Raw genomic sequence first — 72,089 nt, 5'->3', positions numbered from 1 at the left:
CACTTTTTGGCTTTGGCACGTCTTCATAGATCACTTCCTTTGATTGAGTCATTTTTCTTTCCTTTCAATGAATTTATTGTCACTCAATAAAAATAATAAGTCGAGTGTTTTTCTTGCGTGTGGGTGATATTAAGCGATGATAAAAACTGATTACAAAATCTTCAATTACTTCCAATTATAAATACGTGTTATGCCTTAAATGAGCACTTTAGATCGATAATAATCAGCTATTAAAAGTAGTAATCTGAAAAGATAATGGAAAAAGATTGTTGCAATATTTGTTGCTAAATAATAAAGTCAATAAGTGATTATTGGAAAGAAATAGAGACAACATTGAAGACACCAGCAGTTCTTATACACACACACATTCATACAATTTCAAGATCAAAGATTATCATGCCTTCCAAGATTTTTTTTATTACGATGGTCAGTTTTATCGCACATTCTTGACTACAGACGCTTGTCTATTGAGTTTTATAATCAGTTATTGTGAGCTATATCTTTGGTATTTTAATGCTCACGTCATTTTTGGAGTCGTTTATCAAATATGTTTATTATTGAATATCTAGAATGGATGAGAATTTGAATTTAAATGGCTGTTTATGGAACAAATATTGTCAATGACATTTGGAAGCCCGAGTAGCACATGATGTTTGCTAGATTCAGGGGTGGAGTCGTAAGCATTGAAGGGTGATGGGGGGTTAGAACTTTTAGATTTTTACCCGCAAAAATGGGGGTTTTTGGATTTTTCCAAAAAGGAGAGTAAGGAGGTCTGATCCCGAAACAACAACCCACCCCACCTTGAATACCCTTTTGGCTAGAGCCTCGGTGCATGGTCGTATTTACGGTAAGACACGAAACTGCTCGAATACCACCGTAAGGGCTGATTTCGGTCCATTTGTGAGCCAAAAAATGAGTATTACCACATTGTGTACTTTGAGAACAGAAAGCTTATCCCGAGCAATACAACGTGTTTGCTAGGGAACCATAACATTGCCTTATTGACGATAAAACGTGATGTTACCCTAATCTCATCGTGATGGCTTATTTGGACCCAGTAATTTGGTACCCTACGATTCACAGTGGATCAACAGGAACCAATCATCATTATTGCTGTGAAAACACCATTTTGGACTGTGCCGCTCGGGATAAATTGTATTTTTGACATATCATAATAAATGAGCAAATCCTCCATATGTACAATATTTTAATAATCAGTAAATACTGCTTAATTCTGCAATAATCCATGATTGAAAAAGCGTCACGATCAAAATTTTTGCAAATTAGACTCGGCAAAATGCGGAAATATTTGTGCTGATTTTTATATTTTTTTTAATTTTGTCAAGCATAACTGAAATTGTAGCACATGATAGAAAATTTATAGACATTTTTGTTTACCAGCTCATTTAGATGTGCCACATGATAGAAAATGTGACTTTTCTTAATGAAATTTATAATTTTCTCACGGAATGTAACAGTACTAAATATCTAAAGAACCAAAAACAAGCAACAAATCAACAAAAATGTTTTGAACAGTTGTCATGAATTTTATTTATTTATCAATTTTAAATCTCAAAGCTAGCACGTAATTGAGAATGGCTTGAATGGAAGTATTCAAATATTTGAATTCTTATTAGTTTTTGCCCGAGTGACACAAATGGAGAAGGGTCCGTTATGGAACTTTAAAGGCTTCTGACGACCCTGGTTCGATTCTAGGGCAAGTCTAATCGGATTCTGGTGCTTTGTACTATTTATAGTCAAAATAACTCGGTTTGTGTATTCGCGACAAACACATTGTAGCTAGATACATTGCATTGGTATACCCCAGGCCATGCAACTGTGCGAAGCAGCGCTGCAAAATAACAAATGATGAAATCTTAATGAGGTCTTAATGATAAAATGGAGCCTTCTTCATTTGTGCCGCTCGGGTGTATTAAGCATGTTCAAATATATTGACTGAGTATGTTCTTGAGCACGTTCATTGAGCTGAGTATGCTCATTGTCTATTAAACTTTACTATCAACAGATGGGAGCCGCTTAAATTTGGCAACTAAATGGACGTGATTATAAAAGAGGTTTATCGGAGTCTTAAAGGCAGTGGTGGGCAATATTTTATTGTTTGGGGCGCATCTTAGCACTAAGTCAAAGCTGCCAATATCAATCTACCAAAATGACATGACCTAAGGTTCATGGCAGAGCTCCTTGACGGACACTCCTTCATCTATGTCGCTCGGAATTCCAAATATCAAGTTATGATTCTACAAGCTCGAGCGACACAAATGAAGAAGGTTCCGCCACAGAGCTTTTAAGCCGGTACCTTTTTTATTAACATCAAATGGAAGCCAGCCACACCTTATTGCTGCCAAATGGACGTATGTGCTACTCGGAATTTGAAATATTAAGCTATGATTCTACAAGATACCTATCGCACTTTGTTTAGTTTCGTTTATAAATATTTGCAAAAATAATATTCAATTGGCTATGAAATGAATCATGAATATGAGCTCATTTGAATATTTGAATAGATGAATTTGGCATGAAAGAAGATGAAAAAGTGACGAATCAGCTCCAACTTCGAGGCGTGTCCAGAATTTTGTTTTGCCAAATCAGAAAAAATAGAACAAATTAGATATAATCTCAATCAGTTTTGATGTTTTGATCAATGACCTTTGTGATGACTTTGTTTTGGATGTCATTAATCAAGTATTCTAAAACTCGTTTAGTTTTAAGTCGACAGGTATCTTGGAAGTAGTCAAATTTTGAGTCTTAAAGGCGTCAGATCATGTCACGTTGAAAGGGACGTATCTAGAAATTTTGGCGAGGTAGAGGGGGTATTTAGGAGGCTTGGGACTCGTTCTCGGATCATGGTGACAGGAACGTATGCATAAATGTGTAGGCGGACATTTAAGTCTCGAAAATCCGTAGCAAAATGAGGAATTTTGACCTAATGTGGGGTTAGGAGCGGGTTTGTTCAATATACAGCCACTCATACCTAAAGAATAGCCCTTACTCGACCTTAGTGCCAGTAACTCTACTAGCTATATAGACAGTTGTCCACTCAGTAGCGATTATGCCATTATCAAGCTTAAAAAGCCAATTCACCCATCCATAAAGTAATCATCATCAAATTATTGAATTTCACACTTTCATAATCTGCTTACTCTAGCTCTTTGTATGCATTAACACTTTACTATTGACAAAAGGAGCCCGCAAATTAGCAAAAATTTATTTTCCACAACATATTGTTGATAATTAAGACCACGTTTCTTTTTAACTCTTTCGCAATACTTAACAGCAGATACACAAAAAAAAACTTGTTTTGATTCTGACTCAAACCTGTCCATGAATGTGACTCAATAGATATTTTGATCAAAAAAAGAAAACAAATCTGATTGAGAATGTGTCAGTTTATTTTGGGCATAGATAGATGTGAAGATTAATGTTATTATTGAGTTTCGAACTGTGGACTTTAAGACGGATATTGGTTGCTATTGAGTTTCGAACCATGGACATTGAGACGGATATTGGTCAATATTGAGTTTCGAACCGTGGACTTTAAGACGAATTTGTATCACAATTGGGTTTCGAACCGTGGACTTTAAGACTTTTATTGAGTATCGAACCATGGACTATGGACTATTGAATTTCGAACCATGGAAATTAAGACTGATTTGTATTACTTTTGAGTATCGAACTATGGACTTTAGACCGAGACATCCAAAATTTATTAAAGAAACAAAAGCGATTGATTGCTTATTTAGCAAGTTGCGGATCACGTGAGTTGATGATGAATTTGAATTCCCGGGTTCAAATCTCACCATGGAAGTTTATATACTTCGGCTTCTTATGAGTGACTGTTTAATGACGAAAACCGGCAATTAATCAAGGTGACCATAACAAGCAAAGAGACCGATTTTAGGTAGCGTAGTGGTCTTTCTGTACCATGACAGCATGCTCTTTGTCTGTTAGAGAGAGATGTAAGAACAGAAGTCATGAGTGATATAGTAATAATGAGAGAGAACCAGAAGCTTTAAATTCTCCGTGGAGGGCTTTAACTGGAATAAACCAGAATGTCGTGTAAACCTCCTTAATAATTGGAGCAAAATCTAACATGAACACAGATTCTATGATCTAAAAACCGCTTTTAATTGACTGCTACACGAACAACTGCTTTGAAATATTATGCGCCGTATACCTGAGCTTATATCCCACATATGATACAGATTAAAGATTAGTTGATCCACTTGCAGATGGCAATCTTGAAAAAAAAAGTATTTTTGACCGAAAATCTCAAAACAACTTCACCAACATTAATTAATCCAAGCAATAAACAGGTTTAAGTATGAAATTATTTGATAACCAAGACTACTCCAATTAATCGGATTGAAAGCTCTGACGTGCCTCAATTTAAAAAATATTCGGCATAACATCTATTTGGATTCATTGAACTTTTAATCACCATTTGAATCTTGATTTTTCACACACAAAAACTTCTTATTCAGCCACTTGACTCTTTATAACTGATGACAATCACTTAACATGTTAAACTAAACTAATGCATAATGAATATGAGGAAATGGTGAAATTAAACGTGACAAAAACTCAATAAGCACCTCCGACCGTGAATGCATGTTGAATAAATTATTATTAGCAACTTCTCATATGAGACACTGAACTCATCATGGCAATAATATTCATAGCGTTCTTTGGTATTTCCAAAACTTTATTTAAATTTAACAAATATTGACTTGCTTTAAGAATTTTGCTAGTTGACTTCTTTGTTCTGCAACGTTTGAAGGATTGGGAAGGTATTGAGGGGGGAGGGGGGGGGAGCCCTAACTTCTCATCATTTGTCTCCTTTTTGGTGGACCTACTTCATGCTACATGGAGAATTTTATGGATATTTTGCTCCGGAGGGAGAGGAGGCCCCCCGGGGGTCAAGAAGAACGGTCCCTATAGATTTCGTACGAAAAAATCCTAACACCCCTTTCTCGTCTTCTATCCATCAACCATACCCCAAAAACAAACAACAAACAATGCCTGCATACTCCCCTGTTGTTGACCAAGCATCGATTCTCAAGAATTTTTGAAGATTCATTTTATAATCAATTCAGTTTGCGCTCTTATTCTTCTCCTCTCCAGATCTTTTGCTGACGTTCTTTAAACTCAAATGTTTATTTATATGTCAGTGAATAAGAAAAAGTTTGACACTATTGACATTAGCCAATCTGTTGGACGTTGTGTGTTTGTTTCTTTGATTTTTTTTTTTGGTGGAGACAACAGACACAGAAACTTTTACAAAAACTGTTAATTAGGTCAAAACATGAAATGGTTTTTTTTTTGGCTTTCGCTATTATTTTTTTGTAGAGCAGCACGTGGATAGAGAGAGATTTCTAATGATATGGTAGATGCTTTGGTGATTTTAGTTGTTGAAGGTCATTTGGTTGAGATTGTTTAACTGTTAAGTGTCTTGTCGGTCAGGTATGGCGCTTGGGTCTCATTTGATATGGTAAATTGAAGTTCGTCGGTTCGAATCCCAGTAATTTCCTAATTTGTTCTTTTTCGGAAGTTAAGATACTTCGATTGTTTAATGCAGTGATGGGAAACCTGCCGAAGTGGCATGAATGAAGCGTTCGGTTACGGCCGACGCTCATGACGTACAAAATTAAAAGGTTGCCCATCACTGGTTTAATGTAAGAGATTAAACTTTAATGGGAGCTCTAAACTAAGAGAGGCGATGGATCACAAATGATCTGTATGACCAGGTAAGTAAGCAAGGAAGTAAGCCTTAATGGGAGAGCTTTAGGTAACGTTTTATTAAGGAACGGATCAGAAACTTGAAGTGCAACGAAGAGTCTAAGATACAAGATCTACTAGATTACATACTTATTGGAATATTGATAGAAGCATTTCAAGTCACGCTTAATGAAGATTAAAACGTGATTCAGTCTTTAAAAATCATTGTGTATCAACTACTACGTCTAGTCTTTTGCGATTAAATACTCAGTTACAACACCAAATTGTAGTAATTAATTTGAAATAGTTCTATTTTCTCCCCCATAATACGCCATGTGCGCACTATACATAGAAAACATTGTTCTATTAACAAAATAATTCGAATTACTTCCTCCCAAGACAAATCTCAATGATAAGCAATTATGCATGAGAATCAGACTAGGATGAAGGATCCGTAATGTATTCAAATGCAAATTTTAAATGTTGAAATAAAATAAAAAAAAAATTATTTTCCTTCCGACTCAAAGAATCACAAATGTTTGTTCCTTCTTCGCATTTAATGTAAATTAAATTTGTTTGTTTTTTACATTTAGCATTTTAAAGCACAAACACAGCATGTAATAGATTTTTCAAGAATGAAAAAAAAAATTTTCAGTTTTACTTCCGATAAACATCACATACGTTTTGTAAATACTACGCGGTGTTGCGAACGGTATGCAAATTTCAATGAGTCTTCCCCTTCCCCTCCCCCCTGCCTACCCATACGTTGTGTATGTAAAGCATGCATGCGGTAGAATAAAAATATTTTTTTTTATTATGGAAAATCATTGAGTGATTTATACATACATTAGTAAATAAAGTCATTCGATGACTTTACGGCAGTCTGAATCTCAAGGGTGGCAGAACTCAACTTATTTTGAATTTTTTTTTTTTATAAACATGAATAACAACAAGGTACAGTCAATTAAAATCAAATTTGTCATTAAATAAATCAAGTATGATTGAATAATTGGAGGAAATTTGCTGTAATTCAATTGATTCCTTTTTTGTCAACATGAAGCACAGCACAGCATGAATGAAATTTTTGAGATGATTGAAGAATTTCACTTCACACTGTGGAATGCGATTTGATGATGAATAGCTGAGCTTTATAAGGAATATAATTTTTACAATTGATTGAAACCTGTCTACAGATGACAATGCTGTTTTTTTATGAGATTCTTAGAAAGTTGGATTCATAATGAATTAAGCAGTCATTTCATAAATTATTTGTTAAAGTTCGTGCAGAATAATTTAGAGTTTTAGTTGGAATATGTAGTGGGAAATTCAAATAAAGTTGCACGATTTTGTTCATATGACGTTTATCAGAATAATAGATGTACACAAGTGCATACCCCGACGCTGGCGTGACTCTATCGCATGGTTTGCAGGATTTTAAACACTATTTTTTTATGAGATTCTTAGAAAATTAGTTCTAATAGAACCAACAGATTAATCATGCTCATCTTAAATATACTAGATAAACATAATCGCAAGCGTCATTGTGCTCTTGAGAGCATGCTCTTTGCCTGCTAGGAAAGGATTTAAAATTGTTTATAAGAAACATTTTAAGTATAGACAAAGATATAGCCAATAGACAAGATATATTGCCAGATTCACCTACATAAAGGTCATGTCTACGATAGACCGATCATGTATACGATAAACAGATCGAAGATACAGCTAGAAGATCGTTAAGCTCTAGGTTTCCCTACTAATAGTCATTGCTTGTATCAGACAATTGTGTTTGATAGGAAATTGATAGGTGACAACCCCGTTAATGATGATATGCATTAGGCATATAAAAATAATCTGAATTTTTTACTAATTTTCTTTTTTGTTACATTCCGCTCTATCAACTTAATCTCTAAATGGATATATAAATTAGATAAATTCCACTTGACTTGATTAGTCAAATGCGAGGTCGTAAGAAGAGCTTTTTAGATTCTAAAACTTCTCACGCAATAAAAACTTCAATTTGCTAGGAACAATAATCTCTGCTAGGGATCTCTTGAAACTCCGAAAATTCGATACTAGATCACTCCCGACAATGTGTCTAGTTTGAGTCTGATTCAATAAATCTATTCTGGGTCCAGAGTCACAAACCTGCGAGCCCACATTTTCGAACATTTCTATACCGTGCGCTTCTAAAGATACGTCCCGTAGTTATGTAGATGAAGTTTAATCGACTTTAGAATAGTCAAACTTCAACTTAATTCAATTTTTTTGGTTCTAGACGTTTCTAAATCTAATTTAATTCACAGGATACTAACCAAAATTTCACAAAAATTATTTTGAACATGCTTAACAAAAATTAAGATCAATCACAATTTCAGCCAAAATAATTATTTTAAATTATTCAATTGAATTTTAGGACTCAAAAATTCTAAGCACAAATAGCAAATTTAATAAAAATTTATCTTCTATCACTCAACTGTACTGACTACACTCGTCAAGATTAAACTGCAAACTAGATAATTTGATCATATCATGGAGTAAATGTTTAGAGATTAATGCTCAAAAAAGTTTAATCATTCACAATATTATGTTAATGTATTTTTTTTTCAGGTAGCCAATTTCACCATAATTCTCATGAATTTAATACTTTAAATGACTATAACAGACTATAATTCTGAATTATAAAAAAAATTTAAAATTGACTAAATTAGAAAATTAACAAAAAAATTAGAAATTTAACAAAAAAGAAGAAAGTTAGTCTAAAAAAGCTTTAAAATTTAACTAAAAAAAATTATACAGCAAATGCAATTTCAAAAATTTCATAAATTTTTTTATCATTTAAAAAAATTCTCAACTTTTAACTAGCCAAATAACACGAGTCAGTCTAAACAGATAGCTTTATAATTGCACTAATTACTCCATTATACAGCAGCAATCATTCATTTATGTCTATTTTATTTCATTCTGAGAATATAAAAGCATACATAATTTTATGCTTAATGTTTGATTTTTTTTCTGAGGTCGAAAAATGAGATTTTTTTCAGGGAATTCCTGTGAATTTTTTTCTTCTAAGGTTTTGTGAATTATAACATTTAATAACCTGCTAACTCTTGTGAAGTGTAAAAATTTTGTCTACTAATACTTGTGAAGCATAACAATATTTTCTGCTAACACTTGTGAAGTATAACAATTTTTCTGCTAATACTTGTGAAGTATAATAATTTTTTCGGTGAATGCTTATGAATTATAGAATTTCTTCTTGTTGAACTATAGCAAATTTTTCTTCTAATTCTTGTGAAGTATAACTTTTTTCAGCCATTCTTTTAAAGTTCAACAATTTTCTGCTCATACTTGTGAAGTATAAGATTTTTTTATGCTAATTCTTGTAAAGTATTAAGTTTTTTCTGCTAACACTTGTGAAGTATAACAATTTTTCTGAAAAATTTTACAAAAACTACAAAAATTTTTTTTTTCTTGCGAAGTATAGAATTTTTTCTTCTAATTCTTGTGAAGCATAAAATTTCATACAAATTTCAATCGGTTTTTAGAAAATTTAATTTAACTTAAATTTCTGGATTATTCTAGTCTATTTCAGACCATTTCATTTCCAACCCATAACGAGCTAAGCACCAAATTAAAGAGTTAAGTATCACAATCATCACATTTCACACTTAGTTATTTGCATTAAAAATTTACTCACTTTTTATGTACAAAACAAAAAACAAAAAAAAAAAATTCTCAATGATTTTTTAATTAAACAACAAAATAAAAAAAAGGCACGAAAAATTCGCACGAACTTTTTTGTTCAGTTAATCAGCTTTTTTTACAGAGTTTGCTTAATTTTTTATTCACTTCATGTATTTTGCATCCCATGATTCTCTCTTTTTTTTATTTGAATGAAAACTGAATTTTTTACACACAAAAAAAAAAAAAAGTTTTACTTCCGAAATTCAAAATTGAATGCTAATTGATTAATTGAAGTTTAAATACTGGAGCAATTGAGCAAAAACGTTTAAAAAATAATTTTTTTCGCGAGTAACTTCTTCGTCCAACCTGTTGCATGTACGATACAAAACTAGTTGCTATACACATGGAAAGGTGAACTTAAATACATTTTTTTTTTTATTTTTCTGTCTTCACATTGTATTGTGTATCATCTGTTCGGCGCTTCTGTGTACATATAATTATTGTATTCTCGTGCATGTATTGGTCATTTTGATGATAATCGTTTCATGTGTATGAGCATGAATTGAGTGATCAGCTGGTGAACAAGATGAAAATATGAAAAACTAAAATCTATGTTTTATGGCCAGTGGTGGGCAACCTGTGTGGTGCGGCACACCGGTTTTCAGTCATTTGTTTGAAAATGTCATGAACCGTATGCCGTGTGCGGTTTTGGGATTAATTTATCACTGAGGTGTTTTAAGAGCAGTAGTGGGCAATCTGTGTGCCTCGATGAGCTAATCCAGTGTTGAGCAACCTGTGTGCTGCAACAAACTAATGCAGAGGTGGACCACCTGTGTGCTGCAACAAACTAAAGCAGAGGTGGACCACCTGTGTGCTGCAACAAACTAAAGCAGAGGTGAGTAACCTGTGTGCCGCAATAAGCTAATCCAGTAATAGGCAACCTGTGTGCTGCAACAAACTGGTGCAGTGGTGGTCAACCTTTATCGCGACACACCTTGGTAGTAAGCCTTGACTAAAACCGCACACATTATATAGTTCATGGGATTACACAGGTTGCCCACCACTGTACGTCAATTCTTCTAGAAATGCCATGAACCGTATGCGGTGTTCGGTTTTGGTCGAGACTTACCACCAATGTGTGCCTTAAAATTGAAAAGGTTGCCCACCTCTGATTTAAGGGCATGTGAGGAAGTTTGTAAATATTCTGAGAACTTGTTATCACTTTTTTTTGATCCCTTTGACATTCCTTCTGTGAACTATTAAATATTCAGAGAAATTACGTGACGCGTGTAAGTCACAAAAATAAACAAAATTAAATTTTTCTTTCCCTATTCTGGGTTGTAAATGAAATCATGCTGTAAGTTGCTATTTTTTTCTTGCCCGAGTAGGATATGTATGATTTTGAGAGAGTTGCAGAGTTCATTTTGGGGTATTGAACTAATATAGTAGATGAATCTGCCAGTGTGGCCTCTGTGGTCAAGTGGTTAGACATGAGACCAGATATCTTTTTCATTGTTTTGTGGGTTCGATTCTCACTAAAATCACCGAAACCAATCTCTTGATCATTTTATAGAATGTTGTCGATATTACAAGGATTCACGGAATTCTCAATAGCACAAGTCGACTTATCGATTCGAATTTCGTCATCTGACTGTCGTGACTTTGGCATGATGTCAGCTTCAAATCGAATATGGCATCAAGTCAGTGTCACGCCGGCCTGAAAACAGATTTTGGCATGAAGTGGATTAATAAGGAAATTTGGAATTATTTGTCAGATTAAGGAACTGCGGGCATTAATTAGATGACTATGAGAAGCTAATTAGTTTTCCTTGTGGCTGTTTAAAGTCAAAACGATAAGATTATTGAGGTTAGACCAAGGGTGTAGCCAAGAAGAGTGAAAATTCTGGAGTTTAGGTCAAAATTACTAGTTTTATTTGGGGACATAGTCAGAACGTTGTTTAATTCCCTCAAAGCCATTGGATGTCTCCTGCTCTACTTGATGACAAATGAATTCAATTTCTTGATGTTTTTGAGACAAAAATCCAAAATCTCCTCTAAAATCTTGTCTCGCCCATACTACTAATAGCAATTTCAAGAAATGGATCTAAAAATTTTAATTTTAGTTCTACCTGGATTCCAAATAGTCACTCAAAATCGAACAACCAGAAAAATCCCCAAAATGAACAAGAACATTCTAAAATGTCCTAGACAATTCTTTATGCTTCTCGGGTTGAACATGTATGTACACGATCACATTTCAACACTCTTCGCCTTTCTTTCCTATCTAGTTTTTCGTTATTTTGTTTTGCTATTTATTTCTTATTTTTTCTAGACAAACAAATCATATTTGTATGCATTATTATGTTATTTTCGAGATGTTCGAAAAACATGTCAACATATAAGTAAGTATACATGCTTCATCATTTGTATATATTTAATTTTCACAAACGGAGAGTATCTTTTAATGAGTCAACATTGACGCTTTTTTTTGTTCATTAATTGATGTGATATTGCAAGCTGAAAATATGAAGCTGAAATTGTTGCACGAGTTGGAATCACGTTTCACGTGGGTAATTACTGATAAGAGAATGTAAAAAGTGTTTTATTGCAAATAATATAATGTCATTCTACATTTTAGCGGTTTTAAATTGTGAAGAATGTTTTGTAATTTGTCTGGTGTGACTGAGTGTGTGTCTGAGAATGTTTGTGGTTACACTAATGTTGAGTTGTTTTGGTGAAAATTGAAAGGAATTTTGTTTGTTAAATTTTGTTGGAATGATGAAACTATTATGAAATTTAAGGCAATGTGAGAATATTTCAGAACAGCACAATGTGTTTGCTAGAGCACCGATACGTCGCCGAATTAACGGAATGACGTGACGTACACTCGTCTTGGAGACACTGTGAAGTTTGTTTTTCAACCATTTTTATGGCAAAAAATGCGATACGCCGCATTGTGTCGTTCTCAGGTTCAGAACTTGATCAGAACAATAGTTATTTTAAAAGCTTACAGGCATACATTTCCTGCATTTTAGATGTATATGTTTGCAGTTTTAGGCTGTATCTTATGGATCGTCGATTGTTGCAGGTCTGTATTTTTAATCTCCAAACCTGCAATTTTTGAAGAATCTTGATCAGATCAGCTCTTGGGGGAGAACGTAACGCTCTTGGCAGAGGACATAAGGTTCTTAGGGAAAAGGAACTATTGCCTCACATTTTACTGATTGTATGTTGAAAGCTAGTTTAAATTTCAATTTGTAGAAATTTTTTCACAATTTTCAGGATGGAATCCACAAAGGAAAAGTCGTCCTGGAGTTCCAAAAGCAACATAGCGTAGGACGGTTTTAAAATAATGTCAGTTAGATGCAAAGACGGAAAATTTGTACAAACTTTGTGATAAGGCCAGCAATAGATTCAGATGGAAGGCCTTTTGTAGAAATTTAGGCTCCACATCGGAGCATGGTTCCAGTAAATACGTTAGATCGAGTAATCGATCTGAAAACCGGCATGACTCTAGTATTAGAGTCATATTTAAAATGGTTAGCTAAAGTTTTGGTCGATTAACAGATTGGTATGCAATTAAGTTCAGATTAAGTTCAATTCGGATTTCATACAGAATCTAGCTGAGTTTTCCATTCAGGATCCGAGTCGACATCATTCTCAGCGAATTAAGACTAGGGTTTTCAATCCGTGGGATTCAATACATTTAAATCCCTATTTTTGATTGAAAATCTATTTAAGACTCCATCACAACATAATATGCGCCTTAATCCATCACTCCCAACGAGCCCTTAGTTCTAATCAACCAAACTTACTTTCATACGAGACGATAACGAGCATGATGATTATTTGCTTAAATAAAGATTCACTCGTAGAATCATTCATTTCTTTTGTCGTGTGACAAAGCTGTTTATCTCACGTCTTTCCTTTATGAAAAGTACTTTATAAGTGAAGAATAAATAAAATATATTCTATAATGTAGCTAATTCATTTCAATGTATACATAATACTTACTGATCAAGATGTGATAAAACCCCATTATGCTTACATTATGATAAATTTGATTCATAAAGAAGTAAATATTTGAACTCATTTCATACTTACTTACCCGTGAATTGCGAAAGAAGTAAAAAATAATTTTTTGTAAAATTTATAAAGAAAATTATTTTATTTAATTTAATTTTATCATCTTTTACTTCATTTCATGGTCAATATTAAGCAATTGATGGGAGCTTTTGTTGTTATTTTGACCCAGATCATCCGTCGTCAAGGGCATTGAATTATGTTGTTACATGTTGTTACATGTGAATATTTGAATAAGATTATGTGATCTGCATGTTAATATTTATATTAATCCTGCGTAACTAGCACAAGTCGGATTTTTGCGGATTTGGTTTGAATCGGTTTATCAGAGGCATGTCGACCTGCCGCGGGATTTAGATTTGAATATACGACTCGTACTAAGTATTCGGGCCGGATTTGGTTTGAAACAGCTACTTGGAATCAGCTACTTAGAATCAGCTCGTAATTCCTGACTTTTTTCATAACCCCGCTGTTGACCTGGACACCAGAGTCACTTACGAGGTCATCATCTTATTACGATTTATCACTTATTCCACGATGGCGAGGGGTTGGTTGAGTCTCGAGCTATGAGTACCCCACCTCAAAATGGGGTTCAAAAGGACGATTCTTTGCGTTCCATAATAATCGAATAGGTTCTTTATATGGGTTTGGATCTTAAAATTGTAGTGATAAAGAATTCGATCTAAGTAGAACCTTATTCCACTATAAATCATTTTTCCGACCGTGACATAGAAAAGTATGTACAATGCAAATGTAAATTTGGGTTGTTGTACTTTTGACTTTTGTTGCAACATGATTGTAGTTCATGATAAGTTAACGTAGGATTTCCATTATGATTTATAAATCTCAATATCTAATGCATAATACCAAAGCGGCACAATGCAGCAAATTGCAATTTTCGTCTTAAAATTTGTCGAAATCAGTTGTCATGTTGCCATCAAGACAACGTCGTGTCTTACCGTTAACATAGCGATGAAGGGATGACCTAGCATACACGTTGTACTGTTTGGGACATTATCGATCTAAAAATTTGGCCCCAGTCCAACGTGACTTTGACTAGGTTTCGGATTCGGTTTAATTCCGACCAGAATTCACCACGGTCTGGGACCGGTTTCAATACCTACTCGAGAAATACTTTACTTTTCTTAAAATAAGTACTACCTTATTCTGGGTAGGTACGGATTCTTAGGATAGCTCAATTGCGCCAGGCCTTCGAATAAACTATCAGGTCTAGGATAAACCCTTTACTCCCAACTCCCGAATGTAACCGAGTAGGTTAAGAAATCGACCTCTGATGCCGAATTTAGGATAAATTAAAAGACTTGTGGTATTCACGTAACTTTAAAAGACTTTAACAAATCCACACAAAAAAGCTCAGAAGTGCGTACCTAACAACCCACTTTTCATTAACTCTTTGCCCTTCAAAAGAAAATTTTTTCTTCTATGTTTAATTTAAAGGAAATGAAGATCCAAATTAATTTTTGTAAAATATGCCAAAAAAAGTTGATGCTTACTAAATAAGAAATGTTCTGCTGTATATTTTCACACACTCTTTTCTAAGCTCTTCTTTTTATTGCATTAAATAAATTATTTTATATTCGTACATTTAAAGAAGTCATGGAGCCATAAATCATAATTTAACATCACAGCTCATACTTTCTTTATAGCCTTTATAGCCCAAAATTTATTATTATAAGTGAATTTAATTGTGAATGTCCTGTGTGGAGAATTTTTTTTATATATTTTATTAATTTGCTTTGCCTTTATGCATATTTTTTCTATTGTACTATTTTTAGATGTGTACAATGGAATTCCACATAGACTGCTAAGTTATGTGACCTTGAACATGAAAGTCGAGAGAAAAATGTGAATTATCATGTCGTTGACGTTAAATTAATTGAAATGAGAAGTAAGATTGAATTTTTGAATGAAATTTAAGGCTAAAATTGGAATTCATTAATCAGGGGTGGACAACCTGTGGGCTGCGGCACTCTAGGGCTTATGAGACACTAGTGCGACACAAAAAATGCTTTTAAATGCCATGAATTGTATGTCAAGTTCAGTTCATTAATTTGTGGTGGGCAACCTGTTCGCCGCGGCACACCACATGACACTATTGCGACACCATCGTGTGCCAAATATGTCTGAAAATGTCATGAACCGTATGCCGTATGCAGTTCATTAATCAGTGATGGACAATCACACAAATAACGCCACACTAGTGTGTCTGTAACACCAGTGCGAACTAGTGTGACCAAAAATGTTTGAAAATGCCTTAAAATGTCTGCGATGTGCAGTTTCGATCAAGACTTACAACCAAGGTGTGCCCCGAAAAATCAAAGGTTGCCCACCACTGCCTCATTCAGTTAAACATACTAAATCCCTTAAAATCATCAAAGAAGTCCAAAATTCCCTCCTAATTTAGAATTCTCCCTAAATGTTCCCAAAATAATCAACAAAAATTTTCATTAATCGACACAGAAAATATGTCGAGACCACCCACATTGCCGGTTCCATTGAACCTTTTGAACTTTCCTTCTTGTTTTCTCATTTACAGTAATTAATTTTCAAAGTAATTCCTTAATGTAAACATTTTCTTGGTGCGAACTGTGAAAAAAGGGGGGGTCATAAATCATAATTATCATTCTGACTCGATCTCTGTATCGTTTGGTATGAAAATTATGTAATGTGAAATAAAAATAGGAAAAACTTTCATTTTCATAACGAAAAGTCATCTGATGTGGCGAATTAGTTAATGAGTGGATTAGAGTAGATCACTGGCTTAATAAAGCGCAGTTTTTAATGTTTGGTACTGGATTTATGGACTATGATGTAGTTTGGAAGCAACTGTTTACGCAAAAGAACTTGCATAATGCGTAAGGCGGCCATCTGCTGTATTTTTGCCGGGACGCTGCTGTACTTTTCTACCTAGCTGGTGTGTCCCGACAAAGCCTCAAAATGTCCCAATTTTTCTCAAAAGTGTCCCGATATTTTGCAAAAATCCTCTGGCCACCCTAATAATGCGTGACATAAATAAAGAAGGTTCCAACAAGGATCCTTCAAGTCTTTGCCATAGATTCTTCAAAGCTCTGTCATGGACCTTTGAAAACTCTACCTACTAGGCTGATCCTTCTAGACTCTGTCATAGACCATTCATGGGTACGCTATGGATCCTTTAAGGATCCAATAGAGTGCTTTCTCAGCAGCGAAGCCTTCTTCATTTGTGTTGCTCGGGCTTTATTATCCTAAAGTAGACTTTGATTCAGTATGGCAACCGTGAGGTAGATATTGACCTTTAAGGGTTTTTGTATGGTAATTGAGCTGTTGCTTAGGACAGTATTGTCTAAACTGAGTGACGCGGCACAATTGGAATTTTTGGATACGCCATGAACCACAGACCGAGTGCTTTTACGGTTCTGACTTACCATGAAGGTGTCACCAAGGTTTGGACAACACTGGCTCAGGGTCTCTACTCTTTTGAGCTACAATAACTAACCAGCTAGCACCTAAACCGTCTGATACTTGCACATTCATTGCAAAATTCAAGCATGACCCCAACTTATACATTAAATTCCGATAAAATCATAAATTTTTATTCAATTGTATAAAATTACAATAAAACACGTGTCAAGCTCTAACTATAGCAATTAGACAAACAGAAGTCTAAAATTAAACGCAAATTATTTCCTCAATGACACACTTCACATTCAATGTCGTTAGTTTCTTTACCTTTTAGTTCTCTCTTTCCCATTTCTTCTATATCCACTTCTTCCACTTCTTCCAATATCATAATTCAATCGATTTAAAAAAAAAATTATAAATGTAAGCCTCGTAAAATAAACGATACGATTGTGTGTAAATATTGAATAGATGCAACAAGTTATTATCATTTCTCGATTAAAAAATATTTATTGATTATTGAGTTTAAAATTGTTGGTGATTCAGTTGGATGAGATTATAGACGCATTTGGGGTGCTTTTAATTTATTAATACCCTAACAGACAATGAGCAAACTCACCTAAATGATGCTCATTAGGTGCTTCAATCAATATAACTAAGCATGCTCAATTTTTTCAGCATACTCATGAGCAAGGCCTTTGTCTGTCTGGATAAGAACGATTTGAAGAGGCCTATTGATTCAGTTTAATGAATCTAATGCAGTGGTGGGCAACCTTTTTTGTGCCATGGCACACCTCAGCTCTAGAAAAATTTTCGCGACACATTTCTTAGGTTCGAACACAGATGTTACTGGCACTGTACCAATCAAGTGTGTTCCAGGCCAAAGCTTAGATGGCGTCAAATGAAGCTTGCTCTTTCGCTGACCAACACTTGCCAATTTTAATATCATGCTGTCTCTTTCAACAGCTTTATTCTTCAGTTCTTTGGCTGTTCTCGTGGTCTTTTGCAATCTTCAAATTCAGATCAATTAACATTATAAAGCGAACCTTTTGACTTGTTATTAAACTTAATCCCGATTGACACAAATGAAGAATGGTTCGCTACGGTCACATGGCATCCATTTGAATTTCACATGGGGAATAATGTTTGAAGGGTCCAGCCTTGTGAGCTGGAGGCTCTGCGATTTTAAATCTTTTGTACAACAACCTTTAGACCTACAGTTTATAGTGGGATCCATGGGGGATGCTTGCGTTTGACTTTGGCGGAGCCTTAAAAGCTCCATTGCAAAGCCTTCTTCATTTATGTCGCGTACGGAAAGATATAAACCCGATAATGTTGTCCAAATGGATTCCAAACGGAATTCAGACTCCGGTTTGGCTTCCAAATGAATGCTTAATGAAGCTTAATGTCGTATATGGCACAGAACTTGCGGAAACAATCATTACTTACAATCAGTGTTGAGTAATAAATCATAAGCTAATTAGAATTATTTACTTTTGCTAAAATACCAGATCGAAAGTTTACTTAATAAAGTCAATACTAACATCATCATGATTAATTTCCAAGAAATCTTAATAAACTGTTTGTAAGCAATTAAATCTAAAGCATAAGCACTAACTAGACATACAAACAGATATGAGTGTTTTGTCAATTAAGCGATTGATTCATAAAAATTAAATATTTAATGGATTTTTTTTTGTCGAGTCAGACACTTGTAAAGTTTTATTGACATATTATCAGGCATAATGATAATCATAGCTGACATTACGATTGTAACTGCATGTTTCACTACTGTATGCCGGTAACTAACGTGACTTTTTTTACATTTCTATTGAATTAAGATTTTCTAGTGTTTGCAGTCATAGCTGGAAAGTTTCTGCTACATTTCATCCTCACGCGATCATCACATGGATATACTCGACACTCAGCAGATATTAACGAGCTGAAAAGCCTCTCGAGTAAGCAACAGAGACAGTTAAATTATTTACAAATAAAGCTATACGTCAGCAAAAATTATTTGTGGGCTGGAACGTAAACTGATAACTGCATTAGTAGTTTGTAAATATTTAACAATTATTAGATGTGTATATAAATGGTTTGTGTAGTGCAATGATAATGATATTCATGTATAAAAAATTGTGAATATATTGTTGCATGAAGTATCATAAAAGTCATAGAACTAAATCGTTTCAGGTTACATGCGGATATGAGGAATAAATGTTACTAAAGAGCTAGAACGCTAGAGCGCATTTTATGTTATTTGGCAGAGTTGGCAGGACTACGAAAGTCCGGAATCCAAAAAAAAGTAGAGTCCGAACTCCACAAAGTCCGGACTTTTCAGACTTTCGGAGTCCGGACTCAGTCATGCTTACTCTAATTTTAGGTAGATTTCTACAAAGTAGAACAGACTCTGATTAGACGATTGTTGTATGGAGCTGTTAAGTGCCTTGCTGGTCAAATAGGCAAATTTGGTATGGTAACTCGAAAGTCGTCGGTTCGAATCTCCAGGCATTTCCAAATTTGTTCTTCTTCAGAAGTTTAGATACTTCGACTGCTTAATGTACGAGATCAAGCTTAACTTGAAATTCTGGGCAACGTTGGATTAAGGAACGGGTCATAAACTTGAAGTGTAGCGAGAGACAGAGGGGCGAGAGCTACTGACTTTTCCATTTAAAATCCGACTTCTAGCTATTATTTCAAGTATATACATATATCGGTAAAGATCGATGCATATAGTGACAACAGGGAATATTACGAGTAGTTATGGACTGAACATTAAGCCAGCTTCTAAATCAGACCTCAGCTTACTAATAAACCTTAATAATTCGATACATTGTCGTTTAAGTGCATACATTTCCACTCGGGTCTGTTAAGAACTTGAGAAATTGAAGTCATTGATATGGCAATTGATAATAGTCAGTCATAAGTGTGTTTGCTAGCTATTCTAGTAAGATTCGGTTATTTCTCAAAGTATTGGTCATGCGATTAGGTTTAGATGAAGCTTAAGCAGACAAATTGTAGCTAGGTACATTGCTTAGACTTACTCTGGGTCATGCATGTTTGATTCGTACTCGTGAACAGCACAATGAAATCCAAGGTCACCAGACCATCACCGTATTAACGGCAATATCTAAAATTTGCTCTGATGTGGCCGTGACAGCTGATTTTGATCCATTATTACTCCAAAAAATGCAGTTTGCCGCATTTTGCTGCTCGCTAATAGAATCAGTTAGTTACTAAGCAGACAAAACGTCATCACTTGCCTGATTTATAAGCTCATATTTAACTTTCTAATAAACCTGTAAAGTAATAAAACCTTTTGACCACAGATAAAGCTTCATAATAAATTTTTATGGCTTATCATGCATGGTTATGGTTATGTCTGATTTTCATGTTGAAATTTATAGCTGTAAACTGGATCAGTGGTAGCTTATCATGTGATTGATTACAAAAAGCATCATCCACGCTTCTGTTTGTTCCGGTCGCATTTCAGTTCCGATATTTTCGTGTCAATTTTTTTTTTATGATTTTTTGTTGTTTGTCGTTTCGATTGATTTCATGTTTGGTATCGTTCGATGACCTTATGAATGAGAAGCATATGGAAATTTCAAGCACTACTTGTTTACGTCTGGTGCTTTTAGAATTTTTTAGGGAAATTTTTTCAATCTTATGTCTTTGTTCTTTTCTTTTCAATTTTTGAAATTCGTGGAAAATTTATGTTTGAACCTTAAAAGGTTTCAGACGGGTTGAGAGCATGAAATGAGGATGAAAGGATTGTTGGAATTCTTCATTTTGTCTTTTTAGATGTAAAACATTGGGAAACTTTTCAAGATCACTTTTGACGAGACTGTGACGAGACTGTGACGAGACTGTGACGAGACTGTGACGTGACTGTGACGTGACTGTGACGTGACTGTGACGTGACTGTGACGAGACTGTGACGAGACTGTGACGAGACTGTGACGAGACTGTGACGAGACTGAGACGAGACTGAGACGAGACTGAGACGAGACTGGGACGAGACTGGGATGAGACTGGGACGAGACTGGGACGAGACTGGGACGAGACTGGGACGAGACTGGGACGAGACTGGGGCGAGACTGGGAAGAGACTGGGACGAGACTGAGACGAGACTGGGACGAGACTGGGACGAGACTGTGACGAGACTGTGACGAGACTGTGACGAGACTGTGACGAGACTGTGACGAGACTGTGACGTGACTGGGATGAGGCTGTGACAAGACTGTGACAAGACTGGGATGAGACTGGGACGAGACTGGATCGAGACTGGAATGAGACTGGGATGAGACTGAGACGAGACTGGGACGAGACTGGAATGAGACTGTGACGAGACTGTGACGAGACTGTGACGAGACTGTGACGAGACTGGGCAAACTGGGACGAGATTGAGAGACTGAGAGACCGGGATTCTTAATTTTCTTAGTCTCAGCCTCGAAAATCCTTACTTGCTACCCACAACTTTTCAAAAAATCCTACAATTCATTTCAATCCGACCAAGCAATTTTGAAACTCACAAATTATTCCAACTCGTTCAATTCTATTTACAAACATTCCAGTTCTCATGATGCTTACGAAGCAAACATTTCACAAAATTTTCAAAGAGTATTAAGTCATTCATTGGCAAATAAGTCCATTAGAAGTTCATTAGAATTTATACTACAAATAGAAAAAGTTGAAAATAGATTATAGAGTCTCTTTTGTGAATTGAGTGTGTAAATTTTGGGGATATATGTTCAAGGTTATGTTATGTTTACTAGATTTTAATGGATTTTCATGCATCGAGTATACTAGGAATCAATATACTCAAATTCGAAGAAGACATAAAGATTATTTGATGATTTTTGAGGAGTTGATCACAAGTGACGTTAGTTTGTGGACATGCCGTTGTCTTGTTACGTATGGCAGTTACCTAGTTAAATTGAGTTCATCCCAATTGTCCCCTAAATACATAATAAGTGAATAACCTCAAAATAGTATAATTCAGCTTCCATTCATAAACTGACTACTGAATAGCACAAATGACTGATTCTTATGAAAGCACATCTTACGTAATGAATGTAAAACTCGGGCCATTCATGTGCCAATAATGCCATTTATTTGCTAACATAATATTGAAATAAATAAAAGTAAATATAATGATAAATGGGTTTTATGTATGAGTTATTAATCAGGATTAAACGTATATCAGAATATATTGAATGAGTTAGAATGGTTTTAAATCATTATAAGGATCAAAATAGCAAATATTAAGTGATAAATGTCTTTAAGTAAGTTTATATATGTGTCATATAGATTTTTATAGTATTTTAGTTTCATGTTCTTTATATGTTATTTGCAGGGTTTATGACAGGTAATACATGCAATAATTCATTAAGAGATCACTTAACAAGGTGTACTTACTTACTTTCTTAGCTGGGGCATACGAGAACCCATTACCGCGCTTAGGGAATATCCAATAACAGCTTTAACTTCGAATCCAGGAATTCCTTAAATTCAATCCAGGAGCTTAACAAGGTATCGGTCATGAAAATTAACATTGAATTTGAACTCATGGGTTCGAATCTCCACGACTAGTTTAGAATATTTGGAATTTTTGTCTTGAAACTCCTCAAAAATTGCAGAATTCTGTCTAAAAAACCGATTAGCTATGTAAAACATTAAGATCGAGAGCTGCGCTATGGCATCTCCCGACTTGTATTACGAGCAAGGATCCGCATCAGACCTCGGCACTCAGTAGACCGAGGAAAATTTAAAGTGAAATCAGAACCTATTCGTAGATGACATTGCTGTCTGTGATAAACCAATAAAGGCTGTTTGTCGCGTTTTTAGTACATATGATTCGACCAATACAAAATTTCACCGACCAAATCTCGTTCCTATGATTATTGGGTCGATATTGCAATAATTAGGTTCCGAAGTACTTAACCATCTAATCACCGATCCACTTCAAGTTACCAAAGAATTTTATCCAAAGAAAGAGCTAAAAACCCTCCTGGATATGCCCCTGGAGAAGTGCATACAGAGACAGGAGAATGAATTCCTCTTATGTGAAATAAATTCTTCAATTTTAAACCCTCAGCTCATTGAAAAAATCCAAAAATTCCCAAAAAAGTTTACGATTCATATAAAAAATGCAGCTCTTCTTAAAATTCTGGCACAGGTACGTGTACACCCCTGACACCCAAAAGTCATTGAAACCAATCATTATATCAATTTTGTGACATGACATCTGACGTGTTTTTCTGTGTTTTAATTTTTAATTATTAAATACTATTTTAATTAATTTAAAAAAATAAAACTCTTGAAATAAAGAACATCAGCTCTTGTTCATCACGCATGAACTATTCTTGTTCTACTATTATGTAATTAAACAACAGATGCTTTTGGTATTTGCTGGTGTTAAATGTTAATGTATTTAAATATTATTATAGCATTCAACTACATAACAAAGAATCTAGGCTTTAATTTATTTACACAATTTTGTGCCCGAGCAGCACAATGCGGAAATCCATGTTTTTGGTTAAAAAATGGATTATAAATCAGCCATCATGGTGTCGTCAAGGGAACTTCGTATCATAGCGTCTATAGGGCGATGTAGTGATGTCCTAGAGACGTTGTGGGCATCGAACGAAACCGTATATGGCATACAATACATCAGGCTGCCCACAACTGCCCTAAAGAGACAATCAGTGTTCCTCGGGTCGATATGCTTTTAAACACAGAATTTATAATCAATTAGAAGAATTATTAAAACTTTTTCTGACTGAATTATGCTTCGTTTAATTACTTTTAATCTCTACTTTGACACCAAACTTAACAAAAAAGTCACTAAACGTTCAACATACCTCTTAATTCCTAAAATTAAATGAATTTTCTCATTTCATTTACTTCAAAATACTTTGTGAAGCAGCTCAAAGTCAATGTCTTAATCTTCATTGTTTTCTTATTACTTGAATGAGACTCAACGTGTGAAAATTATACCAAGAAAATGTCTAAAGCTTCACAAGAGCTTTACAACTAAAATCGAGAAATTTCATCTTTTTTTTTTCTTCATCTCACTAAAATTAATCCTTACATGGCATGTGAAATAATAGATTTTTTTTGAGAACTGTTCAGTTTAAAGCAAGGCAAACAAAAAATGTGAAGTGCAGAATATTGAGACCATTGACTTGCCATTGACGTCTATAGAATTTCTGGAATCAAAATATGTTTTTAAATATTTATTTACATACTTTGCAGGTTATACATATCAATTGCAATCAATGACCTCCAGTAGATGTTGCCTAAAATTAGCTCTATCGCTGACCAATTCCGGATTCGGAGTGAAATAACCTAACAGGCAAAGAGCATGCATTTCATGGAGCACAAAGATCTCTATGGTACATAAATGCGGTCTCTCTGCCTGTTAGTGATACTGTCCCTATCGGCAGCTCTTCAATAAGTTCTTTTAATTCAATCATAGTATAAAGACATTGAAATTGGGTCTACATGGATCGAGTTTGAATTTATAGACTTTTCCATAATCTCTACTATTTTTTAATCGAAGGGAGTCGGACTTTCATAATTCATGGTCATCATCATCATCATCATCATCATCATTCAAAGTAATCAAACAATAATTTCATTTATTTTTGAGGGATCAAGTATGTTCATTTGGAAATAACTAATTTCAATGTTCTGAGGATTGACTGTGTGTACATTTTGTCATATCGACAACACTAGGACAAAAATACGTTATGATTAGTTGACGGCAGTCAATCATGTCCAGTTGATGACTAGTCCTAAAGTAATTTGGTCCACTCGGGCACTACTGTAATAATTGACAGATCGATCTTTGATAGGAATCAAACTAACGCACTCATAAAAGAATGATGGAGCTATCTCAACTGTTGCCTGGTCACTCGGCCATGGAGGCCTTACCATAGCATCATTCATCTATATATGGCTCGATACCTCAAATTATACTCTGCTCAAACGTCACACATATGTGTGCTACGTACGTTTTCAGGAATCATAAGAACTAACTACTTCTTTACGCATCTTCAACAATTCATAAACATTCAAGTTAGAATCTCCATACGAGAATGATGTTAACGTTAAATTCTATGTAGTCTGTTGTCTTTGCCATATGATTCCCAGAACAGCTACTCAACTAGGTGCGTCAAACTTTTATTGTGAATGTCCTCAGTTCCATGCGACTTGACATAACGATGATTCTGTAAAAGCAGCCATCATGACGTCGTGGTGATGATCACTTAAACGATGTTCGATTCTTAAACTACATCAGAATTGGCTCTAAAACTTCCATTACAATTTGATAGTCAATATAATCATTATTTCACACATATCAACCGTCATTCTCAAATAAATGCGTATCAATCACTCAAAATCAGAGATGATTTTTCAATTTACCTCATCCATACCGCCAACATCAGATTATACATACGCTCGATGCAATGAAAAGCCATCAATCATGCCTTAATCGATAAAAACTTTTTTTTTTTTCACCATTATAACCTTTTACTGAGCATATGCTGTCGGCACCAAATTAATATTATTTTTTTTATGTATCATTATAAAATTGTATCGGGTATAAATAAAATATTTACATTTCAATTAAGTATATTCATTATGCATATATAGAACTGGGAATATAAATATGAGGAATAAAAAATATTAATGACATTAATTTAAAGTGTCATTTAATTTAAACAAGAAATTATTACTGTATACAAAAGATATATTTCCATGTAATTGTTGACATTTGTAATGCACATGCAAACACAGACGGAGGTGTGAATGCAGAAGAAGTAAAGGTGATTTTGGTCATTTTCTTTTGATGTTTTTGTGAAGATTTGAAAATTGGAAAAGTCGGCTTCTTGATTTTAGATTGAAAATAGTTAAAGATATGGAAGCATCCGGACCTACGTTCAACTTATGCTTTCTTGATGTCCAATACGGGACTGGGAAGTTCTGGGAAAGTCTCGTTTAGGTCACGAAAATCTTCCGGGACTGGGATTTTGGGAAAACAAAGTCCAACTTCATCATGACCCCAATTAATTAAGTCCCAAGACTTATTAGATATTGCGGTTATGCTTTCTCGAAATCCCAGTCCCGATAGTTTTTCGGGATCGAAATCGGGATTGAAATTTTCTGGATTTTTAGGGAAAATTTTAATTTTCAATCTCGATCCCGACGTTTGAAATTTTCGGGATCCCGGAATATTCCGGAAAATCCCGATCCCGATAGTGAGAAAGCATAATTGTGGGATTTTTCAGAAATTGGATTTGACACTCCTAGTTGAAGGTGGACCAATTACGAGGGAATAGCTTTGATTAGCCCGTGCCACTCAACATGGTTGTGGAGATATTACTATGTATGTCGTCGTGTAGGAGATAAAATTGAGTAAAGGTGCACTAACTTTACCGTGACGGCAGTCGTTGTAGACCATACAAAAATAAACTGTAGCTGTTTAAATCTGAAAGATCCATAGCTTCGCGTTATATGTGTCTCAAGACTAATTACAGTTCAACGAATAAGATTGCACTAATCCACCGTACCCAAATCGGTACCCAAAGTTTATAGTGACATCTGAACATCTTCTTTGATGACATTTCTATCTGTAGCCTGCAAAGGCAATCTCTGAGCAACTTTTCCAGTGCATTCTTTTCGAAAAAGTACCTATGAAACATTTCCATGTCAAGTCTCTAATCCATGATCGCTAGGTCGATAAGAAATGATCGTCTACCGATTAACGATATCCCAACGTCTCTCGACTCTCTAATGGACCATATTAAGATGAAAAATGAGATTTGTCGTAGCGTGCCACACTAGCATATACTCATAGATTCATTGATACACTTAAGACACAGATTCATCACGCTAACATCCCACTTCATCTCAATTCACATGATTATCATGACAAACTTTAATGATCAAAATTAAGCATGATGAGTTTAATGCTTTTAAAGTAAAAAAAGAAGTGCATACACTTTAGCATAGGTCAGTGATTTCTTAACATTCTAGCGATTAATTTTGTTATGACGCATTGACTTTTATTATCCTCAAAGATGAGCTTTTATGATGAAAAAGTTTAGCGTTGGTGTAAAGCGCGAGGTTTTGATGGATATAATTTAAATAATTGGAAAAATGTGACAAACTTGAATGAGTCAATGGGGGTCGTTTACTTGTTACTTAACGGTGTTAGGAGGGGGTTTGATTGACAATTTAATGCTATAAAAATGAGGAGATTTAGATACAAAATGAAGGAAAGGAGGTCGATCGAAAAATCGACTTTTGAGGTTACGTAATAAATGAACAGCCCCCTAAGGATGACTAAGCATAATATTTTCTTATAGCAGATGACCTGGAAGATGATTTGAATTTGAAATCAAAAATGCAAAAATCGTGCTGATAATTTTTATGAATAAAATTGAATGACATTAACACTGGTTATTATTATGTGAACATTGTGATCCATTTAGATGATTGGAAATTATATCCGAATGACACAAGTCGATTAATCGATACCAGGTTGACATGACTCTAGTCAAGGGGTTGGAACTCCCGTGGACTTGTGGTCTGACAAGTTTTTCCATACAAACTTGTGTTTTTTTGGAACCAATTAATGAAACTACAAGTTTTATATAGAAAATGTGAGTTTATATTAAACTTGTAAAAACATGCAAGTTTTCGAGAGTTCCAACCCCTTGAGTCAACTTTCGTATATTGAAGGATTTCAATCGAATTCGGTTTCAAATAGAATTCATACGACATCGGAACAGATTTTTGATCGATTAAGCGATTTTGAATTTTTATTGCATTTAAATGCAGGATAATCAAAATGAGCAGGTTAACTTAGTATATTATTAGATTCAAATTCTGGTGACTTTCTGGATGGAAAGAGATCTCGAGGGACACCAAAAAGCTCATCTGAAATTACTATGTGAACAAGTATGCAAAAGTGCTGAAAATTAGAAACTTGTTGAAGTTATCTAAAGACAGATGCAGCTTCTGACGAACTCTAAATGCGACAATGGGTCCTCATGCGCCTTCAACAAGGAAGTAAAGTAAGTAAGTATTATTGGAACCATAAGTAAATTTTAGGAAAGTATACTAAAAAAATAATGAATACTTTCATATTTCTTTGATATTTTGTTTATACTTCAAAGCTATAGTTTTTGTGGGTTCTGGAGCAGAAACATTCGGGTTGCATAAATTAAGGAGAAATCAAGAAAATAACTCTATTTCTTGAAATAAGTTTGCATTTCTATTATTCATTGCCCGAGCGACACAAATTAAGATGGATCTGACAATGAACTGTTAAGGATTCGCTAAGGCTCTTATATCTTCATCCATACTTACCTACTTCCTTGGCTGGGGCGCACGAGGGCCCATTGCCGCGCGTAGGAAATGTCTGAAGGGATATTAACGACTCTAATCCTTTTCAACACATGCAATCCAGGATTTCTTCGGTCTTCATCCATTCCGCTGTCAAAATTAGGCTGAATTCATTTGATGGTAGTAAACGTCTCTTGTGTCATTAATGTCATATAAGCTGAACATCTCTTTAAGGATGCTAATATTATGAAGCGAATCAATATGAACAGGTTTCCAAGGGCTGGACATGTTATTAGGAGATCTCTGGAAACTCCTTTAATTTTGTTTACCAAATCTGACTTTTCAGATGGTAAAGGAGCTCGTGGACCACCAAAGAATTTTTTAAAGGAAGCTGTTGATAGAAATAGTGTTGCACTTGGAATTGAAAATTGGCGATTGGAAGCAATCGATGGTGTCAGCTTCTAGTGATACCTATGAATGATCATGAACTATTTTTGATCTGTACGACCAGCAAAGTAAGTAATTAAGCAAATCGAAACAGCACACAGTATTAGCTATGTCGTCTTTAAAAATGACGACACAATGCATTGCAATGATGACTGATTTCTACCTATTTTTATGTCGACTCGTCCCATTATGCTCCTCAGAAAAGTCATTTATGCTGCTCGGTTAAGTCACTTGTGTCGCTCTAGAACGTCATCTGTGCTTCTCGGAAAAGTCACTTCTGTCGTTCGGTACCAAATAAAAATTAAAAAACAAAATTTTTTTGTAAATTTACTTTGTAATTCAAAAAATAAGAAAGTTTATTAAAAGTGCTCAGAAAAGTTTTTCTTTTCAAGCTCATTGTCAATAGAAAAAACTTGCATCTCGTTTCCATAATGAATGGAAATATGAAAAAAAAAAGACTTTTCGGTACTTTGAAATAAACTTTTTGAAAGGAAGGATAATTAAAAAAATATATACATAAAGCATTTTTCCTCTCGACTTGCTTTTCAACGCACACATAACAAAAAAAAGGCATTTCAGGCAGGAGCTGCAAAACAAAAAATACGGAAAAAAATATTGCAAATAGCAAAGAAGCATTTATGAATCCTTTTTCATCACAATTTGCCTTAAAAAAATAGAACTTTGTTGTCATCAACTTTTATGTGCGGCTTGTTATGTGCTGCACTTTCGTGTGCATCATAACATTCTTTATTATGAATAGAATCACAATTTTTTTGAATCTATGCGAAAATAAACTTTTTTTCCTCTTCCTTTTTGTCGCTTTCTGCTGAAGAAAAGGAACGAATTTCCTTTTAAAATTGCTAAAAAAAAATATGCGAAATAAAGGAAGGAATTATGTGAAGTTTATGAATATTTTAATAACTCTACGAATTCATGATGTTTTGTTGATGAGATGACGAGGAGTTGAAGGATTTGCACAATTACTTACTTGAGTTTGGCCTACTTCTTGTGTGTGAATATGTTGTTGATTGAGGACTGAATCACTGAATGGAAGTTGATATTTTTGAATTTGATTCAGCTAAGGCACAGATACAAAACTTTTAATTTCTGAGTGTGATTCGCTATTTTAGTCAAGAAAGAAGTCCTGAAAGTAGTTTCGAAGACTATCATTGCATTTCCATCACTTATATCCAGGCTATAAGCCGAGTTACGCCAAACGTTTCCAAAATGCAGACAGTTTGCCGACCATGACTCGGCAGATAATCTGCACGGTGACAACTACTTCAGAAAGCTCAGACCGAATTTACCAATCGAAGCTTCACTTGGCTTCAATCATACTGTCGCTTTGGTGGCAACATCTGCAATATATGTCGGTCGGAAGCCTGATGGCAATTTTCAATTTGAATTTTGTTTCAATGAAGACAATAATCCTAAGCGGCAGAGGCGCACCTGGAGTGCTCGGATGTGCATTGCGCTCACATGCTGAGCATATACTGGAATTAGGTTTAGCTTCGAGCATTTTTACAAAGTATAAGCGCATTGTCTGTGGCTTTAGACATCTGTGATCAGTGAAGTGTATAAAGGCTGTTATTTATTATACGCATTCAGGAGCCATCTTTGATTTATATCACTATCACAGCCAATCCGACAAAGCTCCGGTCACTACATAAAACCCCAGTTAAATTACACAATCCTAAGCAGCCATTAAACAATGATCAAAAAACGTTTTTTGGGACATCTTAAACACCAAAAGTCATTGACATCCCAAAAAACTCAATTGTTTTAAAGATGCTTAAAGGCTTTCAAGATTTAATATAAAACTTTTTTTCTAACACACAAAAAAAGCTTGAATGTGAATCACAGACATGATTGACATTTTTTCATCCAAGACATGAAACAAAAGAATGAACATGCGACACATTGATGCTGTTGGTACTTCACATATTTTGTGCTGAGTATTGTGCGTCACATTGAATCAATTGAACAGTTTTTCTTCGTTTGAAAATAGGATTTGAAATTATATCACGTACGGTGATACTGTAAGTCAGTATCACTTACTTCTTTCTCTCCTTTCAGTTCTTCGTCTTACTCCTCTTTACGTTTTCATTTTTCTTCACTTCCATTTTTTTTTTGCTGTTGTTGTTAATCTCATTCCCTTTTTATAGATTTTCATTCTTCTTTTCCTTTATTTTATTCCTGAACGTTTGGAAATTTCGAGTTGAATGGATGGTGTATGAAGTTGTGAACAAATACAAGGTTGACAGATTCATTAAGACGCAGTTTATATTCTCTTTGTTATGCTGTCTTTGTACATAAATGATTAGTTAACAGATTAAAATGCATTTTACCTTTTTCTAAGGGTATGTGGTGTTAGAGGAGAATGGCATTTGGGATTTTGAAGAATATAGAGGCAAATCTGTCAGAGCGAGATTAAGTCCTCTGTTGCCGAATGGTTGGGCAACAAACTGGATATATGTATCACTCGATTGTTAGTGTGTGGGTTCTATTCCCACCAGAGACTGGCCTCTCAACTATTCTGCATAGTGTTTACGATGTGTAAAAATTCAAAATTGAACAGGATTAAGTTCGATTCCCATGAAAGACTTTTGAGGTAAAAAAAGCAACCTAAGGTTGGTATAAATGCAAATTTAGCAATAATCTTTGTATATATCTATTACAAGTTCTTAGGTGGGATCGTGAAAGAATTACTAGATGAGTGATCGGATCAATCCCTGAAACTATGGATTCCATGGAATTTGGAATTTGTGGATAAATGGAAAAATTTATGGAAATCATTTGAATATGGATTTTTTACCAAATCAATGGAACCATGAAATTATGGATTAGTTCGTGGTATCCTAGATTCTATGTTTTTTATCAGGAATCCATACAATCTTTGGATTAATTTACAGAATTTGTTGTATCTAGTGAAATTTGCTATATCACATTGAATCTATGGAATTTTGGAGTCTGGAACACATGGAACCAATTGCAAACAAGTTCTCAGCTGACTCTGTTGCTGGCTCTGTCACCTTAGTTACTTACTTCGCTGGCTTCAATGGACCTGTCACCTTACAGTCGACACCTGAAGCTTACTTTATCGCTGACTACCGCTTGGCAATTACCAATTCCAAGTGTGACACTATCTCAATCGACAGCTACTTTCCATGAGTTCTTTGGCCTACCACGCGATCTCTTGCCCATCTTAAAAGTCGGATTTAAATACCTTTAGGCTCTGTCACCTACTTTGTGGAAATTGATTGCTTGTCCAAACTGTGTGTCGCTATAAATTTTTGGAAATGCCATGATACAAAGCCACGCGTTGCGATTTAAGTCAACAATCCAAAATATGTTCCAAATCTGCAGCTACAAACATGATTTTATTACCCTTGACCCCCATCGTAGATGAATAAATTTTACAGCAAATAATGCAGTAAATATCAATATGTTTACTTTAAACATCTTTTTATGGAACTAAGTTATATTTACTATATCCTTGGACAAATCGATAAAATCCCAACAACCACTAGATAAATAGAGCACTAAAGAGTGTATTGAAATTCAATTTTTAAACATACCATGAAATAGATATATATTCAGTCACATCACATGTACTATTATATCCTCATTCCGTATAGCAGCGATTGTATGCAGTTGATTTCAATTTTTTATTGACATGAAAATGGAACGACAGTTTTCAATTTTTTATGTGTTAAAATGAGTGTTTAAGGATTCATGAGCACCTTACTCATATACGGATATAGACAGATGAATGTATGCATGTTCATTTAATGTCAATTTAAAATAAAAAAAACATAAACGGTATGTATGGGGATGAAACATAACCTAAAACATTCTGTCATTTTAACCACTTTTTTACGGTTTTTTAAAAATTTAATCAACTTTTCAATTTTTTATGCCATAAAGAGCAAGAAGGATTACACACGAATGGGAAGTTACAAGTGGGAAACATAGAAGATGTTGTTGTTGCTGTCATTATAGAAAGGAATACTTACTCTAGATGCTTATGCTTTTGTTGTGTATACTTACTATACAAATCATTATTTGAATTCCTTTAAACTATACATTGAGCTTGAAAAAGTAAGTTAGGAAGGAAATTATTAAATAAAAATTATTGTAGCTTGAACATTTTATTTATAAGTCAAGTCATGGCAACTGGATGTCTACATACTGTCAACTTGATGTCAACAGAGTGTCGCTTTATCTAGGTTGCACAGCATTGATCATCAGTGAGTCGCAGTATATGGGTTGCATACCCATATGGGGTTGCTTCCCATTACTGCACCAGTGTGTCGCGACATTAGGTTTCCCATCACTGAAGATCAGTGTACCGCAACACATATATTACTCAAGACTGCACACCAGTGTTCTGCGGCATAAAGGTTGCTCATGACTGCATATCAAAGGTCGACAAATAAGTTGCCACCCACTGAACCACAGTAAGTCGTGACATATACGTTGTCCACCACTACACATCCGTGTACCGGCAAATACAAGTTTCCTACCACGGGACATCATTGTACTGCGACGTAAAGACCGCCCAGTGTCCCGAAATTTACAAGTTGCTTACCACTGTCCACCAGTTAATCATAACATATAAATTCGCCACCACTGCAATCCAGTCTACCATTGCTTTAGGGTACCCGCTAATGTACACCAGTTAACTGCAAAATTAAGGTTGTCCACTATTGCACTCTAATGTATTAGGGCATATAGGTTACTCACAACTGCACACCAGTATGTCGTGACATATTGGTTCCTCTCCGCTGCACAACAATGTGCTGAGTCATAAAGGTTGCCTAGCAATACATACCAGTGTATAACGGCATATAAATTGCCCATAAATGCACACTATTGTGTCTCGACACACAGGTTGCTCACCACTGTCAATAGTGTGTATTGGCTTGAGATTAGGGGTCCGAATGACGGATATCCGTACCGTCCGTTACCGGTAATTACCGGTAATATCCATTACCGTTACCGTTCATTTCTATGGATTATCCAGCGGTAACAGATTTTTAACGAATTTTTTAAAAATTCATATATTAAGACCGCAGTTTATTTTTTTGTTAAGGATAAAAAAGTTATTTTTAGACATTTTTAATTTTTTAAAACTTTTAATGCTTATTACTCTTCGCAGTTTTGTTCAAATATGTTTGAAAGTGTTTTAAACTAACATATATTGAGGATATTTCCAAAAGAATTTTTAAACTTGTCAATTCCAAGATATATAATTTTCAAAGTCAAATGTAATATTTGGTCACATTTTTTCGCAGTGAGCATTGGATATTTGGATATTTTAAGAACTTTTATTTGCTTACTGTTGAAAAAAAATACCAAAAAATTACATCTGAAAATCAGTCTGAATCAGGATGAAACAAAAACTGACCAAATTTCGGTTAATTTTCAAATTTTTTCTTTTGAAAATTTTAAACTGCATGAAGTCCAATAGTCAAAAGTTTTAATGCAATATCTCTTCTATACAAGTCATCCTCTAAAATCGTTTACAAATAGCTTTTTTCAAAAATGACAAAAAAAGTGACCAAAAATAAAAAAAAATTTTACCCTAAATATTCGGATATTTATAGTCGGAATATACGGATATTACCGGTAATCACCGGTAATTACCGGTAAATATCCGTTACCGTCAAATCCCGATTACCGGTAATTTTCGGACCCCTACTTGAGATTCTTTTCACGCGATAGGCATAAATTCCGAATATTCTAAGTCTTTTATTGCCATTAAATTCAATTTGACTCTGCCATGAGATCGGATTCCATTGAATTTGGACTTGGACGAGAATCACGCTTGCTTGGACCTGGATTTTTGGTCATTTCTATACCTTTCGCCTCCTAAGATTCTATGACAATTTTCGAAATGTCCAATACCTGCAATTCACAACACAAAAAGAGATGCTCAAGCTTGTTTCAATATGACATAATTTATAGCAACATTGTTAGGTAGGTGGTTAAGTAAAGAGAGAGTTAAGTCTAAGGGTAGAAAGAAGGAATGAACGGAAAAAATAAGAGTAAATATTAAACGAGAGATTTCAAAAGCAGCAGTAGCAAAAATGATAACGATGACAAAAAAACGAACAGAAATTAAAACTATGATAAATTATTGCAAAACTTTCACCTTTTGGCTGTTCCACTATGTATATTTCTATCTGAGTTAACAATTTGTGCTTGCCAGACACGAGAATATTTTTTTCGTTATTATTGCCAGTTAGTCGAGAGGAATTTAAATTCTTGTGAATGAAAAAAAAGTCGAAATTCTGTTGAATATCTTTAGAAAATTATCTTTATGCTTCCTGGAATGGATTCATTTGCCAATGATGAGCGATAAAAAAAATTGAGATTAAACTAGATAAAACTAATTTGTAGGTCCAATTAATTACTTTTAATTGTTTTTGCTACACATAGTACCTGACAGTGTTCGAAGCAATATTGAATTAGAGTCTACTGTTTTAATCAGTTAAGCGGTCATTAACTGGACAATAACTTGCCATCAACTGGTTATAACTTTTTTTTGTCCACTTTACATGACTCTAGCATGGTGTCAGATTTATGAACCGAATCTGGCGTTAAGTCAGTATCACGTCAGTCTGGGGCCAGATTTTGGGTCGATTGACTTACTTGTGACTTACTTGTGCTTTATGGTAATTTATTATTCCTTCCAGACTGTCTGTTATTTTTACAGTTATTTACTCTTGGTCAACTAGTGTTAAAATATAATCAGTGGTCTAAATGGTAAAGCCTTAGCCTTACGTGCCAAAGATCCTGGATTCAAACCCAGATCATTTCTAATTTTCGGTTCCCTTTTTCTCTTTCGCGTATTGTGTTGGGTACAGTTTTGAGGTTCTTGGGGAATAATGTGTCTCTATTGCTAGATATGTAAATCCAAAAGGATATCTGATTTTTAAAATTGATGGAATCTTGGGAAAACGAATTGTAACGTAAATGTAAGTGGTTCAGATTCCAATTCTAACTTTAAGTATAAAGAGTATGGTTCAATTGAATATTGATTATAGTATTTCCTGCTCATAAGGCAGGAGCATTAAACAATAAATCTGCACATAATTGAATTTGAGTCTAATCTAAGCCCGAATAGCACAAATCGGTTAACCGATCAAAAATAAAGCTCAATGCGGTATGACTCTGACTTGATGCTGGTTTTGGTATAAATCATTCCAGAGTCACGCCAGCCTGCGACCAGATTTTGGATTGATTATGTTCCAAATTCAGAAAAGGTCTTTAATTAAATTTTGATCAAAAAAATTAAATTCAAGCTCCTTCAATAAGTTATAAATATTAAGGTATACGTATAAGAAGATTCTATAAGATTTCCCAACCCTTTTTAAATACTGTATACATCATAAGCAAACAATCTTAAAGTTCCTCAAATGCTACCTTTTCAATTTATTCCAAATATTAAGTTCTTATTTATCAAGTAAGTCTATAAACATTTCAATAAATTTGCCTACCCTTTAAATTCAAATTAAATTAAAATTAAGAATAAATAATGCCATTAAAAGTTATGAATGGTTCAAGACATCCTTAACATTAAACGCGAGTACTTTACATAAACTATAGAATTAGTATGCTGTATGCGCTCTATCAATATGAAACAGCCACTATTCAAACCTTTTATAACGCTTTTTTTTATTCATGCCTTATAAATACCTTACAATATTTTTTCCCATGGAATAAGCAGCAGCAGAAGTAAGAGAGAAATATAAAAAAAGCCTGAATTCAAACTATAGTCAGGCAATTTGGAATTGTAAAAAGGAGCATGAAGAAATTATGGTGCTGAATACAAATGAGGATGGAGAAAAAAAGTAAATAGAATTTGATTATATTGAGCCAAAAGTAATATCGAAATCTTGTTTTGTAAGGCAAAAGTAATGCATGAGGCATGTATTCCTATATATTCATATACTTTTTCTCTTTCTTTGATTTTATCCTTGATTCGGCTTCCTTTTTTTGCTTGCTTGTTTTTTCCCAGACGAATTTTTCGATTTCAGAGTTGGTGCTGCTGATGTTTTTGCTGAGGTAAACCAGTGGTTCTCAAAGTTTTCAGCAAGCGACGAATTTACCATTTAAAAGCCAAGCTCGAAGTCGTCTCGGATACTGAATGGAGTCTGCAGACTATATATTTGCTTTGGGACATACTTACTTACTTACTGCAATCGTGATCCTATGTGGAACTTAAGTTAAAACAAAATGCTTTCTATTTGACTCTGTTGCAGGCTCTGTTACCTTACTTACTGGAATCATGCTCCGAAAAAGCTCCGAATTGAAGCCAAGGTAATTACAAAACGCTTTCCACCTGATTCTATTGCTATGTACTGCTATTTGCTGGCTCTGTCACCTAGTTTGCACAAATTCTCGGTACATTCGTTCAGTTGACATTTTTTCAGCACTGTTCGACATGAAGCTTGTGAGGCTAATTCCAAGCATTTTTTGACAAGCTTAAGATGGTGTTGCGACCTAGTGATCGAGAGACATAAATGATAAAGGCTCCAATCCAGTTCATATAAGAGTCCGTCAATGATAGAATAATTAATAAATGGAGCTGCATCCATGTGAAATCTTGAATAGCTTGGAGTTGTTTCCCGATGCATACTTCGAGAAGCACTAAATTAAACCATCCGAATTTGGGTTTGTAGGCAAGCCTTATGTAAGCTATGACCAAAGGACTCTTATAAGAAAGCTGTTGATAGAGATAGGGCTGAAAATGGAATTGATAATTGACAGATTGAAGCCAGCGATAGAACCAGCTTTGGGAGCCATCTAAGGAAATCATGGATCATACTTGATCTGTACAACCAGCAAATTAAGTATAATAATCACACTATTGTCAGCAAATGAAGCTTCAGTACCCATATAGACATCCAAAATTTCCACCAAATCACCTCTTATTTTATGTAGTTAAAAGAAAATTGCACAATAAAACAACATTTTTTTTTGTTCATTCCTTTTTTTTTGTTTGTTGATTAAACATAAAGTTTCACAAAGGAGGCTGGCACATAAAAAAGCAAGAAGAAAGAAAAAATATTTTATTTAAAAAGAAGGCCAATTGGCAAAAAAATAATGCCTAAAGATTACACGTGGATTTTTTTTTACTTTAAATGTAAAACATTGTGTACGGCACCCCGAGTGACATAAGTTAAGTCACATAAGTTAAGATGGGGTCAGTAGGGAAGGTTTTGAGGCTCTGGTAAAGCTCCTTTATTGACACCTAAATTGAAGTTCTTTGTGTCACTTTCATGTAGCATCCATATTACATACATAATGCATGATGAGCCCAGCCTTATGAGCTTGTGGCTTACTTACTTCCACTTACATACTTTGCTGGGGCAAGCTATATGCTTGGAACTATTACCGTGCTCAGAGAAGAACATTTAGTACCGGTTCTATCCTTCCAGGAATTCCTGGTCAGTTCGGAATTCCTCTCGACTTATCTTCACTTCCTTGGCTGGGATCCAGAGACCTATTGTTTGACAGTCTAGCCTACGATCTCTGCCTATTATTATTATATTAGGGATTAGTTCCTTTACTTCTTTTCATATGGCACCCTAAACTGGGGTATCCTGTGAGTGTCTATATACATGATCAGCCCCATCTGCAATGACTTACCCATAAGACTACTAATATGGTATCCATAAAGCTGCCAAATAAAGGAGCCATCCAATTGGCTGTCAAATAGAGCTCCTTAAATCTAGATAGCTGACTCCTCATCATTTGTGCTACTCGGGCACATCAGTACATGACTCATTTTTGTGTAATTTAGTGTTGATCACAAAAAAAAAGAATTGGAAAAAAATAAAGTTGTAAAAAGAAAATTGCTGATGTAAGTGATATGGAACATAAATAGGAGGCAGGCAGGAAAAAAAGGTACACAAATGTAGCTGTAATGTTGTTTGATTTCTTGCAATTTAGATCTCAATCAGTTCAATCAGTTAAAATTAATCTGCTTACATTAGCAGAAAAAAAATAATTCGATTGAATTCGAAGAGATTAAGAAATTCTTGTTCCTTTTATGCTTGCAAATTGGATATTGAATGGAAATTTTCGAATAATAATTAAATTAATTTTAAGTACTGGCCTTGGATGTCTGATATAAAAAAAAAATTGTATAAAAAGGGTTCATTTTTATCAAATAAATGGAAAGTCAGTCCACATCATTTTCAATAAAGAATATTCTGTGAATATAAATTGAATTTTTTATGCAAGAATCAATTTTTTTGTTCCTTCATATTATTAAAGATGAAATCTCTCTCTGATTTAATCAATGTTTTATCATCGTAGGCACTATGGAATGGACAATATAAAAAAATGGGAGTTTCATTAAATTTTTGGATTTTTGTTGGATTCGCCATGTAGATATTTTGGAATTAAAAGGTATTTCTGGTGGATCCACAGTGTTTTGTGCAGTGAATGATGTTCTACAGATGCGTAGTGATGGACAACAGCCATACCTTATGCCTTATGTCAATATATACAACAAGAGTATCGGGATCGCCCGTGGCACTCATTTTTAGAATTTTCAGCTTCACACGACTTCACATAACTTCACATTACTCCCCCATTCCCCCTAATACCCCTCAATTTATGGCTTCATAAAATGGCTTCACATGGCTTCCGTTCTTGTCATCAGCAAAGGTATTGGGTGATTATAATAAAGAAGATATATTCAAGTCCATTCCATTGAAAACCCTTCGCGATACAATTTACAGCTCATGCAAGCTTCCTTATTCCTAACTACATCATTCAAGATTCATTCCTATACATCTCGTTGCTTAATTCTTACTTCAACTAAGAAGCAGATTTAACGTAACTTTCCAAAAATTACTAAAATAATGACGGGAATCTAGCCCGTGAGTTAAGAGTTAGAAACTAACTTTTGTGACCCACTCTCAGAATCTTGTGGACTGGGGATCCAACGGAATGGCCATCGAATCAAGTTTTATTAAAAAGAACTGGCCAGGAGGACATCAATCGAGAAGTACAATTTGCGTAAATATGGCTGGATAGGTCACAAACTTCGAAAACGGAATAATGTTGTAGCTGGGGGTGAGGCACAAGCTTTCTATACTGCCCTTGTTTGGAATTCACAAGGGAAAAGGCGTCCAGGTGCTCCAAGAGCAACATGGAGTAGGACGGTTATGAAGGAATGCCAGTTAGATGTCAAAACTGAGAATTTGTAAAAGCTTTGTCAAACAGCTAGCAACAGAGTCAGTCAAGGTTCCAGTAAGTAAGTTAGTATGTAAGTAAGTTTCGTGACCCACACTTTGACAAAAATTCAATACTCCCACGCTCTGCCCTCAAAACATTTCTGACTACGCCCTTAGGCACCTTCCCAGGATAAGAGTCTTCGCAGTGTACCGCGGTATCCATACAAATACCGCCAAATACCGCCAAGTACTGCGGGGTTAGTAGTTTCTCAGCCGGGCACCTTAATGACCTTGGTCTGCTCTGCTATGAACGTCTGTGAATTTCATCAGAAATTAAAATTTATTCTTATCAATTTCAGATGATTCCTATAAAAAACATAACACATTAAGTTGTTTATTTTTATGAAGAAATTCTTAATCGCCGACAGATTCTGTCGCATTTTCTATTCTGAGAATAAATAATTATTAACATAATACTTTATCAGAAAATATTTGTTTAAATTGGACGATTTTCATACCGATCTTGTCAGTGTTTTATTGTCCGGCTTGGAGGCATCATCATATTATCATTTATAGAAGCATATAGACTTGATCGAAGTGAAATATAATGAAGTTTTTTTAGTGAGTGCATTTGTTCCTTAAATCTATCAATTAATAAGAATTTTTTTCTTGATCAGTATACTTCTTCAATTATCATCACTGCTGTATCTGTCAACATGCGTGCATCTAGATTGTGACTATATAGATCGTTATAGTAAATGGAGTATCCCGATTGGAACAGTGTATACATGCAAAATAGAAAACGTATTGAATATAATTTCACCCGAAACAGAAATCACTTCAGTAAGCACAAATCATAGCCTTGGAAAGACTCATGATGATGTTTTAGCGATTTTTGATTATTCCAACAGCCATAATATTCAATATTTCCCACGTGGCATAGATAAGTTCTTCAAAAATATTAAGCTAATTGACATTAATAGAGGTCACATTAAGGAGATCCACCAAGCTGATTTAAAGGTTTTCCCTAAACTCGAATCTCTTGATTTGTGCGCAAATGATATTCAGGTTATTGAAGCCGGTACCTTCGATTTCAATATAAATTTAAAGGTCATTTGGCTATCTTCTAAAATTGTCCACATTGAATCGAATGTCTTTACTAATTTAAGTAGTCTGTCTTACTTATACTTAAGATTAAATCCATGCATCGATAAAAACGCAGCAAATAGTCTGACAGATGTTAAAGCCTTAGCTCAAGAAGCATATACAATGTGCAAGGATTCCACATATACTCGATTGAATTATCAGCTAAATAATCTCGAGTCAGAGCTTTCGTCACGAACATTCCTTAGACATTTTAGTCAACGACTCAATAATCTTACAAATGAAATAAAAGGTTCCACATTTTCTAATTTGACATCATTCGAAAGACGAATTAAAGCAGCGAATTTGAAATTCCAAAATGAGGATAGTTTGGTAATAAAGGTTAGTGAGCTGTCTGGCGATATTACAGCAATGTCGAAGAATACGCAGTCTAATTTGGATCATATGAAGATTGAGATTGCTGACGTTAATCGAAGAATTGACAGCTTAAAAATGATGATAAGCACATTGATTGGTGATGTTCAGAAGATGGCAGAAGTAAATGATAGGAGCGTACCTAAGACAACAACAACAACTAAAAGAAGTTCATTCTCTGCAATCACAGATGACGAATTCATCGATCATGAACTCATTGACGATAACGACATTTTTGGTTAAGTGATTGCTAAAGATGTTGAATATCCAGCAGAGTACTAATAATTAATAACCAATTGTTATTGAAGCTTAATTCTATTTTTTATGAATAAAAAATTTGAATATTCAACCAAAATTTAAATTCTGATTGACTAGCTCTAGATGTACCAGTATTAGTTTTAAGCTTTCAGAATATGAAGGTGGGAAGTCTGTGTGCCACATGAAGTCAATATGCCCCAGGTGTAATCACGAGTATGTATTAGGGGTGTCGAACTCAAGTCCTAAAACCTTTCAGATTTGGGTTTCGACACCCCTACTATGTATATAAAATTGAGCATATCCAATTATATTGATTAATAACTCGAGGACGACCAAAGAGCTCTTAGAATGTAGCCAACTGAGGACCATGGATCACACTTGATCTGTACGGCCAGCGAAAGAAGTAAGTTAATAAATTTATTCTGTCAGTTATTAAACTATTATGCCACCACCTCACTTTTATTCAGTCCTAAAATTGTACTTAATTAAGGCCATAAGTACATCTTCTTCGATATGCCTACAAATTTGGATAATTTTACCTAATTTCATGCAAATTTTTAACTTTTTTCCAATGACATTTAATTGAAAATCCAAATTAATTCAGTATTTCAAATGGAAAACTTCCTCTCTTTTTTATATAAACATCATTTACATCCACCCTAATCATTAGATATTAATCAAAAAGTCATTACAATATTTTAGGGTGGCCAAAGGATTTTCACAAAATATCGGGACACTTTTGGAAAAAATCGGGACACTTCTAAGTTTGGCACTAATGGGGCTCTTTTTGGACTATTTTGAGTCTTAATATTCAAAGAACTACTTAAATTAGGTTGGGAACTTGCAAAAAAATGCAGAAAATAATTGAAATTCCAAAAAAAAAAAAAAAATATTTTCAGTCCTTGGCTTGAACCCGAACCTTCAAAACGAAAATGTTCAAAATTTGTCAAAATTTTTTCTAAAATTTCAAAATTTTTCTAAATTTTCAAAAATTGCCAAAAATTTCAAAATTTGTCAAAAAATTCAAAATTTGTCAAAAATTTCAAAATATGTCAAAAATTTCAAAAATTTCAAAATTTGTCAAAAATTTCAAAATTTGCAAAAATTTCAAAATTTGTTAAAAATTTCAAAATTTGTCAAAAATTTCAAAATTTGTCAAAAATTTCAAAATTTGTTAAAAATTTCAAAATTTGTCAAAAATTTCAAAATTTGCTAAAAATTTCAAAATTTGTCAAAAATGTCAAAATTTGTCAAAAATTTCAAAATTTGTCAAAAATGTCAAAATTTGTCAAAAATTTCAAAATTTGTCAAAAATTTCAAAATTTGTATGCAATTTCCCACATGTTGAAAAATCGGGACATTTAGGGGCTTTCACAGCAAATTTCAAAAGTACAGCAGCGTCCCGGCAATAATACATCAAATGGCCGCCCTACAATATTTCAATATTATGTAAATTAACATTTTTCAAAACCTAAAAAATCATTAAAGAGAAATAATAGCTTAAATATATAATTTATGACATTGATACACAATTGATACACGTGAGTGTATCAAAACAATTAAAAAACTAGTGTATCGGGTAGAAACCCAATGCAGATATATTCACACCGTCCATACTTGTCAAAAATTTTAAAACTTGCCAAAAATTTCAAAATTGTTCAAAAACTTCAAAATTTTTCAAAAATTTCAAATATTTCAAAATTTGTCAAAAATTTCAAAATTTGTCAAAATTTTCAAAACTTGCCAAAAATTTCAAAGTTTGTAAAAAATTTCAAAATTTGTCAAAAATTTTAAAATTCGTCGAAAATTTTAAAAATTGTCAAACATTTCAAAATTTGTCAAAAAGCTTCGCTTGGCAAATGTTTGAGGGATCAGGCTCCAGCGGGTAGGCCAAGCTTCGCTTGGCAAATGTTTGTATAGTTTCCGACTTGTTGAAAAATCGAAAAATTTTGAGGCTTTGTCGGGGCACAGCGGGTAGGCAGCAAATTTTGAGGATCAGGCTCCAGCAAAGCTTCGCTTGGCAAATGTTTGAGGATCAGGCTCCAGCCAAGCTTCCTTGGCAAATGTTTGAGGATCAGGCTCCATAATAGGCCAAGCTTTGCTTGGCAAATGTTTGAGGATTCAGGCTCCAGCGGGGAGGCCAAGCTTCGCTTTGCACTTTGATAATTTTCATTTAATGTTCAAAGTTTCAAAAATCATAGAAAACATTGATTTTGAAATTTTGTATGAAAACGAAAGTTTTTTGCTTTTTAAAGCAACTGCTGCACCTGCCATGCCCAAAATCTAATCAGCTCTTCTATAGATCAGCACGGATCGATAGCAAAAAACTAGAAGTCTCTAGGATGTCTCGTTATTGAGATTTCTTGCTGATTAACTTGTTTGTTTGTTTGCTTGCTTGTTTGTTTGCTTGTTTGTTTGCTTGCTTACAGAAAACGAATTTTTCGATTTTCACAGCAATACCTCAACCAATTTCAAATCTGTTTTTTGATTATGGTGAGGAATTCCAGGCACAAACTTTTTGCCATATAACAAAACTTGCAATTGTGCTTAGTTTTGCTGAAAAATCCAAAAAACTGGTTTTTCAATCTGAACAAATTCAATACATTCACACGTGAAAACGGTGTGAATATAAAAAATACAGTAAACTAGAGCATATCAGTCAGTAGCCATCAACCTCATCTGGTTGGATCCGCTTTCAATTAATTAGTTTTTTTTTGTGCTGCTGCTGCTGCTCGTCGACTGTCAAAGCCATTATAATGCAAAAATTCCGCAATGTGACATTTTATCAATATTTAAAACATTGTTTACGTAATATCTGCAAATGAATTCAGAAAACAAAGAATGCTGCCTGCTCATACATAACCATTTACTCTAATAATAATCTCATTAAAATTTAATGGGTAGCATAGTGATTAGCGAACGAATGAAGTATTATTATAGTTGAATGGTCTGATATTAATTAGGAATGGCTCACTGATTCTTTCCAATGTTTTTTATATTCACACCGTTTTCACGTGTGAATGTATTGAATTTGTTCAGATTGAAAAACCAGTTTTTTGGATTTTTCAGCAAAACTAAGCACAATGGCAAGTTTTGTTCTATCGCAAAAAGTTTGTGCTTGGAATTCCTCACCATAATCAAAAAACAGATTTGAAATTGGTTGAGGCATTGCTGAGAGAATCGAAAAATTCGCTTTCTGTAAGCAAGCAAACAAGCAAACAAGCAAACAAACAAGTTAATCAGCAAGAAATCTCAATAGCGAGACATCATAGAGACTTCTAGTTTTTTGCAATCGATCCGTGCTGCTCTATAGAAGAGCTGATTAGATTTTGGGCATGGCAGGAACAGCCGTTGGCTCTAAAAAAGCAAAAAACTTTCGTTTTCATACAAAATCTCAAAATCAATGTTTTCTATGATTTTTGAAACATTGAACATTGTATGAAAAGTATCAAACAGTATCAAACGAAGCTTGGCCTACACGCTGGAGCCTGATCCCTCAAACATGTGCCAAGCGAAGCTTGGCCTGCCCGCTGGAGCCTGATCCCCCAAACATTTGCCAAGCGAAGCTTGGCCTACCCGCTGGAGCCTGATTCCTCAAACATTAAGCGAAGCTTGGCCTACCAAGCTTGATCCCTCAAACATTTGCCATCTGGAGCTTGATCCCTCAAATATTTGCCAAGCGAAGCTTGGCCTACCCGCTGGAGCCTGATCCCTCAAATATTTGCCAAGCGAAGCTTGGCCTACCCGCTGGAGCCTGATCCCCAAACATGTGCCAAGCGAAGCTTGGCCTACCCGCTGGAGCTTGATCCCTCAAACATTTGCCAAGCGAAGCTTACCCACTGAGCATGATCCTCAAACATTTGCCAAGCGAAGCTTGGCCTACCCGCTGGAGCATTAAGATGAATCATACATGTGCCATTTTAAGCTTAGCTGGAGCTTGATACTCAAACAATTGCCACTCCAAGCTTGGCCTACCCGCTGGAGCCTGATCCCTCAAACATTTGCCAAGCGAAGCTTTGGAGCCTGATCCCTCAAACATTTGCCAAGTCGAAGCTTGGCCTACCCGCTGGAGCCTGATCCCTCAAACATTTGCCAAGCGAAGCTTGGCCTACCCGCTGGAGCCTGATCCTCAAACATTTGCCAAGCGAAGCTTGGCCTACCCGCTGGAGCTTGATCCAAACATGTGCCAAGCGAAGCTTTACCCGCTGGAGCTTGATCCCTCAAACAATTGGCGAAGCTTGGCCTCCGTGGAGCCTGATCCCTCAAACATTTGCCAAGCGAAGCTTGGCCACCCGCTGGAGCCTGATCCCTCAAACATTTGCCAAGCGAGCTTGGCCTACCTGCTGGAGCTTGATCCCTCAAACATGTGCCAAGCCTTGGCTTGGAGCCTGAGTCCTCAAACATTGCCAAGCGAAGCTTGGCCTACCCGCTCTTGATCCCTCAAGGCTATTTGCCAAGCGAAGCTTGGCCTACCCGCTGGAGCTTGATCCCTCAAACAATTGCCCGAAGCTTGGCCTGCCACCTGCTGGAGCCTGATCAAACATTTGCCAAGCGAAGCAGCCTACCCACGAGACTTTTTATGGACGGTGTGAATATATACGCATTGGGTTTCTACGCCGATACGGACTAGTTAATAATGTCTTTGTGTGCGGTAAAATAGGGAAAATAATGGTCAATTTAGAGGGATATGTGAGGTATTGTATATGAAATTTTTGGATGATTTGACATAAAAAGTGAATTTTAAATATTCGAACAGACTGAGCACTTACTTACTTACTTTCCTGGTCGTACAGATTGAGTGTGACTCAGTTGAAGCTGGCTACCGCTTGTCAATTAGCAATTCCAAGTGTTATACTATCTCTATCGACAGGATCTTCATGCTGCATGAGTATTCTCGAACACCTAGCATACTCAACTATATTGACTGAGCATTCTCATCAGAATTGGTCATTAAGATGAATATACACTGATTTTAAGTTAGGGATAACGGATTCTGTACGAGATTTGAACAAACGTGCTACAATTTTCGGTCGCATGCTCCTACCACAGAGCTGTCAAGTATTGTTTGAATGTATATGGCAAAATGCCTTATCTCTCTTACTACTGAACTCCATACTTTTCCAAGTCTTCCCAATATTATTTTCGAGATTAGTCGAATTGGTCGATTCGGTCACTAGCGAAACAAATGAAGGAAGCACCACCAATAATTTTTAAGGCTCCGTCTATACTTCTTTTATTAGTAGCTTTAATTAGTACTAATGTAAGCCTCTTCTCTTTGGTGTCCATAAGGCTGCCAAAAATAGATAATAAAACCCGACCGACACAAATGAAGAAGGCTCCGCCACGGAGAGAGAATTCTTTTGGATCCATGGAAGAGTCTTGAAGAATCCATCACAGAGCCTTGAAGGATCCATGGAAGGGTCTTGAAGGATCCATGGCAGAGTCTTGAAGAATCCATCACAGAGCCTTGAAGGATCCATGGAAGAGTCTTGTAGGATTTGTGTCTGATCCTTGTAGAATCCATGGCCGAGCCTTGAAGGATCCATGGCAGAGTCTCGAAGGCTCCGTGTCCGAGCCTTGAAGGATCCATGGAAGAGTCTTGAAGGATCCATGGCAGAGTCTTGAAGGATCCATGGAAGAGTCTTGAAGGATCCATGGCAGAAACTTAAATGATCCATGACAGAGTATTGTAGGATCCATGATAATGTATTGAAGAATCTTTGTTGGACCCTTCTGTATCTTGTGTACCTCAGAAATAAAGTCAATCTTTGACGTTTAATTGTTGGTTGTGCTTCAAATCTTCAAATTCCATTAATTCTTCATCAAATGCATCGTTCGAATAAAAAATTGCAAATATATAATTTTGTATTAATTTCAGGCACTCAACATCACGTTTGCTCAGTCAGTGGAGAAAATATCATGAGTCATGGTAATGGCATAAGTCATCGATCAAACATAAAAAAAATAATTTATATTATTTTAGCTGCTTTTTTTTATTCAACTCAAATTTAATGTGAGAGAAAGTATGGAAGGGTTTTTTGTTCTGTTAATTCTATATAAATAGTAGAAAAAGAAGGGATTTCATAATGAAAAGCGGAAAGGTGAGTCAGTGGGTATGACTCAAATGGATGGTTTGTCGAATCAAATAAAATGAAAGACGTAAATTAAATTTCTTTTGTTTCTGCATTTATATATTATTTTTAAAGCATGTTGAGTAATGAAAGGCATGTTGTGGTTTTATGGAGTTGAACGACTTTTAGGAATTAAATGCTCTTTTTATGAAATATTGTGAATGAATTTTAAATAAATTGGATATTCTTCAACAGTCCTTAAATTAGGGTAGTAGTCAGGAATGAGGGAAAAGGGAGCATTGGGGCACCAAGGACACTAAAGGGACACGAACGATACAATGGTGACTGGAACTCATTCTTTTTGGTTTCATTTTTTGACTCTATGTTCTTTACCTCTACCACAGCCTACACCGCGACCACATCCACGTCCACGATCATCAAACCCTTGTTTGTAGGCACGAGGTTGAGCTGAAGCTTATTTGTTAGAAATCTGAATCAAAACTCATTTTTTCTGTCAAAATAGATCAATAACAGCAGTTGTGGTACCATCAAGGCACATTCATAACATGTTGATGTATTGCCATCAAAACTATATACATTCGAGTATAACACAATGTACCCGAGTGACATAAATGAAGAAGGCTTCGCTACGGGATGGAATATCGATGCTATGACGCAGTGGTGCGAAAACTTCTTTTTTTTGCTGCAAACCTTGGTGATAACTTGAGTCTTTAGAGTTACAGTGGAAGGCAACCTTTGGCACGCTATTGTGCCACGACACACCAGTTGTCCACCTCTCGAGTCTTTATAGCAGTGGAGAGTAAACTGTGTTTGCCGCAGCACAATAGTGTGCCACAGGTTGCCCACCACTGCTCTAAACACTCGATTAAGATAAAACAAAAATGGGTGTTGCACAGGGACGGAACTAGATATTTTTTGAGGGAAAGTGGGGGATGTGGTTGGTTGGTATTTATGAAATTGTATGAATCACAAAAAAATTATTGGGGGGTTTGAGATTTTTCAACGAAAACTTCGAGCAAATTGAAAAATTCTCACTTAAAAGCTGGATTTGACTCCTCCTCTTCTTCAGCCTATGCTTTTTCGAAATCTCTGTTCCGATAAATTTTCGGGATCGTGATCGGGATGGCCGATTCCGGTAAATCCCGGGATATCCCGATCCCGATAGCGAGAAAGCTTACTTCAGCCCTAAATACGAACCTGCTGTCTCATATTGAGAATCGTGACCTTAAGCCTCAATGTTTTGAATAACAATTCTGATATCACACATTTACTTGCTTATTTCATCATTTCGTTGTCCAAACAGATCCATGACCTTCTATATATTAGCCCAAGTAGTTGATTACCTCTTGCCAATCACCAATATCAAGTGCAATACTCTCTGTTAAGCATCTAAACCAAATAAATCCCCAAAAAACATGCACAAGCAGTCTCAAATCTTTAACAATTCAATTTAATCAAGTCAAATTGTTAACAAAGCCACATGTTACTGTAAATAAGTGCTAATATTAAAGCAATGAAACCAAGAAAAAAGGTACAGAATGAGACGATTTTTTTTTTCGTAATTTTTCTTTTCGTCAATCTGCTCCTAAAGATGTGGCACATAAGATGAAAATGAAAATATCACAATGGCAACACCAACATTAAAAGATTTTCCATCTATATTTCATTTTCCTCCTCTTGTTTATTTCTAGACAGGTGTTGGGTAATAATTTTCTCTTGCTTATTCCGTCTCTCATTCCATTCATTTCATTTCATTCATTTTTCTTTTTGCCATTGTGACGAAAAAAATGATGAAAAAGTTTTATATGGTCCCTTTATGATTGATGATTTTCTTTCTTTTCTTTTACTTCTTGTTCTCCTTATTCAAGCATAACAGCATCATAAAATGATGATGGTCTACTCACAATCTTTACATTCTCAACTTCAACTTGCTCTCCTTCTCCTTCTCTGTTTTGATAACAATTTTTTCTTTTGTGGAAATGATAATGTTTCATTTATTTTCAACTTGGCTGCGGGCAATGGCTGATTCTAAAATTTCTATGAATGACTTTATCATTGATTTAAAAGAAATTAAGTTCATTAGATTGGATGAAAGAGTTGACCACAGACTACCTTCATGACAAGAAGTTCTTTTTTTGAAACTAAGAATAGATAATCTTTGGTGATTTATGCCAGCAGCTTGACAAGTATAGAACCCTAGTATGAAAAAGTTGGGGAAACTGGAACTCAACATAAGCCACAAGCGGATGAGGGTGCACTTGGTGTCATTAAGAGACGTGTGTTACGAGCGATTTATGTCTTGTGAAGGAAGGAGAAGAATTCCCAAGTAGACATAATAATGAGCTTTATCTATATTCCAGGATGCAGATATAGTGACAGTTCGATGTGCTAATCGCTTGAGATGACGTTCCCATGTATATAGAAGACCAAGTGATGCCCCAGTTCTTATAGTCACAACTGCAGACTTTGTGGAGAGATTATGCGGTAGACCGATGAATTCCTGAATTGGATGTGTTGAAAAGGACGCCAGAGTCCTTAATATCACGAACTGGCAGAAGGCTTCGAAGGATAGAGCTGTATTTAGACATTCACTATGCGTGACAATGGGCGCTCGTACGCCCCAGTCAAGGAATTAAGTAAGTAAACTTCGTCTAAAGACAGATCCAGCTTTTGGAAAACTTTAAATGCATCTATGGTCCCTAGCAAGGAAGTAAGTAGCATTATAATGCGCCTTCTCTAACAGTCTCAAAAACACAAATTCTCAACTTTTTCATTCCCTTCTTCCATTTTCAAGTGTATTGGGTTAACGAATGGTCATTCAAGTATAAATTTCATTAATGATTGAGAATTATTTATTGATTGATTAATCGGAAAATTTCACAATTGATAAAAATGTACGTGACTTTGATTTGGAAGGATATACTTCCAAATATTCTTAAAATAATAAATAGAAGAAATTGGGATGAAAATAAAGAAAGCGAAGAGTTTTCTTTAAGACTCTTCTTGGAAGATTCAGGGGGTTTTGGTGATGGGGATAAATTTGGGAAATTCGAGTGAAATTTTTGAATTTTTAAGGCTCGGGAAACGGATATCAAATTGAGGTGTACCCAAAAATAACCTTCGGCATAACGCCCATCAGCGGCCGATGTCCAAGAATCCAAGCAGTTCCATACGCCCATTAGCGGCTCATCGTCGGCCCTAGCGACAGAAGATGCATGATGGACAGTCGTTTTCCATCGTCCAAAAACCTGACTTTTACCAACTTTGGTCAGAGCCAGTACGACTATTTCAGTTGAACAGTCATTTTGTATGATGACTTGAAATTGATGGAATTTTGTATGAAAGGACTGTGAAAATTGATTGGTCTTTGAGCTTAAAAAGCTGACAAATCGGCTAATTATCAATGATCTGGTTCCAAGCTGTAACTTTGACTGAGTGCTTTAAAAGATACATTTAATCGGCTAATCGATCAAAGCATCTGGTTCCAATGCCGGTGTGACATTCGACTGCTCAGAAGCTCTGATTTACGAATAAATGCGATTTAATGTATTTGATTTAAATCCGACAGGTTGATGCAATTGCCACGCCAGCCTAGTGTCAGATTTTGGATCGAACCTTATGCTGTTCGGTTGAATCACATCTTACTAGCTTTAATGTTTTCTGAAGTAAATTACGCTGAGCAAAAATGCTAAATGAATAATTTATTGACAAAAATTTCATATTAATTTATTAAAATTTCTTGAATTTATCTTTGATGACTTCCACTCCAATAATTTCCCACATCCAAAAATCCATCCAGAAACTGAAAACATAAAATATTTCATTTGCACATCATCTATGTCACAAGGATGAAATCTCCACCTTCATATCACATGCTAATTTAATTTCATTCATTCAACTTTTCAACTTTTTAATTAATGAGCACAAAATGAGAAATAATTACAAAGTTTACTCATAAAAAATTGAAAAGGTAAGGCATGAATGTTGTTTTTTTTCATGCTTGCTACTCAAATGTCATCGTGACTAAGAAAAAGAAAATGGTGAAAAATTAGATATTGATGTGTGGCTAAGGCGCATTTTATTCAATAATTGTTGTTACAAAGGAATTAAGCATAAATTGTTTGCTTAATCTAGTGGTGTTCAACCTGTGTCAAAATAGGCAAATCGCAGTAAGTGAATTTTATGGACAAAATAACGTATATGATACAAAGTGACGAAAATAAGGCACAAACAAACATTGAAAAATAAGAAACTCGTAACAAAATTTAAGAATTTTCATGGATGCTAATACTGATGAATAACTGATGAGTGAAGTAAGAAAAATGTCTGTGAGAATACATAAAAGAAGTGACACTGTTGAGCTAATGTCAGTGAATCGAGATAACGAAGAATGAAGTTAGGGGTCGTTGATTTATTAAGGAATGCTCTTAAGGGGGTGTTGGACTCAGCCGTCACGTCAACTTCAGTTCCTTACTTCCTTACTAAAACCATGCTCCGACTCTCCTGCTCCGACTCTCCTGGGTTATTACAGAAGGCTTTCCATCTGACTCTATTGCTGGTCATATACGCTAACTTTACGTCTTGTCGTTAATATGACGCCATACTGTGCCCTGCACTTATTTGCTGGGAATTTGGAACTGGTAGAAGTTAACTAAAGTCAAATCCAGCTTTTGACGAACTGTAAGTAAGCAAAGCCCTAGCGAACATGTTGCCCGAGCGACACAAACGAAAATAGACTAGAAGCTTTAAAGGCTCCACTAAATCTCTTTTATTATACCAAATGGAAGCCGCCTCCATTTGTAGGCCAAATGGCGTACATATGGCTGCCAAGCGGAAGTGGCTCCTATATCATATCAATAAAAGAAGTTTAGTACAGCCTCCATGACGGAGCCTTCTTCATTTAAGTCGCTCGGGTTGTGTTCTTCAGGCCAATGATCCTTAATTCCTTAAACTAATTAAACATCAAATACTGCAAAACATCACTTTAGAACTCACATAAATTCATTTCAGTTCCTGGAACCAAACAAACAAGTAAAAAGTACTGAATCTTAATTAAACCACTTAAAACAGAGCATAAAATTCTCTCTTTAAATTTTTTTTTATTTAAAACTCTTTCATGATCAAAAAAACAAAATTTGATAAAAGCATTCACATATGTAAATTTAAAGCATCAAAAGGTTTAAAACAAAATTAAAAAGTTAAATAAATGAGCAAAAATGTTCGTGGAAATTAAAGTGGAATTTTTTTCATAATGAACTTTTTCAGGGAATCACTTTTGAAATTTCGACGTATAGGTTCCAATTTGACTAGTATGGCACTAGTTTAGAGTCAATTTAGCTAGAAATGGACTCTACCTCCTGTTTTGTGTAGATAGAGATCTAATTTATCATCATACTCACGAACATTTCAATAATTTACATTACGATGACATTGGTCATCCTTAAAACTGTCATGAATAGCTTAAGTCAGTTAAAAGATCCAAAATCCAGTACAAGACCGGCGTGACACTTGCATGCCCTAACAGACAATGAGTGTGTTTACCAAAATGAGCGTGTTTATTAAAATACATGACCATGAATATCTTAGACATGGAAATATGGTTAAAACCAAATGATTCATAAATTGGACTTTAAATGATCTCACATAATGGGCGTTTGGAACCAACAAAACCTGTTGACAAGCTTTATAATTTGCATTTAATTTAACGAAAAACCAGTTTCAAGCGTCATATGCGAAGAGAATTATATGGTTTTGTCGGAACTCAGTAGCAAGAGTGAAAACAGATTAGCAAAACAGGACCTGTGACAGGCGAAAATCGTAAAAATTATTGATAATTTGTACATTTGTAAGGAAAACCATACAAATTATCAAGAATTTAAACTGTTTGTGCCTGTAACAGGTGTCTTTTTTGCAACTCTGAATGAAAAGAACAGTTTTGTCCTGACAAAAATTCAGCAGATGGACCTAATTATGATGCATCTGATCACTTTAAGTACACATCCATCTTCATCACATTCAATTCAATTCTGTACAAAATCATACAAAATCATGTCAAGGAGATCATGCCAATTTATTACAGAATAGGATAGTTCCAAAAAAACATAAAGAGGTCATTGAACTACATTTCAAATTTAAGAACATCTTGAAACTGTCTACTGAATCCTACAACAAAACTTAATTTGCCGAAAAATCAAAATCACTTTCATCAACTTCCTCCTTAATTGCTGTATTGAGTAAATTAGAGCGAGTAGAATTTGGATCGTCTGACGACTCACTATCGAGTAATTGCTTTACCAATTTAATATCATCACGCTTTGTTGACGACACAACATTCTCTCGATTGTCGTTATCCATTGCATGATGTGCCTTTGATGATACATCACTTGATGTTGTTGATGATGCTGTACCTCCTTCATGATAACTCTCATCATCTTTATTATAAATCTCGTTTGTTATTTGTTCAATATTTTCATTACCTGACTGCTGTACAAGATGTTGCGTCTCATAATTTGCATTCTCAAGTGTCATTTGTGTTGTATCTGTTCGATATATATCTGTTGTATTCGCATAACTACCATCTGTATTTGGATATTCGTTTGTATCGTCATGTGAAGCATTTGATGTTTCAATAAAATTTCTCTCATCATGCCGACTATCTGTGCCATTATAATTGTTTTCATTCGACTGATCCTGATACATATTACCTTCAATATTGTTGCCATCATTCTGATATGGGACATATTCATTCAGTTGAGAACCTTCTACATCATTGACATTCCCTCTTTCATATTCTTGTGTATAATTTTGATCATCATACATTGTTTGTGGAACATCAGTTGTATTGCCATCAGATGAATAATTCTGATTTTGAGTATCAACATAATCATAATAAACTGATTCATTTGCATAATTAGATGGATTTTGATCATCAACTGATGTTTCAATATAATTATTCTGCTGATAATTGGATTCCAATTGATGTTGATTATAGAGATTAAAATTATTTGCATCACTTTCAGATTGTTGTAATGAAAGACTTTGCTGCTGTTGCTGCTGTTCGTATAAATTTTCAATTTGTTGTGGTTGTTGTTGTTGCTGTTCATCGTAGGAGTCCTCATATTGATGCCTCTGGGATTCCTGCTGGTGTGAATAAATATTATTAGTTTGATTGTTAGTTTTCAAGGGGTGGGAGACTGTTAGGAACAGAGTTTTTGGTGAATTTTGATTAGAATTGTATGGAAATTAGATGCTGAATTGGATTTGGGGAGGAATGAAGAGGAATGGGACATAAGTTATTTGTTAAGTCTATTTTCTCAGAATTAAGAATGTTGTAACCATTTTTGTTTGACTACTATGTATTAATTTGTTGAAGGAACTGGAAGGAACAATTAATTCATGGCAGCCAAGTGACTGCCATATGTCATCCAAATTACTGTCACATAGCAGCCAAATGACTGTTATATTGCCACCAAGGACTGCCATATGGCATTCGAATAGTTGTCATATGGCGTCCATGTAGCTGCCATATGGCGTCTAATTGACTGCCTTTGACATCCAAGTAGCTGACCTATGACGCCCAAATAGCTGCCAAAGAGCGTCCAAGTAGCAATTTTCATGATAATTCACATAAAAATTCCGACTTGTATTCCAAGTGTCCACTATCTGGCTGCTATGTAAAACTTATTCCTACCGGGAGAAAATTAGGTTTTGACCAAGTTTTGGCTGATTTTTGGCAAGTTAGTTACTAAGGGAAGGAGCACTATGAAAACCAAATGACCATTATTATTCAAAGCATCATCTCAACATTATGAAAGCAAATAAATGAGGCAAAATAGACATATATTTAGGAAACATGCTCAAGATATGTAGTTATCACATGACTGCCTTTATCATAATATGCTGCTGAATTAAAAACCCATAAACAATGAAATCTAAAGGAACATGACACTAAAAATGCACAATAAGTGCCGATTGGACAAAAATATGTTAGAATTAGTCAATGGCAAGTTGATGTCTAGTTCTAACTATGCTTTTCGCTATCGGGATCGGGATCGGGATTTCCCGGGAAAATTTGTCGGGACCGGGATTTCGAGAAAGCATAGTTATAACGAGTTTTTGTGTACACGGGAGTGTCTTTAAGTTCAGGTGTCTTTAACAAAGTACTTAATCTCCTTGGATTCAGCTTCGAGACTTAGTCACGCTTGCCTAAAGTCACATATTAGCCATTTTTAAGTCGTATGACTTTAGTTTACTTAAAATGTTCCTTATTACAGACTAAACCCTATCAGACAAAGGGCATGCTTTCATGGTGCCGTATTACCACTACGGTACTTAAAAGCATCTTCAGTGTTTACTAGACCTTAACAGGCAAAAAGCATGCTCTTAAAGGCTGATTAAGTTAAGAACACGCTCGAAAGCATGCTTAACTAGAATATTTAGGTAGACCAAGCTCTTGAAAGCATGCTCTTTGCCTGTTAGGGAGAGATATTGAAGAAGGTTCCTGCAAAACAATATAAAGTGTATTTAAAGAGTATCTTACCCCTGGATCATTTTGTTGATATTGCACTGATGGTTCATAAGAATATTGCTCAACAGAACTTGTTTGATAATCACCAGCACTATTATTGTTATTATTTCCACTTGCATCCTCAAAGGAAGATGTAGGAACAGGATAATCCTGATTCTCAAACATTGATTGTTGATTTTGTTCATACATTTGAGGATATTGAGGATTCTCCAAATATTCGATCGGTTGCTGTTGAAAATTTATGTCAATTTGCTGTGTTTCACCTGATTCATTCTGCTGGCTATAATAATTGTAATTGGATTGACTATCCATTTGGGAGTCGTATGAACTCTTTTAATTCCTTCCGTATCATCTGCGTATTCACTTTGATTACTTTCCCATTCATTTGGAGAAATCAAATTTTTGTCATTTTTATCAATATCTACAACTGCATCATCATCATTGACATGTTGTCGTATGTCCATGACACTGAATTCTCGTTCGTTCTCATTCTGATTAAATTCATTTTGATGCTCGAGGGATGAAATTTTACTTGAATCATCATTTTTATTCACCAATGGTTGTGGAACGTCAATTTTTGCCTCATCACTCAATGACGATGCTGACAATCTTCTCGATTCAAAGTTTTCCATTATTTTACCTTTCTCACCATAATAATCGCCTTCAATTTTCTCAATCTTACGGTAGATTTCACCAATTTTATCATTCAATGCCATCGATGGCGATGATTTCAAATTTTTATCATCATTAATATTATTTATTGTTGTTGCTGTTGAGACTGTATTGCCTTCAGACAATGAATTATTGCCCTTTATATCAGACTCACATGTTATGACGCTATCCGACAATGACGAGATTTTGATATCGTCAAAATTACGCAATTCATATTCAACACTCGATTGCTGTGGCTGTTGCTCATTTATGTCTGTTGGTTGTTTGTCATAATGATAAATTGACATTTCTGTATCCGTTAATGGTAAATTATCATAAGATACAGATGTGGACGATGTTACAGATTCATTTTGTCGATTATCGGCTGAGTGCTTTTCCATTTCATAACTTGTTTGATTTAATAGCTTTTCAGGTATATCCCTATCTTGTTTCTCATCTATATCCAATGACTCAAGTTCTGTTGCTTCAATTGTTATTCCTGTTGTTTCTGTCAAATCAATTTGTTTCTCAACAATAATTTTTGGTATAACAAAACTACTACTATGTTGTGCTGTATCTATTGATTCTGTTGGTTCTGCTTCAATCACCTTTTCCCACACCTGATGCATTATATCATTCGATGGTGCAACAAGAACCGGTGTTGTTTCATTAATGGACTTTGTATTGGAATCTGATGATCCTATTGTTGTTGCTATATTCTCACTAGACTGCTGAACATTTGTATCACTAAATTTTATATCAAACATGTTATTTGTTGCATGTGGTACATCAAGTTTTTTATATGCAAATGTCATTTTTGATGATGATTCACTACTATCGTCCGAATCAGCATCAGTCATGTGAATCGAATTTTCCGGATTATACATTTGTTGTGAATCATTATTTAATCGATTCTCAAATGACATTGGACTTTTTTGTTGTGGCATAAAATCTGTTGACGCTTTTAGTGCTGAAGACACAACACTACCGACACCAATTGGTTTTATTAATGGGTTATCGTGATATGCTTTTGACATTTTCATGTTTCTATCACTATTGTAATTATGATGATATTCTTGTGGCTGATTATAAATGGATTGAAATGATGATAATGATGATTTCTCATCGAGTGGTAATTGCGGTATTGGATGCTGTAAATCCTTATGACTGTAAATTGAATTAATTGTTGTTGGCTGATTCATGTCACCAATATTGATGGCATTGTCATGAGAAGGATGAAATGATTTTTTATTCATATTATTATCATCTGGAGCTTTATGTGTATATACCATTGGCATTTGCGTTGTTGTATAATCGTAACGAATCATTTGAGGATATAATAATGTTGAAGGATAAGATGAAGGTTCTATTTCTACAGCAGGTGATGATGATGATGCTAAAGCTCTTTCATGATAATTGCTTGATATAATTGAATTTTCTGCTATTGCTGTAGATGTCAATGGCACTTCACGAAACATTGATTGATTATTTTGATAGGTGTGTGTAGTAATTGGAGAAGTAGAAGATATTGATATATACGAGGGTGCATTTAATAGATAATTTGATGGCCTTAAGTCAGTAACAAATGCGGAAGCTTTACTCATATAATACGATGATTGATGAATCGGTGATTCGTCATACTTTGCTGTAAATGGTCTCTGTATATTACCAATTGTTTTGAGATTTTGCGGTAATGAATAAACTGATGATGTTTCGGTCGCCTTTCTTGTCGTCCATAAACTCAATAAATATCTCTCGTATTGCCTCTATAAAGGATGTAAGAGTTGTAAATATATATGAGTATGGAGAAAAAAAAAGTGAATATAAAAAAGTCAAGTGGTTGATTGTTTTCGGACGTGTATGTAGGAAGAAAGGATGATGATTCCCAGTGGGGGGATGTTCACTTGTTACGTAACGTACTAGGGGGTGAGAGGAGAGGTAGGGGCTGTTAACAGTCTTGGAGAGTTTTGCTAAGAGCCTTGGAGATAGTTTATATTTGTAGGGATGACGGGGTGTGGGGGGTGTTGAGGATGGTGTGGTTACAGTTTGCACAGTTAGTAGCTTCTGTAGCTGAGGAGAGGAGTTTGGGTAGGGGGTGGCGGGTTCGGTTTCGAGAACTCGGCTACGCTTCAAACTACGAATAATTACTTTTATCCTTATCAATATTGTTAAGGAAGTACCGACGGGAAAGGGTCAATATGTCGGTTATTCTCTTGCGTGACGTAACAACTGAACAGTCCCCTTCAGGAATGTTGTTTGGAGTTTTTTTGAAGCATTCTCATGACGAATTCAACTTGTTGAGAATCCATATAAATCTGATAAATTCTGATCCATAAAAATTCCACAAAAATATCAACAAGACTACTCGAAAACTCCCACAAAATTCCCAACAAGGAATTTATCCTTCCTCCATATACAGCACGATTATTTTTTTGCCTATGAATCGTTTCCTGGGCGAGTAGTTTCAAGGTGGTTGTTTGTAAATTCTTTATTTACCTTTAGTGCCCTCAATCTTTCAGTTTTAGATGCCAGCAGTTGAGCTTGATAATCAACTCGTTCCAATGTCCGTAAAATATTTTCATTTCTTTCTGCACGTCGTCGTTTCTCGTCCATAAATTGCTTCTGTTGACTTTGTAACGTTTTAATTATTGATTTTTCACTGCCGTGAGGAATAAGACAGATGAAAATTATAGGGGAGTGGATAAAGAAGATGAAAATGTAATAGTAAAACGTGTGTGTTGGAAATGGAAATTATATCAAGTGATATTAGATATGGTGGAGTGACTTGTGTGATTTGAAGCTGTTTTTCTACATTTTAATTAGTGGGGATTTTAATTTAGAATCTAGTTGCAGTCTTTATATTAATTAAAAGTGCACATTTGAATTAGAGTACTTCTCATAATTGACTGGGGTGACGTCCAAACACCATGGCATAACCACTAAAGTTTGGTCAACAGTAATGTCAAATTGTAACGACACGAGAGGGGTTAAGTGCCAAAATACTCTAGCTTCCTTTTTAGACTATATTCTATCTATCTTGGCCGAGTGACACAAATGAAGAAGTCCCCGGCAATACGGTGCTCTTAAGGAACTGCTGTGGAGGCTAAATGCAAGCGTCAGATATTTCAATGCACAGTTCTGTACTTACTGTAATTTTCATTCAAATACTTCATTTAACGTACTTACTTAATGACTTTAAATGAGTACATTAAGTACAGTACTGTACTTTTGGAGCGTCTGACCCTTGGCTAAATGGAAGTCACATAGATGCCACATGAAGACGACTTCCATTTAGAATTTATAAAAGAGCTTTAATTGCTGGAACATATTCAGCGGAACTGGGGATCGAGAATCAATAAGATTCTGTCTGTACTCCTGTTTAGCGGACCTTTCTCCACCTGTATCACTCGGGCTTTAAAACAACCAGATCAACAATCTCAAATCACATCAGATTTGTCCAACAAATCCAAGATCAATTTAAACTGCAAAACTTATAGCACTAAACTTAAATTTATGGTTCACCATCCCCACGTTAGAAACAGATATAAGAATATATGCCGGAATGAGGCGGTGAAAGATGGCAGTGTTAAAATAGGAGGCAGTAAACATTTGATAAAGCAGGCAACATGTTTGAATTTATCGACCATAAAACAATCGTAAGCATATAAATTGTATTTGCTGCTTTTTTTTTTTATATATTTGCTGCTTACCATTCTGACTTTTCCTGATACATCTTCTGCAATTTATTGTTCAGTTCCTCTCTCTTATTTTCACTATTTATATGTAAGGCAGCATGGATGAAAAAAAAATGAAGAAAAAAAAAAATAGAAATTATTGAAAACAATTCCACTTGGATGGTGTGAGCAAACTATTATGGATTTTTTTATTACACAGCACAAAAAACCTTTTTTTTTTCAAAAGCTGTTATGTTCTTCCTTCATTCTCATCCAGATTGTTTCTGGTGAAAAGTTAGAAGGATTTTAATAAATCAATGAGCGCAAGTTGGATATTTTTTTGGGATTGGATGATTTTAGTCACGCATGTGGATTATCAGGGGTTTTTTGGAATAAAATTATAGTCTTTAGCACCTCTGCCCCCTCCAACCCACCCCTTTTTGTGGTTCATGCAAAAAACTCTTAATTTCTTGTCATCGCCTTTAAACATTTGGGATTCAAATTGTGTCTATCTAATCTATTTTGGCTATTTTGGTTCGGTAATCAGGATTAAGGAAGTGAATTGAGACGATAAGTCTTTCAACCCGAGCGGCAAAATTCAACGAACATCATGCTCTTGCTAAAAACCCTAATCAGGAAGATACAAAGCTAGTTTTTTGGATTCCATAATAAGTAATCGATTAAAGGCAATTTTCCAATCTTCATACATATGTAGCTTAGTTAACTGATTTAGAAATCCTTGAAAACTAATGCATCTACGCCTTGAAAATACCTCCATTCCCATATCAATCCACAAAAACAAAAAGATTTTAAATATTTCATTTGATTCAACAAATTGCCAGGTGTTGTTGGCAACGATTCAATTTGATTTGAACAAAAACAGGTGATAATTTGGTGCAAAATTGGAATAATGCCAAAAATTCATGCACGATTTCATATGGAATGTGTAAAAATTATGGAAGAAAATTCGTCAAAATCAATTATTAAAGAATATTTTTTGTGTTCGATAGGAACTGGAATTTTTCCATAAATTGTGAGGGAATGTGGAATTATTCAAGGATGTGGATGGGATTTTGCAGTAGAATGCGCTATAGATTAACCAGAGGTTGAAGTCGACTAGGATCTTGTATTGAGTCGAGTTGACTCGAGTCGGCTTGGACGTCGTATAGAGTCGAGTTGACTCGAGTCGATTTGGATTTTGTATAGAGTCTAATTGGCTCGAGTTGACTTGGACTTCGTATAGAGTCGAGTTGACTTGAAGTCGACTCGTACTTCGTATAGAGTCGAGTTGACTCGAGTCGGCTTGGACGTCGTATAGAGTCGAGTTGACTCGAGTCGACTCGTACTTCGTATAGAGTCGAGTTGACTCGAGTCGGCTTGGACGTCGTATAGAGTCGAGTTGACTCGAGTCGATTTGGACGTCGTATAGAGTCGAGTTGACTCGAGTCGACTTGGACGTCGTATAGAGTCGAGTTGACTCGAGTCGACTCGTACTTCGTATAGAGTCGAGTTGACTCGAGTCGACTCGTACTTCGTATAGAGTCGAGTTGACTCGAGTCGGCTTGGACGTCGTATAGAGTCGAGTTGACTCGAGTCGACTCGTACTTCGTATAGAGTCGAGTTGACTCGAGTCGGCTTGGACGTCGTATAGAGTCGAGTTGACTCGAGTCGACTCGTACTTCGTATAGAGTCGACTCGTACTTCGTATAGAGTCGAGTTGACTCGAGTCGGCTTGGACGTCGTATAGAGTCGAGTTGACTCGAGTCGACTCGTACTTCGTATTGAGTCGAGTTGACTCGAGTCGGCTTGGACGTCGTATAGAGTCGAGTTGACTCGAGTCGATTTGGACGTCGTATAGAGTCGAGTTGACTCGAGTCGACTTGGACGTCGTATAGAGTCGAGTTGACTCGAGTCGACTTGGACGTCGTATAGAGTCGAGTTGACTCGAGTCGACTCGTACTTCGTATAGAGTCGACTCGTACTTCGTATAGAGTCGAGTTGACTCGAGTCGACTCGTACTTCGTATAGAGTCGAGTTGACTCGAGTCGACTCGTACTTCGTATAGAGTCGAGTTGACTCGAGTCGGCTTGGACGTCGTATAGAGTCGAGTTGACTCGAGTCGACTCGTACTTCGTATAGAGTCGAGTTGACTCGAGTCGACTCGTACTTCGTATAGAGTCGAGTTGACTCGAGTCGGCTTGGACGTTGTATTGAGTCGAGTTGACTCGAGTCGGCTTGGACGTCGTATAGAGTCGAGTTGACTCGAGTCGATTTGGACGTCGTATAGAGTCGAGTTGACTCGAGTCGACTTGGACGTCGTATAGAGTCGAGTTGACTCGAGTCGACTCGTACTTCGTATAGAGTCGAGTTGACTCGAGTCGGCTTGGACGTCGTATAGAGTCGAGTTGACTCGAGTCGGCTTGGACGTCGTATAGAGTCGAGTTGACTCGAGTCGACTCGTACTTCGTATAGAGTCGAGTTGGGATTATGTCGATTGCCCATTTTCACTTGCCCACTGATTGTTTGCCCACTGACATTTTCCCACTAGTCTTTTTCCCACTGGTACGTTTGCCCACTGGTACTTTTGCCCATTGATTTTTTCCCCATTGATTTTTTGCCCACTGGTACGTTTGACCACTGGAAGTTTTGCCCACTGCTTCTTTGCCCACTGGTACTTTTTCCCACTGATTATTTTCCCACTAGCTTTTTGCCCATTCGTACGTTTGCCCACTCGTATTTTTCCCCACTGGTACGTTTGCCCACTGATTATATTCCTTCATAAGCAATGCGTTTGAAGCCCTGCAATGACTGGCTTCCTGGCTAGACAAAAATTCTACGCAGGAAGCACTTTGAGACTTCGGGGTTTTTGCATTCAATAGCTCAAAATTCGTAGAGGTGGTAAACACTTTTGGTTTTATGGACTTCATTACCCTTAACTTTATTGTTTTTAATGGTAACATCATTGATAAGTAAGTAAGTAAATATCTCAACTGGATGTAATTATTATGAGTATAATGATTCTGGATCTTTTTTAAGGACATAGTGTGTCTGGAAGTTAACTAGATCTTATTATGTTGCACATTATGTGACTGGTTATTCTCTAGATCTTATTTTATGATCATGTTGTTGAATTATTATTTTCAATCGAATAAGATCCAGTGAGCATCCAGAATCATTATACTTATTTACTTACTTCCTTGGCAAAGGCGCACGAGGGCCCATTGCCGCATTTAGAGTTCGTCGGAAGCTGTATTCTGTCTTTAGTTAATTTCTGCCCGCTTCTGATTCCCAGCACTTTTGCATCGTTGCTCACACAGTAATCTCACGAGCTTATTAGTCTACCTCGAGAATCAATATACTCATAATAATTACATCCAGTTGAGATATTTACTTACTTACTTATCAATGATGTTACCATTAAAAACAATAAAGTTAAGGGTAATGAAGTCCATAAAACCAAAAGTGTTTACCACCTCTACGAATTTTGAGCTATTGAATGCAAAAACCCCGAAGTCTCAAAGTGCTTCCTGCGTAGAATTTTTGTCTAGCCAGGAAGCCAGTCATTGCAGGGCTTCAAACGCATTGCTTATGAAGGAATATAATCAGTGGGCAAACGTACCAGTGGGGAAAAATACGAGTGGGCAAACGTACGAATGGGCAAAAAGCTAGTGGGAAAATAATCAGTGGGAAAAAGTACCAGTGGGCAAAGAAGCAGTGGGCAAAACTTCCAGTGGTCAAACGTACCAGTGGGCAAAAAATCAATGGGGAAAAAATCAATGGGCAAAAGTACCAGTGGGCAAACGTACCAGTGGGAAAAAGACTAGTGGGAAAATGTCAGTGGGCAAACAATCAGTGGGCAAGTGAAAATGGGCAACCGAACCAAACCCGTCGAGTTGACTCGAGTCGACTCGTACTTCGTATAGAGTCGAGTTGACTCGAGTCGACTCGTACTTCGTATAGAGTCGACTCGTACTTCGTATAGAGTCGAGTTGACTCGAGTCGACTCGTACTTCGTATAGAGTCGAGTTTACTCGAGTCGACTCGTACTTCGTATAGAGTCGAGTTGACTCGAGTCGGCTTGGACGTCGTATAGAGTCGAGTTGACTCGAGTCGATTTGGACGTCGTATAGAGTCGAGTTGACTTCGAATCCCGAGAATAACAAAGGAAAGTGCTTAAAACTCATGAATTCTGTAGAACAACCCCTAATCTGACAAACTGAAATTGGCTGCCTTTTCATCACAAATCACGATAAAACAATAATAATGAGCAGAATGACTGATATAAAAGAGAAAGAAAGCATGTTGTTGTAGCTCTTTTAATACTTCTTTTCCTTCATTTATATGCTTTTGTGTATTTTTTTTTTGCTGATCATTACACATGTACAAACACAAACATTGCATTTGATTAAAAACCTAAAAAGCCAGCAGCTGTGTATTTTGGATAGAAATGCTATCAAACATATGAAATTCACATCTGTTTCTTAGGTCAATGAAGCACAGCGATTTACAAGGCAGTTTCACAACTTTTATTTTCATATCCATTGTAGCACAAATTCACAAATGTTTGGTATATATATATATATACTGTACATCCTACTGGTATGGCAAAAGATTGTTTAAAAATGTATTTTATGAAAATTTCCTTCCCTTTTTCATTTCTTAGTTATGTATATTTTCACATTCCATTCACAAAATGTGTATGTAGTTTTATGTTCCGGTACTCATTTCCCTTCCCTTACAATTTAGTAACTAGTTTGTGGAAATATTTATAATCTTAACATTTTGTCTATTTTGTTAGATCTGCAAATATTGTCTACTGAACTTTTACCAGATTTATCTTGAATCAAATGCTTTATCCCGAGCAGACTGGGAGCATGGTCATGAGTATGCTCAGAAAATTAAGCACGGCGAATTATATTGATCAAGTATTTTCATGAGCACGCTCATTCAGGAGAGGGGGCTCATTGTCTGCTAGGGGATCTAGTCAAATTATCAGGTTGGGTGATCATGACCAAGGAACTCTTTAAAAGATCGTCCAAAAAGCACACGACATTGAAATTGGTGGATTTCAGGCTTCAGGCCAGTGTGACTACTGGCCAGTGTTAAGTCGATCTGGAGCCGAATTTTTGGCCATTTCTGTACAGTGTGCTTTGCGATAGAAACAGCTATCCTGAATAGAACAAATCTGTTAATCTAACCGAAATCCGGTATCAGACTGGTGTGACTCTTGCATATATGATGCCGTATTTAAGCCGAATTCGGCAATAAGCTTGAGTATCACCAGCCTAAGACCCAGTTTTTAGATTGACTAATCGATTTGTTTAATTCGGGTATGTCCTTGGGTATGTCAAGCACATGTCAGCTATAAAGTCAGACTTAAAAGTGCTCTAAAGAAGGTTAAAGAAGGTTATGCAGCATATAAAGGAATTTTAGGCGTCATTAGGTTTTTATGTGAATTTAGGTGTCAAAGGACTCATTTTTGAACTCAATTCTTGAATACTAGCTCCATTTGTTTGGGAATAAATTATATACCACAATCCCCATCTTCAGACGTACAATCCCCATCCTCCACTGTATGAGTTCCAATGCAAATGTCAATCTCTCTTTAATTCATATTATCCCCTATCCGAATAGTACAAGTCAGAGTCTCGACTTGAATTGGATTTTTGATTGATTAACTGATTTGTGCTATTCAAAATTAAAGTAGAAATAGCCTTAAACAGCCTCTAAACTCTCTGACTTGAGACCTACCAAGAATGGGATATTCGGGGTCAAACCCCGGAGCTTAAAGCTTCTCCATTATTCTTAATAAGTTAAAATGCGTCACCAAATCCATTCAACACACAACCATCACTTGCATTTTCACTCATACGGTGCTCTATCCATTTATACGCACATTCATTCACATATGATTATTACCTTTCTCTTATTTGTTGCAAAGTGCTATCGCACATTGCTTTGTAGCTTTTATAATCCATTACTAATATTTCTTTCCCTTTTTGCCTTTATGATAATTTCAAGCTTTTTTTTCTACAAGACTTTTTTTCACATGTAAAGCATCAAAAGCTCACTGAACACTAAAAATTTATTTTTTTTTGCTCATTTTTTGTGCTCGCTGACTCAAAATTCCTTTCTTCTTCCTTGTATTTTATCGCTTTTTTAACGTCAACAAATCATGTAATATTTTCTATTTTGTTCGCTAATTTTTTTGTGTATGTTCTGTTATCGCCGTGCTGCTTATTCTTCTAAAAAAATGAAGAAAAGTAGAGGATATAAGTCAGACGATGAGCAAGAATAGCTTAGATTTAAGTTTTATTTTCATTCGTGCCTTTATTTATTTTTTTATTTTTTTGCAAACAACAGCAAATAGAAGGCAAAAATGAAAAGAAATGAGAATCCTCCTGTCACCAACGTCGCCAACAAACAAACAGTTTTATTAATGCTGTTATTATAGGAATAGAAGTATACATATTTGGGTAACAAAATATGTAGAGAAGAACAAGAATGAGAAATGGAACAATAGTAAAGCAAATTCTTTTTTTTGGAGTGGCGGCGCGAGCGATGATTGCTCTTTTCTATGTTTTGTCGTTTATGGTCAAGGGATGGTGATATGGATAGACTTTTATGTGGAGTCGTTTGTATCATATGGCACTCGTTCATAGTAACCCTAATCTTGCACTGGCAGAATCGTCTTAATATGAGTCAACATCTTAGATCCACTTTGCTAAGACACAACAATATTGATGCTTAAATATCAGGCCTAACCAATACTATTATAGAAATGTGTCTTGGCTTAGGTTGAGTTACCAGAACAAATAATTTTGAGTAGGGTTTCCCAATATCCGGAACTGGTAGAAAGTTTCGAAGGATAGAGCTGTCTTCAGACATTCCCTACGCGCGGCAATGGACCCTCGTGAGTCCCAGCCAAGAAAAATAAAAGGGTTTCCCAAAGTTTTGGTTGTCTCAGAAGTTTTAATCTCGGTCTCGGAATTAGGAACGTTTAATTTTAAGTCTATTTCTTACGCCTAGTCTTAATTCAAGATCAGCACAATAAATCCTTGGACATTAGTGTGTCGTGAAGTTTAGTTTAAGAAGCACTGCTCCATAATAAAGCTGTTATATCTTTAGCTAATTCGATGGTGGTCAACCTATGTTACGCGACACACCAATAAGCCATACATTTTTTTGAAAATGCCATGAACGGTACGGATGTCATGTGCTGTTCAGGCCAATCCGTATAGCCAATTTCGACACCAAGGTGTGCCGTGAAAATTAAAAGCTTACCCACCACTCAGCTAATCTAAATAGAATCCTTGAAACACAACATTAAATCCTTCATATGTTGTTCACATGTGCAAACATCTCAACAATCTATCACTAATTCCAAGAAACTTCCATTGCCATCACCTTGACTGCTCTTCCATCAAATAAAAACTAGTGGCATGTGTATCTAAATATAAACCTTTTGTTTTCTAAGCAGACATGAAAGAGATATGATGTTTATAAGCTCATACTCTTTAGTTCCATTTCAATTCAACGTCCAAGGTCAATCAATATATGAACGACGATGAACGGGAAAAACAAGAACGAAAATCAATAGCTGAATGTTTTTAACTTCCTTGAACTACACAAATCACACGCATATAATAATAATAAATACTACAGTTTTCTTGCGGAACCAAATTGGCTTACAATTTACGATTTTTGTCTGTGATGAATCGTTTCAATCACTTTTGACTTAATTTTTCACTTAGAACTGCCTGATGTTTATTTTTATTACTCATGTACTAACAAATTTATCGAGTAATAAAGTAGAACCGAGTCAGAAATATTGTAAAAGACGAGGAACGTCAGCAATGTTTAAATCATGACAGGTGACTAAGCACAAAAAAATTTCTTTATGCTGTTGTTTTTGCTCGTATTTCGGGGGTTGCTATTCCATTTCGTTGTGTCCATAACAAAAAAAAAAAAAAAATGAACAGCGGTAGAAGAAAATAAACAAATAATAACATCATCATATGCTGATTACCTGGTTTCGTTTTGTACACAACTGCTGTTTTTTGTAGTTGTCTTTGCATGTATGCTTCGTCCTCTCGCGTGTAAGTATTTTACTACATTGCAGGGGTTGAGGGTGGACGTTTAAAAAGTATTGAAATGGAATTGAATAATAATGTTGAAGTATTGTATTAAATGCTTCAATGGTTTTGAGGGTTCAGGGAATTGACATTGACCGAGCGACACAATATAATGTCTGGGATACTGCTATGAGGATGCGTTGAACTTTCTAGAAACGCTGGTCTGCATTTAATGTAGTTTAGATATGCATATCTGCAGTTTAGCAGGCTTTCTATTTTTGGCTGCATCTTATAGTTTGTCCAAGATTGGGTTGCAGGCCTGAAATTTTTGACGAGACCTAGAAAAAAGTCAAAATAACGTGGAGGTGCCATAACGTCACAGTGACGGCAGTTTTTGTATTACATTCTATGATAGCTTTACTATCTATAACATTTTTAAGGACATTATCTTGAACTGCACTTTTCGGACTAAGCGACACTACATAGACTCCATTTAACAGTTATTTGAGAGCCAGATGGCGTTCGGATTCCATTAAAACACCGTTTTAATTTTATATGAATACCATCTTGTATTGCTTTAGTTTAATTACTTCGGTATGGTAACTCAGATATGTACTTACTTACTAATTTCGCTGACGGTTCAGATCAATTGTTATCCAAAGCCTCGCTTTGTTTGCATCTGAAGCTGGCTCTATCACTGGCAACCACTGGCTAATAACCGATTACCAAGAGTATTTGGAAAATATCAGCCTTAATTTTTGATATCAAACGTAAAAATTACGTGCCATGCTGCAGGAAAGTACTCAAAGAAGCGGCCTCCCCCTGATGACCCTCTGATGTGTTTGGAATTTTAACCTAAAACCCTCCTTGATGACTACGCCCTTGCTCTGATGACATCATTGTCGTCTGTACATTTTGCCTACCAAATAAAAATGGACACTTACCTCAACATGCAGTTCAAGTAAAACTTTCATAAATCCTCAAATATTCCACACACAAATCCACAATCCATCCCTCAACCCCTGCCTGAACGCATTGACACAATATCACACAGACATAAAATTGAAGTAGAGCATTGTGGCAAAAATAATGGATAACAAAATTCTGAATGTATAGGTTCAGGTTTTTATAGTACGACAATAACTGTTTTTTTGAAAATTACCATGACAACAATGTTGCTTAGTTGTTTATTATCAAAATTCAATTCACAATGAAAATTAGGTTTGTATTGCTTATGTCTATGCTGAATATTATGTGAAATACTATTATCGAAATGTTTGAGTTTATTTGAGATGTGAAAATACAGCACAAGTATGTACAAAGAGATTTCGATGTGCATGCATTATTAATTCAATTCAGTTTGATAATGGAATGAGTGCCATGCCACATAGAATACACAATCTAGATGGGACTTAACATGAATATCTTCTTACTCAATTGAGGGACTATAAATGAATTGATATTGCATATTGATGGACATCAAAATGCTTTTTCGTGAATGCAAACTTTGGTTTTTACATTGCAGGAAGGAACAGTGCACAAATTGATTTTGATTATTCACAATGGTATTTACGTTACATGACCTAATGAAGTATGCATAAAGAATCAATTTGATGTTTTAAGAGCAATTGAAGTTTATCATCACGTGCTGTGATACTAGAGCGTGTACGAGTTTGCTGATATACTTATTGATACACTTGGTTGAAGACATGGGCGTATTGGGTGTGAGGTCTGCTCCTCGTCTTTGCAGCTGTTACTTAATCATAGAAATCTCTAAAAAGCTAACTCAATAAGTGAACGATCCAAGAATTTATCAAATAGATTCAAAATTAGTCCACTCCTCCAGCTTGTCTGGGGTCTTTTCTGGTATTGCCTTAGCTTGGTGCACAACTGTATCTGAACTTTTCAATTAAGGGGGCCAACAACCAAAGTGTGGGATATCAACTGATTGTGGTTGCGTATATACGGGTGTTGGTCAAGACACCAAAATCAAAAATCCGACACAAGACGGCCTAACTTTGACATGATACTTACTTTATTTATTTCCTTCGGGATAGGATTTTAGAGTCCTTTTCTACTCATCCAATCCACGAATTCTTTGACATCATGCAGAATTTTAAAATCGAATTCGGCCCAAGTTAAGATTACGTCATCCAACGATTAAATTGATTATCGGAGGATTAGTCCAGAGATTGATGTCGACTTGCTCTTAGTCGCTAAAACTCGATTAAAATTTGCATGTTTTTTTATTTCTGCTGGCTCTTGTGAAGTATGAAATTTCAAACAAATTTCTATCTATTTTTAATAAAATTAAGTTTGACCTCAAAGCTGTCGATGGAGATAGTGTCACACTTCGAATTGGAAATTGGCAAGCGGCAGCCAGCGATAGAGCTAGCTTCAGGAACCGACTGAGGTGTGTGTGTGTGTTGGTTTAGGCCATGGATCACACTTAATCTGTACGGCCAGCTAAGTAAGTAAAAAGTAAATTTGGCCTCTAAACTGCAAACCTTATCACATGCCAACTAAGCATGGCTGTAAAAGCAAATCAAAATCAAGCTCCAACATCTCAATTTCAGAGATGCTAATTTGTTTGGTTTCAATAGTCATTAAAATTTCTTTGGAAAACAAATCAGCAAGAAGAAGGCAAAACAAATTCCATTATCGATTTTAATCAAAACATTACACCAAGGAGCTTCCTTTCTTCTTGTTCCATCCTCGCTTCTTCTTCTTTTGTTCTGTTCATTATATCATGTATGAAAATGAGATGGAAATTTACATCACATTAAAATGTGCCAAAAGCAGTCATAATGAGCGACATTATTTAATTAAACATAAAACTTTTGGTTGGAAATTCTTTTTTTTTTATAATGAGCTATTGGCAGATATGGAAGTGAATGAGGAACTTTGTTCACCTCCCACTTACTGTCTCACACTTGCTTTTCCTTTCATTCTGTCTGTGATGTGTATATGCAGAGATATATTTGAAAATTACTCAAAATTGAGCCTTACAGTAGGAATGTGAATGCCATACAGTATGAATGTACATGTGTGTGTGTGTGTGTGGTTTAAATGCGAAATTATATAAATTAATCGACTTACAATTTTTATTTTTTCTTCGACTTCATTCCATTCCAGCCATTCTATCACGCCCTCCGAGAAAGTAATTTGAATTTAAAAAGCAATTAATTATGAAAATTAAGGGGGAAATGTCAATATTTTATCGCTATAATTGCGAACGGCAATTTATGTTTTTTTTTTCTTTGCTTCATTTTATCTGCTGACTTTGCTATTTTGAACATGTTTTTTTTTTCGGTAGGTGTAGGAAAATTGGTTTGATAGCTTATTTGTTGATATGTCATGAGGCTAGCTAGGGAAGTTGTCAAGGT

General features: G+C 35.5%; 3 protein-coding genes across 3 annotated transcripts in view; 1 reads left to right on the top strand and 2 right to left on the bottom strand.

The window, feature by feature from the left end:
- Window positions 1-244, bottom strand: part of Picot (putative inorganic phosphate cotransporter protein picot) — an 11,275-nt gene extending 11,031 nt beyond the window's left edge. The window contains exon 1 of the mRNA XM_070649640.1: window positions 4-244. Coding sequence (XP_070505741.1) covers window positions 4-52 — 49 coding nt within the window. The 5' untranslated portion in view covers window positions 53-244. The remainder of the gene's footprint in view (window positions 1-3) is intronic.
- A 40,203-nt stretch (window positions 245-40,447) lies between these two features.
- LOC139097726 (leucine-rich repeat transmembrane protein FLRT2-like) lies at window positions 40,448-41,728 on the top strand. The gene is made up of 2 exons (XM_070649676.1): window positions 40,448-40,529; window positions 40,586-41,728. Exons 1-2 carry the CDS (start codon window positions 40,516-40,518, stop codon window positions 41,667-41,669), a joined length of 1,098 nt encoding a protein of 365 aa, XP_070505777.1. The 5' UTR covers window positions 40,448-40,515; the 3' UTR covers window positions 41,670-41,728.
- A 12,222-nt stretch (window positions 41,729-53,950) lies between these two features.
- On the bottom strand, window positions 53,951-66,744 carry LOC139097694 (myb-like protein Z). The gene is made up of 6 exons (XM_070649638.1): window positions 66,548-66,744; window positions 60,665-60,727; window positions 59,451-59,613; window positions 56,633-58,720; window positions 56,316-56,579; window positions 53,951-54,913 (listed from the first exon to the last, which is right to left on the bottom strand). The coding sequence occupies exons 1-6, from the start codon at window positions 66,604-66,606 to the stop codon at window positions 53,951-53,953; spliced, it is 3,600 nt and encodes a 1,199-aa protein (XP_070505739.1). The 5' UTR covers window positions 66,607-66,744.
- Window positions 66,745-72,089: the final 5,345 nt, after the last annotated feature.

The sequence above is a fragment of the Chironomus tepperi genome, unplaced genomic scaffold (assembly GCF_022539635.2).
Source record: "Chironomus tepperi strain 1889 unplaced genomic scaffold, CSIRO-AGI_Ctep_v1 contig_429, whole genome shotgun sequence".
NCBI lineage: Eukaryota > Metazoa > Arthropoda > Insecta > Diptera > Chironomidae > Chironomus > Chironomus tepperi.
Note: the sequence above shows the minus strand (reverse complement) of the source record. Positions and strands in the feature narration are given on the sequence as shown.

Bases quoted from the DNA above. Each gene is read 5' to 3' on its own strand.
- LOC139097694 (XM_070649638.1), bottom strand. From the start codon at position 66,606: ATGGATTATAAAAGCTACAAAGCAATGTGCGATAGCACTTTGCAACAA. The intron at 60,728-66,547 runs GTAATAATCATA...ACATATAAATAG, and splicing joins TTGCAACAAATAAGAGAAAG to TGAAAATAAGAGAGAGGAAC. The intron at 58,721-59,450 runs GTAAATAAAGAA...CATCCTTTATAG, and splicing joins AAAGATTGAGGGCACTAAAG to AGGCAATACGAGAGATATTT.